Below are 72,089 nucleotides of genomic sequence, written 5' to 3'. Positions count from 1 at the left end.
GAAAGAGACCACAACAGAGAAAACAAACGACAACAAACTGAATTTCTACTTCCCCCACTAGTACTCTAAATTTTCCTTATCATTTGCCTGATCATTCCAACAATCTTAAGAAAAAAGTCGGGCCTCCTTGTGATCACAACATCTGCAAGAACTACTCCCACTACCAACCCACTTCCACATCCAGCCAAAACAATTTTCCAATCAAATTCAAATATGCCTTCTAAGCTAGAATCACCTTCGTCAACGGTTGAAGGTGGAAGTTCAGGGGCCTTAGGATTTCCACATTTCTTTGGCAATGGATCTCCACACAACCCTGGGTTTCCCTCGTATGAAGTGGCATTCAAGGAAGTAAGTTGGGTTCCTTGTGGTATAGGACCTGTGAGACTGTTGTGAGACACATTGAAATTGGCGAGCAAAGTAAGTCGACTCAGTTGTTGGGGGATCTGTCCTGAGAGCTTGTTTTGTGAAAGGTCCAATGATTCAAGCTTCATCAAGTTTCCAAGGGATGATGGGATAGAACCAGTGAGAATGTTGTGGGATAGATTCAGCGAGCGAAGCTCCTTAAGATTCCCAATGAATTGTGGAATTTTCCCTTCAAATTTGTTGCTTGAGATATCAAAGGATGCAAATTCTTCTCGGATCTTTGGGTAGTATTGCTCCAAACCTTTTGTTGCTATTGTGAGTTGGTAATCAACACTATTCCAAACCGGGAATCCATTATCATAACCTATGCGTGTGTACATATATGCTGACTTGTTTACAGTAATATCTGGAAACATAGATGGAACCGCACCAGTAAAATCATTGTAAGCCAAATCAAGAATGCGTAACTTGGGGAAATTGACATTCTTTCTAGATTTCCCAATCACACCGTAAAATCCATTATGGCGCATTGCCAAAAGTTTTAACTCTAGAAGAGTCCCCAACCAAATGGGAAAAACATCATTGAAACGATTGTTTGACAAAACAAGATACTGAAGCATCACACAATTGGCCAATGACCTCGGCAACTGCCCCTGCAACTTGTTATGACTCACATCAATCATTCTCAAACTGCTTCCTTTGTTGTATGTCTGAGGAATAATTCCGTGAAAACAGTTGTTTCCGAGAAGTAGAAGAATCAGATGATCACTAAAGTTTCCGAGACACTGAGGAAGCATGCCACCCAAATTATTTTTCGACAAGTCAAGGGACAGAAGATTTTTCATATTGCAAAGCAACGGTGAGATTTCTCCAGTAAAGTTGTTGTCTGCAGCTGCATATTCTAGCATGGTTGGTGGAGGTATCGGTAGTGATCCATGAAACATGTTGGACGAAAACCTTAAACCTAACAGTTTCACCCAAGGAAGGACAAGTGGAGGTTGGTCTGAAATGAAGTTATTAGAAATGTCTAAAAATAGCAAAGTTTTCTAAGCTTGTATTCCACATCCATTTTGGTACTTGGCCTCGGATTTTGTTTCCAGCAAGTTCCAAACATGTCAACCCCTTCTGATATTGTAAGAAGGATGGAAACTCTCCTATGTTGCAATCATTCAATCCAAGAACGGTGAACTGTTTAACCGTTGAATTCAAAATTCTGGATTCAGTGACAAGTTCTAAACCGTTCCAGCTTAATTCTAGTTGGTAAAGAGATTGTAGATTTTGAAACATTTGAAACTCTACTGCACCAGTCAGAGTATTCGAATGTAGATACAGGATCTGAAGGTTTGTGAGATTTGAAAATGACACTGGAACTGAACCATTTAATCTATTAAAAGCAAAATCTAGGTACTCTAGTTTGCTAAAGTTGCCTAGCCAAGATGGGATTGGACCAGTTAAAAAACTTGTACTAATCCTAAAAGTAGCCAGTTGGGTAAGGTTTGCCAAGGAATCAGGAATTAGACCTCCAAATTTATTGGCTGAAATGTCTAGATAAGTGAGCTGCCTAAGATTCCCAAGAAAAGATGGAACCAACCCTTCCGAAAAATTGCATTGAGCCACATCGAAGCTTTGCAGTGAATGAAGGTTTTGAATTGAAGAGGGTATTGTTCCAAAAAAGCCAGTAAAGCCGACTTTCAGTAAGATGAGAGGACTGCTTTGATTAAATTCAGGAAAATATCCAGTCAATTCTTGGTTGTATCTCACACTAAGAGATTCTAGGTTTGGCAGTTGGAAAATTCTCACTGGAAATTCACCAAACAGGTGACAGTCCCTGAGGTTGAGGGTTGTCAAAGATGATAAATTAGCCATGGAATGAGGAATTGCCGAAGATACATTTACGAAACTGAGGGAAAGTACTTCGAGACTAGTTAAGTTTTGCACTAGGCTTCCAAGATCTGATGCTTCAAGTTTCAACAAGGGATAATTCTCCTCTTCTGACGACTGATGATCCTTATCTTCTGACAATCTATCGAGATTGAGAGCTAGATTAAGGTATGTCAACTTGGATAACAGTGAAAGTTTAGAAGGGACTTGACCAGAAAAGACAGAGGTAGAGAGGTCAAGATGAGTGAGGCTCGGAAAATTCCTAATGCTAGTAGGAATTTGAGAGTAATTGAAGTTATTGTCAGAGAGGTTTAACCTTTGAAGATGAACAAGGCGGAAGAGGCTGCTATTGCTGTTGATAGAGCCGTGGAGACAGCTGCTACTAAGATCTAGGCCAATCACATGACCCGTCTTCTCATCACACTTGACACCTTCCCATGAGCAGCAGGTGCTATTTCTTCCTTCAGCTGGTTTCCATGATGAAACCTTTGGATAAGCATCGATAGATCTAGAAGCAGACTTGTCAATAGTAAAGCTGTCTTTGAATTGCAGCAGGGCGGACTTCTCCTCATTAGGGCAAGATGGATACTGCTTCTGCGAAGAGTAGGAAGAGTTAGCAATTACCACATGATGAAACAGCAACAAAACTAGTACTAGTTTTGAAACCATGCGAATGATGGAGATATCAAGTAACCCCATAACAACAATCTTTTGAATTTTTTTTTGCACTCTTAGCTGTGTATGATGGAAGTGCAGAGTGATGTACAAAAGATTTATAGACTGGCATTGTTCAGTAGAAAATTCTTCCACAATATAATTTCTGAAAAGTGATAGAGACGGGTGTAAGTTGATATGATGCCTTGACTAATTGATGAGAAAAATCAGCAGCACGATTCAAGAAACAAGTCGACTTGATGAGAAAAAGAAAGGGGTGTGATGTTCACACATCCCATTTTACTTCTCACATACCTTTTTAATTTTCTGCCATTATATTAGATAAATTAAAGAAGATTAATGGACATAAATTAATAAGGGGTATGTAAGAAGTAATTTGGGATGTGTGGATATCACACTCTAAAAGAAATACAAACCAATCACAAACTTTGCCAAGATGGCTACGAAAGGCAAAAAGAGTGCATCGTACCAAACTTAACTCCAGCCAAGTTACATGGTGTATTTATAAAGATGCAATTCTTGACAAACATGAAACAGAATACTAGGGAACTAATCTTATGATCATGTGAAACAGTAGTATTTAAAAGAATAATATATGCAGAACATAGTACTACGGTCTAATGATATTCCTCTTCACTTATAAGTGAGAGATTTTAGGTTTGATTTTTGTTAAAGGCAAATTTAAACTACATTATTACTAGCTCATTGTGAGGATTAGTTTACCTCCATCTCTTAGTGTAGATAATATTGATTGTTAATATATATATACACACACACACACACATATTTATGCAGAATGACTGAGTGGTACTCAAAAGACAGCACGTGTCATTTCCTTGAACCCACTCACAATTTATTGTTGAAAAATGTTGTTTGTTAGATTTATTCTTCCTTGTTCTTTTTTCGAATAACATTTAATTATGGGGTGTGATGTTCACATATTTTTTTTTAATTCTTGCACATATTTTTAGTTTTCAACCGTCAAATCGGATGAATTGAAGAAGGTCAACAGACATAAATTAATAAAAGATGTGTAAAAAGTAAAAAAAAATATGTGGATATCACACCCCTTAATTACTGTCGGCATTGCTATAGACTGGCATGCGAATGATGGAGATATCAAGTAACCCCATAGAGACGGACGTAACGGGGACAAGTGCATCGTATCTTCTACATGCGTAAAAGATGCTCTTGACTAATTGATTCGTGAGTCAATTTTTAAAGTCAAGTCTTCGACTTTTGAGATGGCATAAAATTAGAAGCTAGACAAATGAGCAGCACTATAAAAGAAAATTATTAATTAATTAATTTTTCCATACACACATATAGTTTATCTCATGAGTTCCTTCTGTAAGGGTTTATGCTCTTGTAAGGTTTTATCATATTTGTATGCCCAATTGCAAGACTTATCAACTTTGTATTTGGGTACTTCTAAATGTGTTGGACCTTCATGCTTGAAATCTTCATTAAAATATGTGTAATTTGTATTAGAGTACAAAATTAAAAAATAAAAATAAAAATTGTTAACAAGTAAAATAGGTGACCCATTAGCTTAACTGGTTGAGTTTGAGTGGCCCGTTAGCTCAACGGGACGGGTGTGAGTGACTCGCTAGCTTAACGAATCAGGTGAAACCTGACCCAAACCCAATAAATCAAACCTTTTACAAGCCTAGACTCAAATCACCAGATAGTGAAGGGAATGAAAGTTTCGGACTCTCAGCAGCAAATTAAGGCATTAGAGTCATCAGTTTCAATTCCTGTATTGGCTTGCAGTGGGGTGGATTTGAAGCCAAAAATTTTAATTCGATACCCAATTTCTTCAACTTTAGAACTTTCAAACTCCTAACATATATTCAGTCAAGGGTGCGGGTGTAACGAAATTTCTCATTAACCCAAGAGTGCAACTATTCTCATGTTGGAATTTGAGGGGTGTTGCAGTTTGAAAATTTTCAACTTGTACTTTGGTTTTGGTCTATGTTGCATTTTTCAAACTGCAAGTCCTTTTCTTATCAGAAAAGAAATATCTCATTAACTCAAGAGAAAGCAAGGAAGAGAGAATTAATACTTCGACTTGGAGTTGCCACTTAATACTACATTCTAGTGGTATTCCTCTTTATTTTTAAATGATAGGTCTTAGGTTAGATTCTCCCCAAAGGAGATGTATCAACTTTGTATTTGGGTACTTCTAAATGTGTTGGACCTTCATGCTTGAAATATTGATTAAAATATGTGTAATTTGTATTAGAATACAAAATTAAACAAAAAAAAAAAATTTGTTAACGGGTGAAATAGGTGACCCCATTAGCTTAATGAATTGAGTTTGAGTGATCCGTTATCTCAACGTGGCGGGTGTGAGTGACCTGTTAGTTAAACGAATTAGGTGAAACCTAATCCAAACCCAATCAACCCAACCCGTTTACAGTACTAGACTTAAACCACCAGATAGTGAAGGGAATGAAAGTTTCGGACTTTTAACCGCAGATTAAGGCATTAGAGTCATCAGTTTCAATTCCTGTATTGGCTTGAAATGGGGTGGATTTGAAGCCAAAAAGTTTTATTCGATACCCAATTTCTTCAACATTAGGACTTTCAAACTCCTAACATATATTAAGTCAAGAGTGCAGGTGTAACGAAATTTCTCATTAACTCAAGAGTGCAACTATTCTCATGCTGGAGTTTGGTGGGATGTTGCAGTTTGAAAAATTCAACTTGTTCTTTGGTTTTGGTCTATGTTGCATTTTTCAAACTACAAGTCCTTTTCTCATCAGAAAAGAAATATCTCATTAACTCAAGAGAAAGCAAGGAAGAGAGAATTAATTCTTTGATTTGGAGTTGCCACTTAATAATACGATCTAGTGGTATTCCTCTTTATTTTTAAGTGAGATGTCTTAGGTTCGATTCACCTTTTTTTTTACTTCTCATACACACTTTGTTAATTTATGTCCATTGATCTTCTTTAATTCATCCGATCCGATGGCAGAAAATTAGAAAAGTGTGTGAGAAGTATGGATATCACATCCCTAGATAATATCGTTTATTAAAAAAATAAACAATAAATAAAAAAAAAACAACTTTTACTTGGAGTTGAGGCCCCCAACCATGGGGAAACCGCCTCCAACTACATATGTCTCTAGATAGTGTAGCTAATTCTTGTTGATACAATTTGTGGAACAAAAAATAATCCCAAAAATTCAGAACGGGACATGTGGACTGAAACTCGAGAAAAACAAGATTGCCCTTATTCAATGGGCAGAGCTCTCAAGTATTCCAGCGTGCAGCTAAACATCCCTGGAAGTTCAATCAGCGAACTACGACTCAAAGCTCCCCTATTTGTGGCATGGAAAAAAAAAAAATCAAAGGCATTAAAGGTAGAATTAATTATCAAATCCTATCTTTAATACAATCCTAATTGAAGATCAACCATATCAAGTAAGGAATTCTTATCACAATCAATTATGGATATTCCTATCATCATTCCAAGATATTAACAAGATATTATCTCCTAATTAATATCTTGGAAGCATCATTTCCTTGCGCATCCTACGGATGACATAACTTGGCCAATAGGAAGCCGTCATGTGTAGGGCAAATCCCTACACCATGACTTGCCACCATCTCTTATAAATACCCTCATCACCTCTAAATTTCGGTAAACTTTTGGAATGCATACAAACCCTAAAAACTCATTCTTTTCAAAGACACTAACTTAAGCATCGGAGATCTATTTGCTGAACCCCCCCCCCCCCCAATTCCCCACCTCGTGGGCACATAAGCCTTAGGTCTTTGATCAAAAGTGTTGATTATTTTGTAGGTACAAGTTGGTCAAAACAGAAGGCAATGAATTTCTGTTACCACACAATTCTTCCACACTTAAATGAGTTTCTATACATGTGTTTAATTGAATGTGGGATTAGTAATATAATTTCATATATGGATACACGATTTAATGCATGACCATGGATTAAGTCATGCCATAGAATGAACAAATTTTTTCAAATACAGAATGGTCTTTAACATTTGCATAGCAATTAAATAATAATCGACCTCGCGCTTGGCCTTAACGTACTATTGTTGATCTTGTGCAGTTGTAAATATTTAATTGTCTTTGGTTTTCTATATTGTAGGTACTCTGAGCTCACATAAGTAAACATTCGTCCAAAAACAATTTTACTAACGGCTTGTAACATAAGTAAATATGTAATTTTCTTTTTCTTATATTTGAATTCTACCACATGACATAATTCTCATTCTAGTAATTGCATCCCCAGTCACCAAATTATGGCACTAGCTCCCACCCACCATTTCTCTACATATTTCACCAAGAGTGTGTAATTATGATTTTCATCCCCACTATGCCCTGGGCCCTTATTTTCATCTCCATGCATCTTAAAAAATAAGCTTTTATTTCATTCCCTCTAGAAGTTCCAGGGATATGCCACCTTTCAAATTACCATCAATTTCCATAATCAAAATCATCCGTAGGCATATAGTTGAATACTGTTCAAAGACTAATCTAGCACCAAAGATCTAGTTAGAAATTTCTATCAATATGAAATTTCTAACCGTACACAAATTTTGGCATATAGTTGATCACTATTCAAAGACTAATCTAGCACCAAAGATCTAGTTTGAAACTCCATACCAAGTCAAATTTTCGTCCTGTTCAACTTTCTAATCCCCAACTAACTGACAATATTTTCTGCAGAAATTCCTAATAGGATTTTTACCATCTGCAAAAATAGGGATAAAAACATTTAAAAATACTTGCAAGAGTACAAGGTTGTTGTAGTATAGCGGCTCAAGCAAGGTTGTTTTCCACAGAGATTGAATGAATAATTTGTGTTTAAAACCAACTCTTAATTAATTATTGAAAACAAAATTTTGGAAAATGTTGATTTTAGAATTTAATATAATATAAATGAATTTTAAAATAAAACAATTAAAGAAATTAACTAGAGAACAGTTTAAAGAAAATCAATTTGTAAAAGCCTAGGGTTCCGCCATCCCCTTAACAATCCTACGCAATTTTACCAACTACTTATGAATTTCCACATACATGCTTTGAAGGTTAGGTTTTCCTAATGCATATCTTGCTCGTGATGTTCAAGCGAAAACGTATATCTAACATGCAACCCGTCTGTGATGTTCAGATCAAATATAAACATGCAAGACTCATTAAGCTTTGTGAAAACCCTTTGAAATATCATGCAACTCTTAAGAGAATGATGTTCGCCTTAAGTGAACTTACAATTACTAATCACAAGAAGCCCTCTTCAATTTCAGGGTGATGTTCCAACAGAAATTGCATCAAATTACTTGTCTAAAAACCCTAATGGTGGCAAATCATTAAGACAATTAGATAATTTAATCACGATGATTAATAATTCAAAGCAAACATGCTTCCATTCATAAGCAAATTAATAAAATCACATATTCATGCTAAGGCTCAAGGCTTCGCCCTAGTAAAAGAAATATTTACGAACAATCATAATAAAATATTATTAAGAACATGGAAAGAAAACACTTAGAAAATAAACTTGAATTGTGCTTGTGCGTTTCCTCCTCTCTTCCCTTCTAACCCTAAGAGCTAAAAAGTTTTATTTATACACTACAAAATAAAACCTAAAAAGTCTTAGAATAAAACTAGGAAACATAATAAAATAATAAAACAAAAAATAAAAGGTTTCCTATTTACACTAAAATTCGGACTTCTCAGGAAATCAGACTTTTGACCAACCAAATCAACTCCGATTTGGTCCCAAAAGATCTCTTTTGAAAGTTGGAGACGTCCCCTACAAATCCTCAGAATGTGCCATCTTGACCTCCAAAATACCCAAAATGTCCAAAAACGTCAATCTGGTAAAGCTACGCGCTGGGCCTTTATTTCATCGCCATGGTCAAACGGCTTGGTAGAAAATTTTGAAACTTTAATACAATCATCTTGAAAGAATCATGAACATCTTCCAATTCTAATCACTCCAAAATTCATCCGTTTGATCACTTTTTGCTCCAGAGAAAGTCTCATGTCCTACATTGAAAATATATAATAAAGTATTAAAATTCTACCAAAATAACCAATAAACTATAACTAAGAATAGGGTAAAATATATGGTATAATATGGACTCAACAAATACCCCAAACTTAGCTTTTTTGCTTGTCCTCAAGCAAAACAAAACTCAAAAACAAATATAAGAACCAACAAACTTAAAAACTTTATTAAAACTCAACTATGACAAAATTTTCCTCTTCAAGTTGTAATCCATAGAAAACGTTAAAAATCAAAACATCTTTCCAAAAGTTCTAACTAATCCTACCACAGAGTCTAAGCCATTTAGAATCAATTAGAAAAGAATTCATGAACTTCCTTTGGTGTAAAGTGAACCAACATGGTTAAAGAGACTCGACTAAAACCCTACCTTTCGTCCTCTTTATTCCACACGTACTATATTTTTTTTTTCTCTTTTCGAATTTTCTCTTCTTTTTTTTTTTCCTTTTTGGATTTATTTTCTAGTAATAGTAGTGGTCGTGCAATGCTAATTAGGCAGAACTGACCCGGTTACTAAGCAAAGTCTTGGGTGGAACAATTATTACTTTATGACACATACTAAACTTTACTTTACTTAGAACAAAAATTAAAAAATTACTTAGACAAAAAGTAAGCTTTCCAATCTCACTCCCCACAAACCATGTTGGTGTGAACGTGCAAATTTTCAAAGTATAACTCATGGATTAATGTCTAAACAACGATAAATAGAAAAGACTCTACTATGGGATTAACCTTCACCATGTCCATTTGTTCTAACGTTTAAAATAATCTATGGATATTAACTCAAAAACAAAATTTTTTAACCTTACTCAAAAATTAAAAACCTTAAAGTTTACTTTCCCACCCCCAAACTTAAATCACACATTGTCCTCAAGGTGTGGAAAAAGGAATGAAATCAAAAATAAACTAAACAACAAAATAAAAACAAACAACCACCTTAATTGACTAGAAATAGAAAAATGAAAAATAAAACTAGAAAATGAAACAAAAGACAAAGCAGAACAAACTATAAAATGATACAAAACGAAAAATAAAATAAAGGGAATGGAAGTGGACACTCTTGGGTTCGAACCTGGGACACGAGAGCATCAACGAAAGCGCTGAAAAATAAAAACCCAAAATTTGCTGCGTGCTGGACTTGAACCCATGACTTGCTGGAACAACATGAGGCGCTGAGCCTCTTCACACGGACCACACGTGCTAATGGGAAATCTAGCTGCTCTTATTTAAGCTAAGGGGAAACTTAATATGAGTCCAATTTTATAAGCCATTATTAGTTATATTCCAATTTTGTTTAATTTTTAGGTTAGGTCCAGTGATTCATTGTCCACATACGCTTATTTGTATTCTCTTGCGAAATTTACCCTTAAATTGACCAATTAAGTAATTACTGTTTTTTTTAAGTGTGTGATTAATGTTAATCTTATCCTTAATTATAGTATTAGGGATTTAAATCTCCTTTTTTTCTTCTCCTCCCCCAAATTGTTCATTTCTCTTTTCTTGTTTCAATTCTCTTTTCTTGTTTCTCCCTCACAATATCTTTTTTTTGGCTTCTTTCTCCTTTTTATATATATTTTTTTTAACTTTGAAGTTCTATCGAATTAGCATTTTCTCTAGTGTTTCCTCCCTCAATATCATTTTTCTTCATGATTTTTTTTGGTTTTTATCTACCTATATCACTCGTCCATTTTTTTTTTTATCTTTTTATATTATATTATGCCTGCATCATGAATAATTGTATTTATCTACCTATATATATATATATAACTTATTTTGTTGATAATCTAAGATTAATTGTGTTTATCTACCTATATATCACAAATTAACTATGTTATCTACCTATACAATATGTTTTTGTTCATAGTCTATCTGTATCATAGATTATTTTGTATTATCTATCTATAAAATGGGTTTTTGTTCATAGTCTATCTCTATCATAGATTCTACCTACATCACAAATTTTTTATCTTATTTTTTATCTACCTCTGGCAATGTTTCTTTTAATTTTTGATAAACTTATAAGATTTGTAATAATGTCTTTTTAATTAGAAAACGGGTAGATAAAGGTATTTGAAGATTCAAATTTATAGAATTAAAAAAAAATATATTTTCTAAGGGCAAAACAGGTGTAATAGAAATCAAATAAAATTGGACCCAATTAAAAAACAACTGAATTTTTTGGACCCGAATCAAAGTGCCCTTAAGCTAAATTAAGCCCCAGTATCCTCGTTGCCCCAAACCTAGCCGTTTGAGAAGCTCCCCTTCTCTTTCACCTGGAGCCCAAAGCCGCAGACTCCTCCATTCATGTCTCATTTCCCTCAAAAACCATAGCAGCCGCATCCCCTCCAATGAATTTCATGGTCCAAAACATACTTCACCATGATCTCAGCATTCTTCGGCCATAGATCAACCTCAAAAACAAATACCCAGCCGTGCCTCCCTAGCTGTATCTCATGTCCCTCTCAGTTCTTGACACTGATAAAGGTAACTCTCTTCCGCATCTCCTTTGATTTCGTCTCCAAAGCTGCAAATCTCAGATGCGGCGATGCAGTATTGCTTTCCCATGTGCTTGCATGAATCTGAAAGATACTAAAGTAGGGTATGAGGATCTGAATTGCATAAGCTCAACTCAGTTAATTATGAGTGAGTCATTGGCTTCATATTTATAGAGATTACATGAATATGTTTGTTACAGATTACAAGTATTTCAAATTTACAAAACAACTAAACAGATTAAAAAGAGATGTAGATAAGCTAGGACTAGGATTGTTCAGATATCCTTTGACTGATATTTGAACTGTGGCAATCTGTTTGAATAGCGGGAGCTGGGATTTCAAACATAGATGACCCGGATTGCTGACTTGGCATACTTTTCGACTTGTACGGCTGACATGGTTTATCATGATGAAATTGAGGTTCCACCATAAAACGAATTGACAATATGGGGAGTAGCCGAAGATCATATAAGCACATAGCAAACCTTGTCCCTCACTAATGTGAGACAACTCTCAAAACGCCCCCACACGTGTGGCGGATTTTCAAGCCTACACGTGGACAACAACTGGGTGACGTGGAGCACGTGTGGCTGTTGGGCTTCACACATGAACAACCTTACTCTAATACCATGATGAAATTGAGGTTACACCATAAAACCAATTGGCAATATGAGGAGTAGCCCAAGATCATATAAGCACATAACAAACTTTGTCCCTCACCAATGTGAGACAACTCTCAACAGAATCGTGATGAATGATGAGTCAAAATGGTGTGCACAAAACTGGATCTATATCTTGACTTGATGAGCTGTGCTTTCTGTGCAACATGGATCCCTCCGCCAAACTTGAATGTAATTATATTTTGAATGAAGTGTGAGAGAAAGGGGTCCATTAGCATAGAGGTCTTCTTAGCATCCTCACTGTGAGTTAGGCTTGACAAATGGGTCGTGTCTGTCGTGTTCGTATTGTTTTGTGTAACACCTGTTATCTTAACGGGTCGTGTCGTGCCACACCTGTTATCTTATTGGGTTCTTAACAGGTCGGGTCACTTTACCCAACAGGTAAAGTGACTCGACCCATTATGACCCGTTAAGAAAAATATATTTTTTTCTTAAATTTGCAATATCACACATTGCCACATAAATATTACTTCAAAACATTAAAATACATTTGTCGTTTAAGTACTACATCTACATTTGAAAATAAGAGCCTAAAAAAAAAAAAAATACACATGCTCTTAGTGCAGGTTAAATCTAGCTACCTAATCCCCCATGCTGAATTGTAATCAATTAACTACTTTGATTCATGCATATGTGCTGCAATAAGAGAAATTCATGTAATATTTGTTCATTTCCTAATATTTGTTCAATTCAATATAAATTCACCACAATAAATCTGAGGCGTCATTGTATTAATCTTTATAATAATGACTACAAGAGTTATGCACATGTATAATATTAAAACGACAATCCTACACCCCCATAATAAACAGTGTTAGTGTTTTTTTCTTTTTTTTTCTTTTTTTTTTTTTTTTGGAAGCTCATCAGAAAAACCGAGCTTGGAAGCGAGTCAGCCATGGCGATGGAGGTGAGTTCATAGTACGACGATGATTCCCATGTCGTTTTTTGGTACGAAGAAGAAATGGGTTGGTGTTAAATTGTTAATTTTAATTAAGTTAAATGGATTAATGAAAGCTGCTGCAGCATATCGCCTAAGATACAATAAATCTGAGGACATTCATGCTTGAAAGAGGGTGAGGAGGAAGTTGCGAAGTTCACAGAGTGAGACCGAGAGACTACAGCCGCTACACACAATCACAATCAGGCACTACAAAACACAAAATACAGATCGAACCTTGAACGGAGATGCAGAGCTGAAGTTCACAGAGAGGGCCGCTACACGGAAGAGGATGAGGAGGAAGGTTATGACTTGCGAAGGCGAGGGAGATGCAGAGCTGAGCGGGAGAGATTCGAGAAGCCTGTCTGAGAAGAGAAGAGGATCCAAAGTCCAACCTAATGCCCAATGGACAACTGAGATTAAATCTCAACCAATCCAATAGTCACCAATTTTTTAAATTTAATTTAATATATAAATTCACTAACACTTTTCATATAATATAAGATTTTATGGTATCTATTAGTGTAAATATTTTAAATTGAAGATCGAGTTCATTCATTGTATTCATATACGGTCAAGAAGTGTAGCTGTAAAAAATCATCAAAATCGGAGTTAAAATAAATGTTAAATCATGATTTTCATTTATAACCGTCAAAAAGTTTTTTCCCGTTACTTGATTTCTGAATATTTGTTTTTTGCAATTTTTGGCGTATACGATCTCGAAGCATATACAAACAAATTTGACAGTTTGGATCATTGAAATTAGTTTCGTAGGATGTGTGTCCCATCAAAACGATAGATTCACTAACACTTAAAATTTATTTATACTTTCATTAAGTATAACATAAGATTTTGTGGTATCCACTAGTGTAAATATTTTAAATTGAAGATCGAGTTCATTCATTGTATTCATATAGGGTCAAGGAGTGTAGTTGTAAAAAATCATCAAAATTGGAGTTAAAATAACCGTTAAATCGTGATTTTTCGTTTATAACTGTCGAAAAGTTTTGTCCCGTTACTTGATCTCTGAATGTTTGTTTTTTGTAATTTTTGGCGTATGCAATCTCGAAGCATATACAAACAAGTTTGACGGTTTGGATCATTGAAATTAGTTTTGTAGGATGCATATCCCATCAAAACGATAGATTCACTAACACTTAAGAGTTTATTTATACTTTCATTAAGTATAACATAAGATTTTGTGGCATTCACTAGTGTAAATATTTTAAATTGAAGATTGAATTCATTCAATGTATTCATATAGCGTCAAGGAGTGTAACTGTAAAAAAATCACCAAAATCAGAGTTAAAATAACAGTTAAATCGTAATTTTCATTTATAACTGTCGAAAAGTTTTGTCCCGTTACTTGATCTCTGAATGTTTGTTTTTTGCAATTTTTTGTTGGTGCGATCTTGAAGCATATACAAACAAGTTTGATGGTTGGATCGTTAAAATTAGTTTCGTATAATTCGTATCCCATCTAGTTCAATGGTATATAACTATATATATATATATATATTTATTAAGTGGATTTAAATCTATTTATTTTGTACGTATAATTGACCAGTACATGGAGTAGTACATCACGTGTCATTATAAAAATAGTGGGATATAGGTGATAAAAAGTTAATAACTTAAAAAATAAAATTTCTTACCACTTCTATTAAAACACATGGTGTACTATTTGTGTTCCTGTTACAATGAAAAATTTCTCAAGAAAAAAAGAGAGAGAGAGAGAGAGGTAAATGACGTACACGTGTCAGGAACACAGCTGTCGAATATTATCCTAACAAGTGCACACTTGAGAGACCATGGTGGAAAAACCCGCCCTACTAGTAGCAAGCAAAATATGACTACACCCATCTTTCCCTCTCTTTTTTGTTTCCTTTTCTTAAAATTTTCTTTTTTCTCTCCCTGTTTTTTAAAGAAAAAAACTTTTTCCATCCCTTTTTCTCCAAAGGGCGGATGCATATTAATTTTTATAGTTTTTAGGAGTATAAAATTTAATTTAAAATTTAATATATATATATATATATATAATTATTATAGTTAATATTTTGGGGGTATAATTATTATAGTATATATAATTATTATAATTATTATAGTTAATTTAATATATATATATATAATTATTATAGTTTTTAGGGGTACAAAATTGTTAAATTAATATATATATATATATAATTATTATAGTATTTTTTTAGGGTTATAAAATTATTAAATTAATATTCTGCTTATTGTGTATCATGTTACCCACGTGTATACCCGAACCAACCTGTTATCTTAACAGGTGCTTATCGGGTTTTCGATAACGATCCGATTCGTTATCGTGTCGACCCAAACACCTGTTAATTTCGAGTCGTGTCGTGTCGTGTCGGGTTATTTGGTCGTGCCAAGAAGTACCAGGCCTATTGTGAGTATCCCTGGACCTCATCATGTGCTCGCTCTGTATCTTGTGCTTGCATTTGTGTTGAATTTGACTCCTATGAATATTCTTCTGAATGTGATGATGAATTTGTTGTGATGAAGATATGAATGCTACTGAATGAATGATTCAATCAATTGAGCACGCTTAGTGGATATTTAGAGCTAATTTACTTCCAGATGCAACCTGGAAAGATCAGACAATAAAAATCATATTAGAATAAATCCCAAAATAAAATACTAATTAACTAAAAAAATTTCTATTTTTGTGTTATTCAATTTTCGGACCTTTTTTTTTATTTTTGTTTTTGTGATTTTGTGATAATGAATGAAAGCAAGAAAATAAAATGAAAATAAAAGCAAAAAGTTAGAAAAATTGGGTTGCCTCCCAATTAGCGCTTTAGTTAACGTCTATAGCTAGACGCAGAGGAATGAGGCTAATGATCACGTCATTTGTTCCTTCAAAATTAACCACTCCTTGGCAGCATCATAGAGTGTCAGTAGGTAAGAATTGACTTGAATTGTGCATTTGAATTCATTGGTTGAATCTTTCTTGTCCACCCTTCTAAGGGAATGAGTCTTTGTTGTATAAGGTCCCTAGACTCCCTTCTAGTAAGGTTTTGGTATCTGTTGAATTGGTTTCCACCTTGTATTTAACACCGATAATTTTTGCAGTGGCTGGATTTCTCTATGAGGAACTTGGCTGTCAATAAGCTTCTTCTTTCCCGTATAGATCTTTGCCTGTTCGCAGGACTCATCTGGCATTTCTTCGAGTTTGATGGACTGTGCAGGTCTACTGTCTGGTACAGCCGATAAAATTTTCTTATCAGTAGGTAGCTATCCTATATCCGGATTTGTCAGTGTGTCCAAAAGCTAACTTGTGATGTACCAAATGCCGATTTTGTATGAATAGCTTCTAACACATCAATTTTTGTGCATTCGTGCAACCTTTGTGGGAAGGGTTTTAGTGGCACATAAGCATGGGTGGCCCTCGGTTCTAGGAAAACATCTATATATGTTGCTTCCTCCCTTGGGCGTGAATGGCTGGTAGAGTGCTCCTCTGTTCCTGAGACAGTCTCCTCCTGATCATTAAAGCTGTTCCCACAGTTTGATGCTTGAATTTGAAATCCTTGATGGGTTCTTTCAATGCACAACTCAGTTGATTCCAACAATAGAGAAAGTTTGTCCTCCACTGAGAGCTCTTGTGGCACATTATGTTGCTCAAAATATTGCTTAAGAAGCTTTTTCGAACTTGTAGTGTAGAACTCTGAATAGGGATTGTTCCAATTCTTTTTGGAGTCGATTCTCATATTGATATGTTTTTGGACAAATATAGGAAAATATTCACCTTCGGAGCACTCCAAAAGATCATGGGTCTTCAAGCAGCAAGGGGCACAAACTGTAGGTTTAAATCCATAAAAACCTTTTTCTGCTAAAGAAACCCATAACGGCAATCCTCCTGGTGGTGGCTCCATCATTGAATTGCTATCAAACTTAACAAGCCTACAAAAATAAAAACAAAATCAACAAGTAAATAAAAAGATATATATACAAATAATTACCTAAGAGTATGATAAACACAAATTATTTAAAACAATCCTCGACAACGGTGCCAATTTCTTGATAGGATTTTTACCACCTGCAAAAGTAGGGATAAAACTTAAAAATACTTGCAAGAGTATAAGGTTGTCGTAGTATAGTAGCTCAAGTAAGGTCATTTTCTACAGAGATTGAATGAATAATTTGTGTTTAAAACCAACTCTTAATTAATTATTGAAAACAAAGTTTGGAAAATGTTGATTTTAGAATTTAATATAATAAAAATGAGTTTTAAAATAAAACAATTAAAGAAATTAACTAGAGAAAAATTTAAAGAAAATCAATTTGTAAAAGCCTAGGGTTCTGTTATCCCCTTAACAATCATACGCAATTTTACCAACTACTTATGAATTTCCACATACATGCTTTGAAGGTTAGGTTTTCCTAATGCATATCTTCCTTGTGATATTCAAGTGAAAACGTATATCTAACATGCAACCCGTCTATGATGTTCAGATCAAATATAAACATGCAAGACTCATTAAGTTTTGTGAAAACCCTTTGAAAAACCATGCAACCCTTAAGAGCATGATGTTCGCCTTAAGTGAACTTACAATTACTAATCACAAGAAGCCCTCTTCAATTTTAGGGTGATGTTCCAACAGAAATTGCATCAAATTACTTGTCTAAAAACCCTAATGGTCGCAAATCATTAAGACAATTAGATACTTTAATCACGGTGATTAATAATTCACAGCAAACATGCTTCCATTCATAAGCAAATTAATAAAATCACATATTCATGCTAAGGCTCAAGGCTTTGCCTTAGCAAAAGAACTAGTTACGAACAATCATAATAAAATATTATTAAGAATATGGAAAGAAAACACCTAGAAAATAAACTTGAATTGTCAAAGGCTTGTGCGTTTCCTTCTCTCTTCCCTTCTAACCCTAACGGCTAAAAAGTCTTATTTATACAGTACAAAATAAAACCCTAAAAAGTCTTAGAATAAAACTAGGAAACATAATAAAATAATGGTTTTTTAGCCAAAATGGTCCCTGAGATTTACATAACTCCTCACTTTGGTCCCTGAGATTTCAAATCGATAAAAGTGGTCCTTGAGATTGTCCATCATCCATCAATTTGGTCCTTCCGTTAAAAAATTCTGTTAAGTTCAGGGTATTTTTGTCAAATCAAGTTCTCCACTTGCTTTTTCACCCTATTTCCCTCATTTCTCTTAGTAAATACCCCTATGCTGCTAATTTTGGTAGTGATATCAACTCTTCAACTATTATTAAAAGCGATTTGGCATCAAACTCAAGTAAATCATCGTAAATGGTACTTGACTTTTTCCCTTTCGTTAATTTTTGGAAAAAACTGTACAGTTTGCACACTTGAATATAATGAAATGAATGGTTCAAATATTGTAAATCCATAGACAAGGGCTAAATCAAAAGAATTAACAAAAAGAGATATCATGCTCCATTACATGAAATTTTCAACATGATCAGCATTATAACTTGCAAAATATCTCAAAGCAAAATATGTTCAAATGTTCAACATCAAAAAACAACATCCCACATGTTTAATAGCATTGTTCAACTGCAAAATCAATATCCAACTGTTCTAATTCAAAAAGAAGAAGAAAAGAAATGGTTGCAAGTTTTTTTCTTCCATTTGTGCAATGATATCCAAACTACAAACTTCCTCCATGCTCAAGGCTTCCAAGGCTTGCCTCTCTTTGCTGGTGATTTGTATCGTTTGTTCGTAGATTATGATTGTGGTGGCACTACTTGGGAAGTGACACCAATGCAACCTTGTACCTATTGAAAACCAAAAGATAAAAGCTTACACTTCGTTACCCTATAAAATCCAAATCGTACTCCTTTTATCACAATTTACACAAGTAATTGTTGAAAAAAAGGGAAAAGAATAAACAACACAAAAACTAAAGGGCTACTGAATGTACTTGATAGGATTAAAAGCACACCACAAAGTAGCACACAAATGTCCTATTAATTTCTTTATTAACAATAATATTTGTCAATTGTAGCATATTAAAATAAGGGTCTTTCCCGCAGAAGATTGTTTTATCTAACTGCGTAAAATGTCACAAAAACTGGGCTGTTGTCCCTACTGACCAGCCACCAAAAAATAATTATTAGACCGACTTACACTTATCTAAAGTCTACGAAATTTTATGTGCCGATACTAGACACACAGAGCTACACTCAAACAATTTTTTGGGATTTTTGGAGTTGATTTGCTATTTAAATTAAATCGAACAAAAACAGGACAAAAACAGATTTTTAAGTAGTTCACAAATTAAGAAAAATGAGTTAGGGGAATTGTTATCCACCACCAAATAATCATACAAACATGTTATGTTTCATTCAAATTCCTTTTATTTTCGAATGAAGATGCTCAAGTTGGCTCAATGTTAGAACTCAACCTATTACTCTTTCTTATGTAGTATGTTAAGAGAATGGCGTTTTCAACTTAACTTAGTCCCTAAGATGCAATCTAGAATGGTGTGTTCATAGATTTAACAAGTAGAAATCATTAAGAACGAAGAGAGTTTGAGTCATCACAAGGCATCGTAAGTACTAGCGTTGTCTTACTTATCCTAAAAATTGATTCACATGTTAATCACAATTAACAAGTACTACTCTAGAACATATGTAGGTCCTCAATTGGCAAGGGCAGGCACACACATATTCATAGCATTAGAATCCTAGATATGCTTACTAAGTATGCATCCGTAGAAAACACATAAAGAATTCATCAATGAGACAAGTAGTGAACCAATTTTTATCCAATCATAAAAGTAATTCAAACGAAATGTCATAACAAACTTGCAATCATATTCGGGGCTTCAAACAGCCCCTAACTACTAAAAATTTAGTTACACAATCCTTAAGTTAAAACAAAAGATGGACATAAGTTTGAGAAAATAGAACCGAAAAAAAATCGACTAAGGCTCTCTCTCCCCCCTCCCAAAAAAAAAATGCTACTTTTAAACCAATTCTTGCTGCATCATTTTCTTCTCCTTAACTCATCCACTAATAGCCATTTAGTGATGACAATAGGTGAGAGGAAATGTAAAACAATTGTAACTCCTTCGGTAGCCTTTATGCCAATTACTCCCTCTTAATCCTTATCTTTAATTCCATTTTCTCTGATTTGAATAGGTGTCAGCTGGTTTGTTTTTTATTGCATCAGTTTTGGCTGCTAGATTTATTGGATTTATTGTTTTCAATGCTTTCTTGTCAGTTACAAACTGCTCAGCCTCTTGGGAACCTTTCAGTGTTAAAACAGTCATAACTTCTTCTAGAAAAATGATATTAACAATCCGTGAAATGCTCCAGAAAATAGACATCCGTAGCTTTCCAAGCATATAAGGCGCATTCTCTAATTCATTCTGAGCTATCCGAAACTTTCTTCCAAAGTCAGCTGACCTGCACAGGCAGTTTTGACGAATTTGTTACTTAAAATTCCACTTGTGCTATTTTTCTTTTCTTTGCTTGACAAATCCTACAAAACACAAAAACAAAGTAAATAACTCAAAAATATAAAGAACTAACTAAGAAAAGAAAAGTGAATTTGATGTAAAATTTATATAAATATGAGCTTATCAGTACCATTTGAACTTGTGGAGTGGGTTGTGAGCTAGATACTATGCCTTTCCCTCTTCCCATTCCTCTTCCTCTTCCTCTTCCCATGCCCATGCCCACCTATAATATCAACCAATTTAATGGACCTCACTTTCATTATCAAAACCTACAATTAAAAAAAAAAAAAAAATTACAACACAAAACAGATTATACCTCTAGTGTAGATGTGTTAACAATTGAATGATTTGGCTCTTGAGTGGCTTGAGTTGTCAATGGTTTGTTTGCAGTTGTGTGACTTGGCTCATAAGTGCCATGAGTTGGTGTTGACTGACTTGTAGAGCCCCCATTTCCACAAGTTCTTTTTGTGTGGCCCTCATGTCCACATTGTTGACATGTATACGGTCTATGTGAAACCCATTTCCCTAGCTTCTTTCCACCATGAGTTGTCACTGGTGGCTTTTCACCAAGCTCATTTGTCGTATTCTTGTTAGGTCTGCCTGTTTACTTCTTGTGTAAAGGAGGTTTAATAGTGATAGTATTTGCCACTTTTAACCATTGATCTGGACCAGGGAGGGGTGAAATAATAGGGGCATAAGCGCTGAGGTAAGATGCTTGCTTATAGCACTCATCAACATATAAAGCAACATCTTGTATTTTTCTTAGAATGCAAGCAACAGCTTGATGGACGGTGGACAATCTCAGGGACCACTTTTACCGATTTGAAATCTCAGAGACCAAAGTGAGGAGTTATGCAAATCTCAGGGACCATTTTGGCTAAAAAGTCTAAAATAATAAAACTGAAAATAAAAGGTTTCCTATTTAAATTGAAATTCGGACTTCCCAGGAAATCAGACTTTTGACCAACCACATCAACTTCGATTTGGTCCCAAAAGGTCTATTTTGAAAGCTGGAGATGTCCCCTACAAATCTTCAGAAGGAATCTTCCTCAAAATACCATCTTGACCTCCAAAATACCCAAAACGTTTAGAAACATCAATCTGGGAAAGCTACGCTTTGAGCCTTTATTTCATCGCCACGATTAAACGACTTGGTAGAAAAATTTGAAACTTTGATACAATCATCTTGAAAGAATCATGAACACCTCCAATTGGAATCACTCCAAAATTCATCCGTTTGATCACTTTTTGCTCCAGAGGATTTCGTGTCACAACCCGTCCCGGAATTTTTAATTCCGAGGACGTGAAGTTACGAAAATGCCCTTAAACGGGACTAAGGGGCGTAAAGTTGGCATTGGTTTTTACCTGAAGTTTCTAAACTAATGTTAATTGGAATATTCATTAGTTTTAGGGACTTAAATTTAAAACTTAGAACTAGGTTTATATGTTAACTTGATGATTTGGGGATTGGGTAGGACCCCACATCCCTCAAATCTCTCCCCCATTCCCGTACCTTGTCCCTCTCTCTCTCCTCCCTCACAAATCTCTCATTCTCTCTCAGTTCTCTCTCTCTCTCCTTCGAACTCACACGGACCACCCACAAAACCACCCTAAAACTATACCAACGAAGGATCTAAGACCACCATCGTACTCCTGAAGACCACACGAACACGATGGTACCAATTTTAGGTGAGTTTCACTTCGGAAAACATGGATTTCAATTTCACCGTGTGTGTGTACTGTTCATGCACACGTAAAACTTGATGTTTTTGGGATTTTGAAGCTTGTAGGAAGCTTGGTGAGGTCCTAAGGAAGCTCGGAGTGCTTCGTTTGAAGGAATTGGACGTCGGGATCACGAATTGTAAGTTTGGCCGGAGCTTTCGGGCCTTTTTCTGGTGAATCCACGCCGAGTTAGGGGTCAAGGCAGGTATGGATGTGTTCGTCTCGTCAATACCTTCATTTTGATATAAAGAACGTCGAAAATGGTTAAGAAATGAAGAAGTTATGACACTTTGAAGTTTACCCAGAAATTCCGGCAAAACACCCACCTCCGGCGAAACCAGTCCGGCGACGCGAGGAAGAAGACGCGCGCGTGGGCAGCGCGTAGACAGGGCGCGTGAGGGCGCGTGAGAGCTCCAAATTGAGTTCTAAAAATTGTCACGTGTTCGTGACGTCGTGTAGATCACCGTGGTATATTCACATACCCAAATTGAGCAACGTATGAGAAAGTTATTGACGAATGTTTGTGTATGTGCGTTTAAATGATGATTTTATAATTATTCTTTTATAGGTGAAACTTGTACGAACGACGAATGTAACCAAACTAGGCGTGAGGGTTACGAACCGGCTACTTATCAGTGAGTGGGCAGTTATTTTTCAGTATATATATACGTATGCTTGACGTATTTCCCAGAAAACGTATTTTAAAAGAAATACGAATTAAATATCCTGTCATATATGCATCATATTTTAATATGTGCATTACCATAATTATGCATACTGTTGCATGGTGCTGAGGAGGCCCAGGTAAGCTACATTTGATATACGTATGAAATACCTTTGAAATACATTTGATATACGTATGAAATACCTTTGAAATACATTTGATATACGTATGAAATACATTTGGTATACGTATGAATTGGTGCGGTGGACGCACAGGTGGGTATCAGGTGAGTATTTATTGTTGTTATGATGATGTTGATATATGCTTAGAGAGCTCATAACCTGCACCCCCGGTGTTAGTGCTCCCGCCCTGAGCAGGGCACAGTCCTTCACGTGATGTTCACCTCCCGCACCTCATGCTCAGCTTGGATCCAAGCTAGGTGCACAGTCCTGTCGTACAGACCACATTAGGTGGTTCCGACTCGTAGGTGACCCACGATTATTCGCACAGCCTTCACGTGATCGTAGCACTAGAGCGTATATATATATGTCACACCCAGGCCTGTCGTACAGACCACTTTAGGTGGTTCCGACTCGTGGGCAGGTTCAGTTGCTTAGTTATTGAGATTGAGATTTGAGCTCTAGATTCAGCCGTACAGGTCACTTTAGGTGACTCCGGCTGCCAGATTATATGTTATTGGTACGGTTTATATCTGAGCACTTGCATATCATTATGAGGCTTTGATTGGCATACCTGTGAGTATGATTGGCATACCCTTGAGCTTGATTGACATATCTATACATACTTATATATGTTTATTTTCTGGGAAAGTATACAAGTTTTACGGAGAGGGGTTACAAAGTTTTGATTGAAGTGTTTGGATTTGGAAAAGATTTGTTTTACTGACCCACTCAATTTTGGTTTTGCGCCCCTCCAGGTTCAAGAATTGCAAGGGTGTGGTGACTACGAGGAAATTCAACGGTGTTCTGACAGAATGGACCAAATGAGGACTCACCTTCGGGTGGTTCATCTTAGAAGTTGTATATTTTAGAGCTTCCGAACTGTGTAAATGGTTACGTCACTTTCACGTGACGGCCAGCATGCCCTCCTTCGGGACGGGGTGTGTCATTTCGCATGTCCTATATTGAAAATATATAACAATGTATCAAAATTCTACCAAAATAACCAATAAACTATAACTAAGAATAGGGTAAAATATATGGCATAATATGGACTCATCAATTCCCTTCGCAGAAATTATTTAAACTTCCCCTCATTTCTGTACTTTTAAGAGCCTTCTATTTTTTATTACATCAACCTAACTTACAAACTACATCAAACCTATCCCCTCCTCTCACGCTCAAGCAAAACACAACTCCATTTTTCTCTCTGTTTCCTTTAATTGATGACCGCTGCCATTCCGCTCAAGTCCACATTTCAGCTCTCTTTGGTCTCCACATAATTCCATTCTGAACCCATTTCACTAAAACACGTCAGTCAAACTATACATCTTTCTCAATAGAGCTCTAATATGCCATTGCAACAACACATGCAAAAACTAGCTTTATATTCAAGCCTATTCCATACACTTTGCATATTACCAGAGGTATCAACGTCCAAAAATCCACTGTTTACAAACCTTTCAAATTTCAAGCACACACACATATATACTTAGGGATAAGATCAAGAGACAAACATTTTAACAAATATTTTTACACATTTTTTTAACCTTTAGATTACAAAACATCCAAAGGTCCATATTCATTCATTAAATGACATAGATGCTTATGTGGATTTCAACTAATATTAAAGATAAAATAAAACTGAAAAAAAAAAACATAAAATCTGGAAAATTAAAAATATAATTAAAAAAGGAAGATAATTGAACTGAAATTGGTTCTCTCATTCCCATATCGATTAAGACTTGGATTCAGACTTTGAACCCTAATAAGAAAAAAAATCATGAAACTTCTTCTTTGCCGATGAGGAAGCTTTATTATTTTGGATCTGGCCAGAGGCCCTGGCTACTCATCGGAAACCGGCGCATTACCAGAGCAGAAGGACAACTGGGATTTTAATGGGGAGATAGTGAGTGGGTTGGGTGGAGTCAAATTAGATTGAAGGGTATTGAGTTGTTTCCCATAAACATGTGGTACAGAAGAGGAAGAGGACTATTCTTTTTTTTGTTTTTGCAAAACCTAATTTAATGACCCTAGCTACCCTCGATCCTTTTTTATTTCTTTTTTTTTTTATTTCTTTTTTTCTTTTTTTAACGATTACAACTAAGATTTTCAAAGTAACTATTTGTTTTCAAAGTAATCATGGGAGTTGGAATCAAAGGGTCATCATCGACTACCATCCATGAATTTGAGCAACAAAAGAAAATGGTAGCAGCGACCATGCCATGGAAGGAATAAAACGCCCATGATCCTAGGGTTCTTCCCCTTTTAATTTTAGTTTTAATTTTCTTCCAAACTTTATGTTTTTTTAATTTTATTTTAATTTTTAATATTAGTTAAAATCCACATAAGTATCTAAGTCATTTAATGAATCAATAGGAACATTTGGATGTTATAAAATCTAAAGGCTACAAAGAAGTGTAAGAATGTTTGTAAAAATATTTGTCCTTTGATCCTATCTCATACTTATATATATCTTGCAAATCCCTTCCAACACTTCTTTCCCAAGGTATCTAATTCACCATTTTGCCATTCTCCGGACTCAGGTTGGTAGAAAACTCAAACCCGAATCCGAAAAATGAGCTAAAAAATAAATAAATAAAAATAATCTAAAACCTGATGAAAATAAATTCCCCTTGGACAAAGAAACTCAAGAATTCTTTACAAAGCTATAAAAATAAATAAATAAATAAACTTCTAGTGATCTCACATCTAATTCAATCTCATTCCGCCTACTCTCTTGACTGTTTGGTTCGAAAACTTCCATAACAATAAAGGCGTGAACTTCAACAACTCACTAAGGAGATAACCTTAACATAGTAAATTAACCAAACTAGATTAGGTGCCATGGCATCATAGACAATCAGGTATCAAATCATTATTGATAACAATGCATGAATGCAATGTAAAGCACTTTAACTATACCTGTTAATTTGTATAACAAAACACACAAACCTCGTACGTCCCATTCCGTACTTATACCACTTGGTCCCGAGCGCTAAATTATACAAACTTTCTACCGACCTCGAGCCCAGGTTGCGACACCTAAGCAGGTCAACCGACCCGGTGATTGTGCCTAATCAAAACCCATGGAGCCAACAACGCCTGCTAGTGTGAGACCCTTTGTAGTAGCCCCAATAGAAGAGCCCAACGACTCCATATGACATGGCTCGATAACAACCGTTGAATTTTAAAATATCTGATGATATGGACCATTGGATTTTCAACAGTTAAAAAAATAAAAAGATCCTTACCGTTGGTGCATGTGGCGCTTTCTAGTTCTTGGCTTCAATACTACAAAAATCAATTTGTCAGGATTAATTTGAAGTTAAAAATGGAAAAAAGGGAAATTTTTTTTTTATTCTATAAAAACCCAACCATATTCTTGATTTCTCACACCTCACCACAACTCAATATTATTTTTATTACAATCTCCTATATTTGTTTTCCACTTTCCTACAAACTCCTAGGTTGAATAAGGATATGTGGCATGACGTGAATGGTCAAGAATCTTATAAAAAATATGAGCGGATATTATTAATAGATAATGACACGTGGCAAGATGAGAATGATTTAAAATCTCTTAAAAAAATTAGTGAGTTTTAACGAAAATCTGCAATACTGTTCACTTTAACGAAAAACCATATGTTTACACTAAAAAGTCAATCTTGATACTATTCACTTTACCCTGTATTTTTCTTTCCAAATATAGTAAGTTTGGAGTCTAGAATGAGATTTTTGGAGTGCCAATAACAATTCCCTTATTTATTTATATTATGTAATTGCCCCTAGCAATGACAATAGATGGAGTATTTTTTTTTAGTACAACAATATATTTTACACTAAGAAGAGGGGAAGTTCAGCTAAGCCACACAATTGACAGCCTAATTTGGTATCAAATTCGCCATCCACAAGATTCGAACATAAGACCTCTTACTTTTAAGAGAAGATGAATACCATCAGACCGTAGTACTGAATGACACAACAAATGGAGTTGTACAAATGCATTTACTTTTCAGAATAAATAGTAACTGACTTTGGACTTTTCCTCGCCCTTGCCCTTCCTCAGCGGGTGAAATCGATCTTAGGCGATTATCCAGACGTGTCTCTAGAGAAGGGGATTGGTTAATTTGGTGGTTGCATGACACATGTAATATCTCCTTCAGTCATAGAAGCTTTCTCAAATTTTAGTCAGTCAAGTGTAATGCCGACAATTGTTTAAAGATTAGATTAATTTTTCTTCAAAACCTACAACTAGCATACGGAACAAAACGATCAAATGGAAGTCACCAAGTGGCAATAATCACGGACCAATTTGGCGTTGAGTACTTTACATTGAGTGCTTTACATGTGGGCTAATTTGGCGTTGGGTTTTACATGTGAACCAATTTATTCTGACATCCTAAAGAAATACGATCATAAAATGAAGCAATATGAAAAGTGATTTAACTTCTTATAAGCCCATATAAGGTTCTGTTATTAGTCGACATGAGACATTGGCCTTCACACCTTCCCATAATTTTCCAATAACTTGTTTTTTATCATTAATTTTCTTGCTAAAATATGTCAATAATTTTGAAAATGGTACGTAAACTTACTCTTATAACATCCTTCAAATCTAGAAAACCAAATAAAATAATAAAACTAGAAAACAAATCCCTATTCTAATTTTTTTTTTTTTTTTTGGGTTTCCACAGACTTCCTAGTCAAATCTGCACCAAATCAGGCTTAAGAAGTGGTGTTGGAAAAATGAAAACATCCCCTTCAACTTTGTAGAATGAACTTTCCTAAAAAAAATTATTTTTAATGACTTGTAACCAAGACAAGCCCAAAACGTCAATCTGGCAACACAATCCTCTTCACTCTTTCATTAATTAGTTCCAATTGGAATCATTCTAAAATTCCATCGTTTCGTCACTTTTTAAGCAAACTAGATTCCACTTGTCCTCCAATTAAAACATAGAAGAAAATATCAAAATTTTCTCAAAATAACAAATAAATTATGCCTAAGATTAGGTTAAAAATATAAAACAATATCTACTCGTCGGTCCTCATACAATAAAAGAGAATTAAGTCACGATAAGCATGGAAACTATTGAGGAGAATTTGTAAGATAGATATTTATACAAATGATAGCACCATTATTCATCAACTATAACACAAGTTTTAGGGTGAACGACATTGATGTTTTCTGGTTTTGCACTTCAAGTTTTTGCATTTGTTGCCAATTGCACTGCACAACTGATGTTTTCTGTGTTTGCACTTCAAGTTTTTGCATTTGTTGCCAGTTCCCTTGTAGTCTACGGAATGTTGTACAAATTTCGTAGCTCTGGTTTTAGAATTTAGACAACTCTAGCTATACACGTTACTCTTAAATATGTAACTGTTTCACAAGTATTCTTAGTTACTGAGGCACAGGAAAGTTTTGATTTCATTTGATTGAAAAGAGTGTTAATCGAATCAATAAGAATCCTTTTAAATATACATAGCTGCTTTCATTCTAATTTTAGAAAATCCAAATCCATGAAACATGCAGCACTCTACTATCTTTTATTGACATAAATTTCACCTCCATTTTTTTTTTTTTTGTTAAAGAATATGAACTAACGTTGATATAACTTAAAATAGTACGATATATAAGGCAGAGTCTTGAACTTGAACAACACAATCAACTAAAAGCTAAAAAATACAAATACATTCTTTCTTTCTTTTTAAAGAAACCTCGACGGTACAAGGAAAAATTTTATTGAAAAAAAAAAAAAAAAAAAAAAAAAAAGAGGTTACACCTAGTCGGACCGAGGAGGGACATAAACCTTACCCCTCAAAATAAATAAAGAATCAAGATAAGAAAGCGAAAATACAAGAAAGTAGGGGGACATTCACTTACATAACGTGAAACAAACTTATAACTAAACATATAGAGAAGGAAAGAAATCACAATAGAGAAAACAAATGACAACAACAGATGCACAATATTGTAACAAAGAGTGGAGCAGGCTGCTCGGCCTGAGGTAGAGGAAGGAGAATAGGGTTGGGAAATTTTAGTTCAAGAGGCGGTTGCCTAAAAGGAGATTACTCATGGAGGAAGATTTGCTTGATGTGCCGATAGCTCAGGGGAAGATGTGCGGTGCCATCGTGCTGGAAGTACAAATCAGGAGACTGATGTTTTGCAGGCTATGAGAACGGGATGGAACTTCAGGGTGTTGGTAGCTGGCCTACAATAGCTGCAAAATCGCCATGATCTTTCAACTGTGGAACTGCCGCGATCTTGGGTCGGATGCGGTAGTTCGAGCTGTTCATGGGCTCATTAGACGGTATAGACCCTCTGTGATTTTTCTCTTGGAGATGAAAATGAAAGATCATAGAATTGACGAAGTTCGACATAGAATGGGTTATAGTCACTGATTCACGGTCCCTCCTATGGGTGCAGCAGGCGGTCTTAGTCTCTGGTGGAACTATCCTGTTCAAGTGACTATCTTCTTCTTGTCGAAGAATTTAATTCATTCTAAAGTTTGGGATAGTACTAGTGCGGATTGGTGTCACGCCTCATGGGTGTATGGTAATTCGTATAGAGCTAAAAAAGGGTGTTTTGGAGCTGGCTCTCAGAGGTTTTGTAGCCTTGCTTTACCCCGTGGTTTTGTGAAGTAGATTGGAACGAGTACCTTTGGGATAGTGAGAAATCAGGTGGGAGTGAAGAGTCTCATTCTCATCCTCGTTTCCTTCAGGACTTCATGTCTAATATGGAGCTTTTGGATATGCACTTTAGTGGGCCCGTCTTCATGTGGAGAGGTACCCGTAATGGTAGTTTGGTCTACAAAAGGTTGGATCGTGGGATGGTGAACGGAAGCCGGCAAGATAGATGGCCCAACAGTTCAGTAATTCATGGTACAGTCAGAGGTTCGGATCACTGCCCTTTGATTGTTAATATTAATCCCCGAAATTGGCAAATATCGAAGAAACTCTTCAGATTTGAATCATTTTGGATTGCAGAGGAGGGTTGCAAAGAGGTCGTTGAATCGAGCTAGAGATGTCCAAATGGATTGGGGTGGATGGACAAATGGCACCAGAAAATTAAATCTTGTCATGGGGATTAGTTACGTAGAACAGGAATAAATTCAATAGTGGGAGGGAGGAAATTCAAGCCTTATGCAATCGGCTCGATGACTTGCAACATAAGTGGGAGGAGAATGGAGATCAAATCAAATGTTTGTCTGAGAAAATTGATAGGTTGGAGGAACGCAAGGAAAAATTCTAGCAGCAGTGGTCCCGAGTTAAATGGTTTCAAGCGGGTGACTCTAATTTGAGGTTCTTCCATCAAACCACTTTACAGAGGAGGCAGTCAAACCGGATGGAAAAACTCCAGAACGGAAGTGGTACTTGGTTGAGGACGAAACTGGAATTCGACGGACGGTGGACACTTACTTCTTCAATCTATTTAAGTCAGTTGGTCATCAAGATTGGCGTTCTATTCTAGACTGCATTAATCTGGTTGTTACAGAGAAGATGAATGCAACTCTTTTTAGGCCGTTCATGATGAGGAGATCAAGGATGCTGTTTTCAATATGGGTGGGCTTAAGGCCCCAGGTCTTGACGGGTTCCAACGAATTTTCTTCCATTCTTTCTGGGACATTATTGTAGAAGAAGTGAACGGCTTGGTGAGTGATTTGGTTAATGGCAGGACAAGTCCTAAGTCCATTAATTCTACATATATCGTGCTCATCCCGAAGGTGCCCAACCCGGAAAATGTTAGTCAGTTTCAGCCGATTAGTCTTTGCAACTACTCATACAAGATTGTATCTAAAGTCTTGGCTAACTGCCTAAAGCCCTTGCTGCCAACCATTATTCCTCCCAGTCAAAGTGCATTTATGGCAGGGAGGCAAAACCAGGACAACATAATCGCACATGAGGTTTTCCACTTTTTGAAATTGAGGAAGGCAAAAGGTATGTTCAAGTTGGCATTGAAGATTGATATGAATAAGGCTTACCACCGGGTGGAATGGGATTTTCTATAGGCTATCATGATAAAAATGGGGTTCGACTTAAATTGGATCGATTTGGTTATGGGATGTGTGACCACTGTTGATTTCTTGGTTCTAGTTAATGGCCAACCAGGCAAGAAGTTTTTTCCATCTCGAGGGTTAAGAAAGGGGGACCCCATCTCGCCATACCTCTTTCTCATAGTCAGTAAGGTTCTTTCACGGCTCATCCGTTATGCATGCGAGTCAGGCTTTCTGGAAAGAATTAAGCTTAGCTTGCATGCACTTGTGCTCTCTCACCTCCTCTTTGCCGACAATACTCTCATCTTTCTTAAAGCCTCCTGCACAAATTGTCATAATATCGTCCACATTCTAGATTCCTACTGTCATAGATCGGGGCATGAGTTAAGCTTGCAAAAATATATGGTGTTCTTCAGTAATAACATGCCGGATTGCATGCGGGACGAGTTGGTTCTTTCTTTTAGAATGCCTTCGGTGGAGAATCCTAGAAATTATCTCAGTGTTCCGATCATTTGGGGGAGATCTAAAAGGGTTGCCTTGGCTTATGTTAAAGATCGTGTGCTAGCCAAGGTTCAAGGGTGGAAACAACATTTTTTATCCCAAGCAAGCATAGAGGTCCTTATTAAATCTGTTGCCCATGCTATCCCTGCCTATCCTATGAATGTTTTTCTCTTTCCTGACTCTTTGTGCAATGATATTGATGATGCCATTGCAAGGTTTGTGTGGGGTCAGAAGGCGGGTGTGTGTCGAATACATTGGGTCAGTTAGGAAACAATGGGTAAGGCTAAGGTGGATAGGGGTTTAGGCTTTTGAAACTTGAAAGATTTTAATCGGGCCCTTCTTGCTAAGCAGTGTTGGAGACTAATTCATGAACCCAATTCTCTCTGGGCTCGGTACTCTCCTTCTGTGTCTTTTGTGGATGCTAAGCGAGGGGTAGAGCCTCGTGGGCCTGGTCGAGTCTCTTTGCTGGCTGGGACTTGCTGTTTCAAGGTTCTCACTAGCAAGTTATGGGTGAGGATCAAGCTCAGGTGTGGGTGGATAGGTGGGTTCCATCCTTACCCACAGGGCATCCTATCTTACTGGTGGGCGACATGGTTAATGGTTCACTCTTTGTTTCCTCATTTATTGATCACGAGCACTTTTCCTGGCGATTGGATCCTATAAGTTAGAAGTTATCATCAGCGGATCGCGTAGCCATCTTAGGTACTCCTATTGGTGACCCTGCGATGAGTGATCGACTTGTGTGGGCAACGGATTGAAAAGGAAGGTACTCAGTCAAGTCCGGCTACAGGTGGTTGCATGATCGTAATGGTAAATCCCGATCCCATCGTCCTTCTGTTTTTGATACTATCGGTAAAGATTTGTGTGTGGTGGGCATTTTTGGATTCTTTGCCTACAAGGTTGAATCTTTGTAAGCGAAGGGTGCCAATCGAGGATGCATGTGTCGTGTGTGGTTGCCAGGTGGAATCCGTGGACCATGTTTTGCATGATTGCCATGTTGCTACGGCGGTATGGTTTCGCGACTTGGGTTTACGGGTGGATAATGGGCATGGTGTGAATTTTTTGGAGTTGTTAAAGAAGATATCTCGGATTAGTATAGTAAATCTTGTAAATCTGTTATTAGCCTTTACTTACCTAATAAGGTTTGACTTCCTTGCTTTTAGGCATTAGTTTACGATTAGGGTTATGTCTTTCCTATATATATTGTAACCCTAGCTTTCGGTATGAATATGAAAAACATTCTGCAATATCACGTTTCTTTAGATGGTATCAGAGCGATCGATCTAGGAAAACCTCGACAGATATTTAAACCCTAGCAACCATAGCCATGGGTGATAAACCAGAACAGTCAACCTCCTCAGGCATGACTTTGTATCAGAAGTGGGAACACCCTAACCATCCACTTTATCTTTATCACTCGGATCAGCCTGGCACCATTCTTGTACCGCAGCCACTCGTGGAAGACAACTTATGGCACATGGGCGCAATCCATGACCATGGCCTTGATGGTTAAAAACAAGTTAGGGCTGGTTGATGGAACAATCACGAAGCCAACTGATGCGCAGGTTGAAGAATTACAACAATGGAACCAGTGCAATAATTTGGTGAAAACATGGTTACTCGGCTCCATGTCAAAAGAAATCTCAGGAAGTGTCATACACTGCAAGGTACGCGCAGGCAGATGTGGCTTGACCTGCAAGAAAGGTTTTCTCATGTGAACATCGTCCAACTGTTTCACATAGAAAACGAAATCCATAATTGTGTGCAAAGCAACATGACGGTGAGTTCTTACTTCACGAAACTCAAAAGTCTTTGGGATGAACGTGATACCTTATGTTCAATCCCGACATGCCATTGTGAAGCAAGGAATAAGATAACATCATATGTTGAGACTCAGAAAACAATGAAATTCCTTATGGGCTTACGTGACTCATATGCTACGGTTCGTAGCAACACTCTCTTGCTGGATCCATTGCCAACTGTTAACAAAGCTTATGCACTTGTTCTTCACCATGAGAAGCAAGTTGAAGTATCAAATGGAAAGGGAAGCACCGTGCAGCCTGAAGCTGCTGTGTTTGCAGTAAGGGGCACTGGTCGAGAACCCGAGACAGAAGATGGTAGTCAGCGATGCGCCAAATGCAACAAGACCAATCATAGCACCAAGCATTGTCATGCTCATCTCAAATGCACATTTTGCGGTTGGAAAGGACACACTTTTGACTCTTGCCGCAAAAGAAAAGCAGCGGTTGAGACTGAACAAAATCGGCCTTTCAAGGGCAACCAAGTCACGGCTCGTGACAAGAAGGACGCAATGCCCAACTTTCCTTTTTCTCCGGAGGACTGCAAGCAGATTCTTCAGCTTTTGAACAAAAGCAAATCCTCCTTTGCTAATCAAGTGGGTAACTCCTCGAATCATGAAGAACTCTCAGGTAAAGCATTTTCTTTCATGCGTAATGGAAAGCAAGTTATTTGGATTTTGGACAGTGGCGCCACCGACCACATCGTATGCAGTCCTGAGTTTCTCACGTCCTCAAAACGTGTTGAAAATCATATTGTTGAATTACCAAATGGTTCCCTTGCTACCGTAACCCGTGTCGGCCAAGTGGTTTTCTCTCCCAACTTTATCCTTGACAATGTTTTATGTGTACCATTGTTTAGGCTAAATCTCATATCTATTAGCAAGTTAGCCTACGATTCCTTTTACATCACCATTTTTCTCAAACAATCTTGTGTCATACAGGACCTACGTTCGGGGAAGATGATTGGGACAGGAATTGAACGGGAGGGACTCTACCATCTCGAACCACCAAGGAAGGGATCCTGCAACACCACCACCACCATGAGCTCTCCTTTTTAGCACCAACGCCTTGGACACCCATCACCTAAAGTGTCCTCGTTACTTCCCTTTGTGCACAATAAGTTGTGTGATTCCAATAAATGTTTAATTTGCCCATTGGCTAAACAAACCAGATTGTCTTTTCCCTTGAGTTCTATATCTACTCGTTCATGTTTTGAATTAATACATATTGACATTTGGGGGGGTTATCAAGTTCCTTCCCTCTTAAGGTGCCAAATATTTTCTTACCATTGTTGATAATTACACACGGTGCACCTAGGTTTATTTGATGAAACAAAAATCTGACACACAAGATCTTCTTGTTCAATTTATACACATGGTTGAGAATCAATTCAACACAACAGTTAAGGTGATTCGCAGTGATAACGGTCCCGAGTTCAAACTTGTCACCTTTTACCAACTCAAAGGGATCCTGCACCAAACCAGTTGTGTCAACACACCACAACAAAATGGTGTTGCTGAACGCAAACACCGACACCTGTTAAATGTTGCTTGAGTTCTCCTTTTTCAAGCCAACCTTCCTAAACATTTTTGGGGGGATGCCATTCTCACTTCGGCCTATCTTATAAATCGTACACCCACACCACTTCTCCAAGGGAAAACACCATACCACAAGTTGTTTCACCAGGCACCACATTACATGCATTTACGTGTCTTTGGATGCTTATGTTTTGCGTCAACCCATGCACAAAAACCCTCTAAATTTGATCCTCGTGCACGATGGTGTCTTTTTGTTGGGTACCCTTATGGTCAGAAGGGTTACCGCTTGTTTGATCTTACACTTAGCAAGGTTTTTGTGTCACGGGATGTCATCTTTTTCGAAGACCATTTTCCCTACAAATTACCCCATCCTTCCGCTGCTCCCACTCCCACTCCTCCTCCACTTCCCATAGAACCCTACTCGCCATCCTTTGATCCATTCCCTATAATACCCATAGACCCTCCCATCGCATCCTCCCCTGACATCGCTCTTCCTGTTGAGCCTACTTCCCCTTCCTTACCTTCTCCCTCACCATCCCCTCCGCCTTCCCCCCTTGCTGCACCACCGCCACCCCGGCGTGTCACACGTCCTACCAAACCCTCCTCTTTCTTGCAGGATTTCCATGTTGAGACCTCTTTCCCGTCCCGACTTGCTCCTTCCTCGAATATGGTTCAGGTATCAGGTACTGCTCACCCTTTGTCTCATTACCTATCTTACAATCGCCTCTCCCCTATGCATAAGCATTTTGTTACTAACGTCACCACCATCCGAGAACCTACCACTTTCCTGCAGGCTGTCCAACATCCCCAATGGCGTGATGCCATGCACCACGAACTTGCTGCACTTCAGGCCAACCATACTTGGTCTCTTGTTCCACTTCCTCCTCACAAAAAGCCGATTGGCTGCAAATGGGTGTACAAGGTTAAGCTTAAACCTGATGGGACCATCGAGCGTTACAAAGCTCGGTTGGTTGCCAAGTGCTATAGCCAAATCGAAGGGGTTGACTATCGTGAAACCTTTGCTCCAGTTGCCAAGTTAACCACTGTCCGTGTGCTCCTTAGTGTTGCCGCTGTGCGTCAATGGCATTTACATCAACTCGATGTCAACAACTCCTTCTTGCATAGCGATCTGGATGAGGAAGTGTACATGCATTTACCTCCTGGCTTTGGACGAAAGGGGGAGACTCGTGTCTGCAAGCTACACAAATCCCTATATGGTTTAAAACAAGCCTCAAGACAATGGTTCATTAAACTTTCCATTGCTCTCAAGGCTGCAGGATTTCATCAATCATGTTTTGATTATTCATTGTTCGTCCGAAGTCAGCATGGTAACTTCATTGCTTTATTGGTATACGTTGATGATGTAATTTTAGCAGGAAATAATCTGCAAGAAATTGAAGCCACGAAGTAGTCCCTCTCACAACAATTCAAATTAAAGGATTTGGGACAACTTAAGTATTTCTTGGGGTTAGAGGTTGCACGATCTACAAATGGCATCACCTTATGTCAACGCAAATATGCCTTGGATATCTTAGATGATGCGGGATTTTTGGGTGCTAAACCTTCACGGTTTCCTGTAGAATCAAATGTTTCTCTTACACAGATGGAAGGAGAACTTCTTATTGATGCTTCATCATATAGAAGACTTGTGGGTAGGCTGATCTACCTAACCATAACCAGGCCGGACTTAGCTTATGTTGTGCACATGTTAAGCCAGTTTATGGACAAGCCTAGACAACCACACCTTGAGGCAGCACACAAAGTTCTCAGATACATCAAGAGTTCACCGGGACAAGGTATATTGCTGCCATCCAAGGGATCCTTGCAGTTAAGTGCATTCTGTGACGCTGATTGGGCCAGGTGCAAAGACACAAGAAGATCAATAACATGTTATTATATTCAACTTGGTCAAGCACCAATATCCTGGAAAACAAAGAAGCAAACCACTGTCTCTCGTTCCAGTGCTGAAGCCGAGTACCGTTCCATGGCAGCCACATGTTGTGAGATCACATGGTTAAAGAACATTTTAAGAGATTTAAAGGTGAGTCATTCACAACCAGCCATGTTATTCTGTGATAACCAAGCAGCCATATACATTGCTTCAAACCCGGTATTTCATGAAAGGACAAAGCACATAGAGATTGATTGTCATTTGGTGAGAGAGAAGATTCAAGGAGGAATGATTCGTACAGCATACATACGAACAAGTGATCAACCAGCAGACATCTTCACCAAACCGTTGAATTCTACACAGTTTGAAACATTGCTCAGCAAGTTGGGTGTTATTAACATACACTCCAACTTGAGGGGGAGTGTTAAAGAAGATATCTCGGATTAGTATAGTAAATCTTGTAAATCTGTTATTAGCCTTTACTTACCTGATAAGGTTTGACTTCCTTGCTTTTAGGCATTAGTTTAGGATTAGGGTTATGTCTTTCCTATATATATTGTAACCCTAGCTTTCGGTATGAATATGAAAAACATTCTGCAATATCACGTTTCTTTAGAGGAGTGGTTGGCCAATCTGCATCTACATTGATCTGCAGCGGGATTTGAGCTTGGGCTAATGCTGATTTGGTCATTATGGCAACACCAGAATGAAATTTTATGGAATGGTAAGCACTTAAACCCTGATGAGCTCGTCCTTTGGACGGAAGGGTGGTTGCAGGAGTTCCAAAGGTGCCATAAGACGGACATAAAGAAGGGGACATGTGAATTGCAGAAGCGGAAAAGACCTGTGGAGAATTGGGTCAAGTGCAATTTCGATGGAGTATGGAATCACCGTCAGCACCGGGGTGGATTTGGAATAGTTTTACGCAATCACATGGGGGAATTTCTAGGTGCTATAGCAGGTCCCATTGACTACTCCACATCTGCCTTGCATGCGAAGTTCTTAGCAGCTAGGCACGCTGCACAGTTGGTCAAAGGGTTATACTCGGCCGATGTCCAATTTCAATTTGAAGGAGATGCGGTCATGGTTTTGGCTGCAATGCAGGGGCAAGGCGAGGACAGGTCTACTTTTGGCCCCATTATTAACGACTTGCAGTGCTTCTGTATGGACTGGTCGAAATTGATGGTGAGTCATGTGCAACGGGAAGGAAATTCGGCGGCACATCGGCTTGCTCGATTAGGGCTTACTTGTACTCAAGAGTTAGTGTGGTTCGAGGAACCTCCGGATTTAATTCATGATATTCTGTGCGAGGAAGGTTTGTAAGTTTGTTTGTTCATTTGAGGATAGGTCTACTGTTGTGTGGGTCACTCTTTCCTTCGACCGGATTGAAATCTTCAGAAAGGTTTTGATCGAGACCCATTTTGAACACTATCATCATTTTGTACGAATTCTGATTTGCTTAATGAATATTGTACTTTTGTTCGCACAAAAAAAAAAGTGTAATTTTTCTATTTTCTTTCTAATATTTCTGTTTGTGATGTAAACTAATTTTTAAACGTAATTGAATAAAATCTATCCTTGGACAGAAGAAAAAAAAAAAGTAAGTAAAAAAGGGAACTGACAAGGCAGTACCAAGTATTGTCTGTTGGCAAATCAGGGGGTGAGGAGAACATGCATCACGTGCGAGGACAACAGTCATTTACCCCCAACCGTTTAAGGAGACGTAGCGCCACCAACCCCCGCCACCTTTAACCCTCCAACGAAAAGTTGCGTTTGCTTAGGCCACCTTTGCACCTTTAGATGGCAAACAAACTAATAAAAATGACAAAAGGATAATTATAAAAGCCATTTACTTTTTTACCATTTCAGCCAATTTTTATCGGATTTTCTGTTTTTTTTTGTCATTTCTAATTGGTCCAGGTGAAATTTCTAATCGGACAGAGAAAAATATAAAATTATTTCCAAAACTAAATAACGGACATTTTTGTGCTCGATTTTTCCCTTTTTGGCTGTTTTGGGGTTATAAATTACATCTACCCTCACAGTCGCCTTCACGAATTCAGACAGTTTCCTCAAAACCCCCGCCGCTGTTTTCATATTTTTATTTTCTCGTGAAACAAACGGTAATCGTATTATTTTATTTTTCAATATTTTTTTTGTTCATCGAATGAGTGAATTATGAAAAGTACGTAAAGTTTGAGAAGAGTAAGAATTGAAGTGTTAGGTGATTCATATATATATATATATATATATATATATATATTTAAAGTTATGATCTTGTTGATTTTTTTTTATCTTTTGATTGACCAAGAAAATGTCTTGATCTTTTTTTTGTTGTTGTTGTTGTTGTATATATGTGCTTATCAATCTTGGAGTTGCATAATGCTTTGATTTAAAATTGTCTTGGCCGCAAAAAAATAAACATAAAAAATTTAAAAATAATGTTTAAAAGTTTCAGATTCACTCTATTCCCTCTACTTTTACTTATTGAAATGATATATATTTTCACTATATTTCTCTCTCTCTTTTATTTTATTTTATTAAAATGATGTATATATTTTTGAAACGGTTTATTGGAACTTTGGGCTGGCTTAATTAGAGGTCTTGATATTTGAATGCCTCAAAAAAAAACAACCCAAACTCTTTAGTTCTTCCGCAGTTTGTATTTAAAGAGTAATGATTACTTGTTGGTTGTGTCCCTTGTGGGACGCTCAAACCTCAAAGTTTTAGATGTTGGAAAAGATGAATATTTTTTTGAGTTCAAAGCATAAATCTTTTTTGTTCTGGGTTCTGATTTATAATTTTTATCTCTTTAGTTGAGTAAAATGGAGGGTCTGAATTTATTTTCTAGTCCGTTGATAAAATTGGTTTTTTTTTTATTCAATTCTTTCTTCATACTTCAGGGTTTCTGGTTTAACTGGTTTTGATCTGTACAGGTTAAAAGAAAGAATAAAATATTTGAGTTAATTATCATCTTGGCCTCCTTTATCTAGTCTCTGTTTGTTTTATTGTTTTTGTTTTTCTTTGTCATGCCTTGTTTGTTGCAGTTGCTGATAGATTTTGGAGTTTTAGTGTGATTTCAGGTTTTTACGCATGGCATCTGAAGGGCAAGGAACGATTGAAATTCCATCAGGGTTACCTACAGCGGCAATGGAACAAATGTTTGAAAGTCCAGTGGGGTATCAGGCTTTCCCGAACAGCATCCAGGCTGGAACATCGCCTGCAATGGCCCCACCACCGGCGAGTGGTGGAGCTAACGGTGCTAGCACTTCAGGGAAGAAGAAGAGGGGCAGGCCGAGGAAGTATGACCCCTATGGGACAGCCCCAGCTGCAAAAAAACCCTCCTCACCCGATGGGACAGTGCCACCGGCTTCTGGAAAGTGCTCTTCAGAGCAGAAGGGCAAGGCACCAATGGCCGAACCAATTGGTGCGTATATTATAACCATTTTAGTATTTACTCATTTGCATTTTATAGCATGCAGTTTGGGTCTGAGAATGATACGTGTTTGTAACCAAAAAAGGTATGATAAATGTGCCACAAGTTGATCGATTATGAAATTTTGATGGTTGAAGTTCGGTTTTGGTAGCATTAATAGTTTGTTTCTGTTTATTTTATATTGGAACTGCTTTCAGACTTGGAAGATTATGAATTAATGCACTGGGATTTTGAAGTTGATCTCAGTTATAGGATAGATCATCTTTGTTCAAATTTGGAAGTGTAATAGAGAGAGTTTTAGGTGAAAGTTGTTGTTCTTTCCTTTCCTTTCTTAAGCGTAACCTCAAGTGATGAGAGAGAGAGAGAGAGATGGGGATACCCAGTAGAATCTCTTATGCGTAGGATGTATACAAGATCCTTTAAGTTGATATAAATTGAATAAAACATTAGATCTTAGCAAGGGGCCATAATTTTTTAAGGATGATGCTGATCATGAGTTTCTTATCAAGCATTAGAGTACGAGTAGTTTTTGTTAGTGTGAGGATGTGAAGATAAAAGAAGTCTCACATAGGTGAAAGGAAAAACCTTGCAATGACTTATATGAGGTTGGGTTACTCCTCATATTGCCAATTAGTTTTGTGGTGGGACCTCAACTTTATTAACATAGAATACAAGTTTTTCTTGATTCTGTGTAACAAGTTTGGATTTCTAAGTTTGTTTTACACAAACTCCAGCTTTTGAGGTTTAGCAGCTAATCCTGCTTTGGTTAATACACCTACCGAGATATGAAGAATACCCTTTCATCAACATAAACCCAAAAACCTTATTATATTTTACTCGTTATACCCCCTTGTCTCATATCTACACCACCCGCCTTCACAGCTCGCTCACTAATCATTTAGCCCCCACTATAAAGTGAAATCATTATCTAGCTTTCCTTTTGTATTTAGTCCTTTTCTTTTGAATCCAACAAAATATTAAGGAAGGATCTTCTTGTCCCGGTCTTAGGTGCTCCATTTCTTCTTCTCTCTCAGTTTTCTCACAATGATCCTCATCAATCTAAACTATAACCTCATCAATATTTAGTTGTTATATGGATCCACTTCCCTCAAACATCAAATTAATCTAAATCCCTCCTCAATGGTCCAACACCCTTTCAGCCATCATTTAGCTCGGGGTAACCCCCTTCACTCATCATTAAGCTATGGTTAATCCTTTCACCTGTCATTAAGCTCAGGTTGGCAATTTGAGTTCACTCCCATACTAATTAGGCCTAACATGATATTTTGTTAACTAATCGTATCGAATGATGCAATACTAACCCGATCGTTCCTTGTATTTCTAAACCAGATATATATGGATTACTTTTTGGATAAAAATCCACTGGTCTTGATATGTTTTAACGAAATATAAGATGATTCCTACAATACGTACTCTGAAATGAGATAAACTTACTAATTTTAATTCATATATTACGAGCTAAATGAGTATCATGTCAAAGGTGTTTGACACTAACTCGAACCTGTTATTATTCGTGTTTGCAGCTCTTGTCAAATTCGTGTTCATTTTAAGGAATAATCCATCCTGAACCTGCTCACTTTCGTGTGAGTTAGATTTATATAAAAAAATTTCACCCTAGATTCATCCCTAAACCGGACAGCATCATCTTGCTTTCTTTTGTGTATAATGCTTTTCCTTTTGTATACGGATGCCTTCATTTTGTATTTTTCTTGCAAATCTTGAGAGCGATGTTCATGTCCCAGTTCCTATTGTTCCATTTTATCATCTCTTGGTTCTCTCTCACATACTGGGAAGATACAAAATGTTTCTTTTTTACTCAAATTTTTGTTTTAAGGAAGAATTAGACAAACAGAGATTATATTATGGTTTAATATCGACGAGTTGTAATTTTAAATCAGTCTGTCCATTTGTGTTTGGTTTGCATGTATGGTGTGAAGAGACAATTCGTAGCGGAATTAGTTTTTGACATTATGCAGTTTTGGCATACTCTTAGGCTTCATTTCTTATTTGACAATTTAGTAATGTAGTCTATGAATTAGGCTCACTTTTTATTCATGTGTACATGTTTATTGTGCAGAACCTCAGAATCGAAGGGGTTCCTTACGATGTTTAGAATTTCTCGTACTATTAGTTAGTGGCTACTAGTTTGCTGTTCAACTTCAATATTGTTGGACTCCAGAAAATCAAGCAAAAAAAATTAACTCATATTATTGGACTTAGAAATGGGTCTACATATATGTTTGCGGCTTGATTTGATCATTGCTGAAATATCACCTTGAGTGCTTCCATTTGGGATTAAGAGAGTGAATATCATGAGTGTTTATTTCTAAAGAATTTTGTGCTCACCTATCAAGAAAGGAATATTTCATTAGATTTTAGAGCAAACATTATGGTGCTGAATATTCAAACGGGACTTTTTTTTAAGGGGTACCCTAGACTAACCGTTTCTATATTGTTATTTTGCAGGGGAGGAGTGGGGTTCAATCGAGACTACTTTGAACAATTTTACGCCTATATGATCACTGTCAATTCTGGTGAGGTAAAATATAGTAACATTTCTACACTGTGAAGATTCTTCTGATATGTAATTCTCTTTCGGTTTGCTGTCTGCCTTTGACATGAATTTCACCCTGGTTAAATAAAAATGTACAATATGCTTGGGGTGAGGGATTTCTAAATTTGATGGCAGTTAGGAAAAATGATGAAAAAATGGATCATAAAAATTTAGATAGGAGGAATTAGAAAATTCACCACATGAGCAGTTACAAAAGCATGTTAGAGGGATTTGTAAATGACTCATTCCATTTCCAATTATAATTTGTAAATCACTCTCACATTCCTTTTGTATTAATGCTCATGTAGTGCATTTCTGTTCCCTCCTATCCTACTTTTTATGATCTATTTCTTTATCACTAGCTATGCCAAATAAATCTGTTAAAATTTAGAGGTTCCTCCCCCATACATACCCCTACTGAATGTAGAAAAGTATCAGAAGATTGACATAACAATTTATTAGAAACATAATGGCTTTACTTAAATAGATGATAGCCCTAACAGTGCTTCCATCTTCTAATAAAGTATTTAAAAAAAAAAGTACTTTACCTATTATAAAGTAGTAAACAATTTTGTTACGATATATGTTTTACAATATTACTTCTTCTGTGTGTTTAATCAGTATGCAACTCAAATTTTTTTTTCCTAGATATGTTTATTGTTTTCCTAGGCTGTCTTTTCCTCTATCTACAACTTGATTAATGGTGTATAAACCTTCCTTTTTGTTTATTGGGTTTAAGGATGTTGCATGGAAGATTGCACAAACTGCTCAACAAAACACTGGTCGAGGTATTATCATTATGTCTGCAACGGGAATGTTTAAAGAAGTTACACTGATTAACCCGGCTCACGGAATCAGTCCTATAAAACAAGAGGTCTGCCATATTCATTCGATTTCAAGATGTATTTTGTGTGTGCTTGTGTGTGTGTGTGTGTGTATTTGTGTTTTACACTTTGCTTTAAGAATGAAAAGCAATATGAGGATATCGATATCTTGATGCAGTACTGCAGTGTGCTTACTGGAGACTTCTGTTTTTCTAACATACATTGCTAACTTTCTTGTAGGGTCAGTTTAATATAATTCAAATCTCTGGCTCGTTTATGATGTATGACAAGAAGGGAACTTGCAGTGGTGGAATGTCTATTACGTTGGCAGATTCTGATGGTCGTAGTGTAGAGGGATCTGTTGGAGGATCTCTGATAGCTGCCACTCCTGTGCAGGTGAGGCTTTTCTCTTGTAGCGTTTGTCTCCTGTTGAGGAAAAACTTAGTACACAACTCTAACACAAGTGTTGGAGAGACAACACAGGTACACAAATTACTTGTATTAACTCACAAAATATTACAACACAAACTATTAAGGACACTCTTGAGAAGCTATGACACTCACTCACTTTCTAGAGACAAACTCTAGACCACTCACACTCTTACAAGACTACTTACAAGGCTTCTCACTCTCTTACTTAGCTCTCTCTCGATTCTTACTTCTTCTAGAATTTTCTAGTGCATTGATCATGCACACTTTTCCATCTCTTTTGCTAAACCGACTTATCTAGTCGGTGAGATTGGGTTCTTCCATTTTAACCACATGTTTTGTGATGGTTCTAGGCTTTTCTACAAACCATTTTTCTAGATTTTCTTAGCCTAATGTGGTGACTTAGGCTTTTCCATCCAAACACCAATTGTTGCACTTTGCTAGGGTTTTCTAGCATATTCTCATTCATGATTCAAATGAGCTAGACCTTAATTATTAGGCTGGCGTTATACTTTCAACACTCCCCCTCAACACCAACGCATTCTTTCCTCCATGTTGAGTTGATGACAAAACTTTTTGAACTTGCCAGTACTCAAACCTTTTGTGAACAAGTCTGCAATTTGATCATCTATATTGATCTGTCTCATCTCAATCTCTTCTTGCAAGACCTTCTCTCTAATGAAATGGTAGTGTACCTCCACATGCTTAGTTCTCGCATGAAAGATTGGATTTTACGCTAAGCGAATTGCCGATTAGTTATCACAGTACAACGGTACTACATAATCTACTGGTTGATGTAGATCACTCATCAACTGTACCAGCCGTGCATTCTCTTGAGCTGCCATTGCTGGTGCTCTATACTCTGCTTCCGTGGTTGACAAAGACATTGTTCGTTGTCTCTTGCTGCACCACAAAACTACTCTAGAACCAATTCTGAAGACATACCCAGTGGTCGATCTCCAGGTGTCATGATCTCCTGCAAAATCTGCGTCACAATAGCCAACCAACTTACCATCTTCACCTTTGTTGTACAAGAAACCATAGTTAATTGTACTTTTTACATATCTCAATATGCCGAACTGCTTCTAGATGAGGCTTCTTTGGATTTTGCATGTACCGACTCATCACACCAACTGCATAAGAAATTTTGGGTTGAATCAGAGTCAGATAGATTAGACTACCTACGAATTGTCGATACATTGTTGCATCTTCCAAGTCTCTGCCTTCATGTGCACACATCTTGGCATTAGGTTCCACCAGTGTTGAGATTGGGTTGCATTCAAGGATCCCAAACTTCTGCAATAAGTGTTTTGCATACTTTTGTTGACACAGAAATATCCCTTCTTGTGTGTGATCAACCTCTGATCCACAAAAGTGTTTGAGTTGTCCAAGTTCTTTCATCTTGAACCGAACTGACAAATTCTCCTTTGTTCGACGAATTTCAACCTCATCATCACCAATGATGATTAGGTCATCCATGTACACCAGCACAACAGCTAACTTTCCTCCATTAGCTTTAACAAATAAGCTGGAATCTGCATGCGCCACTGAGTAACCACTTTACTTTAGAAATTCTACAATCTTACTGTACCACGCCCTTGGTGCTTGTTTCAAACCGTAGAGTACTTTCCTCAACTTGCACACGTACTTGGGATGAGCTTTGCTTTCAAAGCCCATTGGCTGCATCATGTAGATCTCCTGATCTAAGTCTCCATGCAAGAAAGCATTCTTCACATCCATCTGGTATAGATTCCAATCTTTGTTAATTGCAAGTGCAAGTAGGACTCGTACGGTTGTAAGCTTTGCTACTGGACTCTTGTTGACCTTCTTAGTTGTGATTATGGAGTTGATACTTCCACTTCACTAGGTCTACTTCTTCTGGTTGTTGATATACGTCAGCTTGCCAAGGGTTTTGGGGCATTGTTTGCTCAACACCATCACCATCAAGTGAATCCTTAGACTCATCTGGTCTCGGTTGGATTCGAACAATTTGCTCCCTCATCTTTTGCTGCAACTTATCTTCTATCTCTCTCGAATCAGGCAATGCCTCATTTTCTAAGGACCACCAAGAAAATGCTTCATCAAACACCACATCTCGTGATGTGTAACACCTTCCATTTGTAGGATCACAACATTTTCACCCTTTTCTTTGGCTATCGTATCCCACAAAGATACATCAGACTGCCTTCTTGTCAAACTTGCTACGTAAATGACTTGGAATGAATACGTAGCACACACAACCAAAGACTCGAAAGTAACTAACTGTAGATTTCATATCCCACAATTTCTCAAAAGGTGAGACAAATTCTAACCTTGGTTGAGGAAGCATGTTGATCATATGAGCTGCAGTTCTCATTGCTTCGACCCAAAACCTTCCTGGTACATTCTTAACATGGAGCATACTTCTACATATCTCTACAAGATGTCGATTCTTTCTTTCCACTGCGCCATTTTGTTGTGGCGTGTTAGCACATGTGAACTGATGATGTATTCTACATTCTCGTGGATATTAGGAAAACTCATTCGAGGTATATTCTCCTCCATTATCCGTGCGTATGCAACGGATCTTCTTTCCCACTTCTCCTTCAACTGTCTCTTTAAACTCTTTAAACTTGGAAAATGTTTCAGATTTTTCTTCCATAAAGAAAACCCATACATACCTGGAGAAGTCATCAATGAACATCACCATGTATCGTATCCCACTTATCGATGGTTGCTTGACGGGCCCGAACACATCGGAATGAACCAACTCCAACGGCTCTTTCACTTTAAACTTCGACTCTTCATATGGTAGTTGATGTGCTTTACCATACTGGCATCCTACACAAACCATGTCTGTTCTCGCGTCAAGTTGAGGTAGGCCCTTAAGCATTGACTTCTTCATCATCACATTTAACTTGTGATAGCTAACGTGACCCAATCTCATGTGCCATAAATATGTTGTCTTGTTCTTCCTTGTCTTGTCTACGTATGTAGTTTCTGCTGACATTACATAGACTAACTGCAGTCGCCGTCCCTCCATTGTTGGAGTCCCTAAGATCTTGAGGTGTCGATACACCTTCACATCTCGTGGACCAAACAAGACATAATTTCCCAATGACGTTAGTTGAGGCACTAAAAGCAGATTTTTCTTCATACTTGGAACATGGTAAACATCTTGAAGCGACACATGGTTAGTGTTGTATCGGGGCTCAATTACTGTCTTACCGATGTGAGCAATCGGTAGCCTCGAGTCGTTAGCCGTCACCACTAAGCAGTCTCCTTTGTACTCAGTCAGACTTCGTACCTTTATCACCTGTCATATGGTTTGAGTAGCCTGAATCGACGATCCAATCATTCTGGTAGTCAATCGACTTCAGACTTACTGTTGTGATAGCTGACTCTTGCTTCTCCATAGCAACGGATGCTTCAGCGTCCTATTCTTCCTCTAGGGCTAGAGACGCAACGACATCCCAATCATCTTCACTTTTCTTCTCTAAGTTGGTGACATTACTTTCTGCAGGCTTTTTGAACCAGCAATCATTCGCCATATGGCCCTTCTTTCCATAATTGTAGCACTTGCCGTCAAACCTTTTATTATTCTGGGACTGACCACGGTTGCCATGATACTTCGGAGCTTCCCCTGGTCGAGAACTCCCTCCTCCTTGATGACTTTTTGCCTTGTCACCATTTCTTTTCGATCCACCACTAGCACACTACTTAAAGCTACCTTTAGTTTTGGTGTAGAGTGCTTCATCTTCACCTTTTAATGACATCTCTCCCATTTGCTTTGCCAAAGCTTCTTAATCGGCAAGCAAATTCTCAAACTCACCTTTTAACGACACATGGTTAGTGTTGTATCGGGGCTCAATTACTGTCTTACCGATGTGAGCAATCGATAGCCTCGAGTCGTTAGCCGTCACCACTAAGCAGTCTCCTTTGTACTCAGTCAAACTTCGTAACTTTTTCTCATCACCTGTCAAATGGTTTGAGTAGCATGAATCGACAATCCAATCATTCTGGTAGTCAATCGACTTCAGACTTGCTGTTGTGATAGCTGACTCTTACTTCTCCATAGCAACGGATGCTTCAGCGTCCCATTCTTCCTCTAGGGCTAGAGACGCAACGACGTCCCAATCATCTTCACTTTTCTTCTCTGAGTTGGCGACATTACTTTCTGCAGGCTTTTTGAACCAGAAATCCTTCGCCATATGACCTTTCTTTCCATAATTGTAGCACTTGCCGTCAAACCTTTTATTATTCTGAGACTGACCACGGTTGCCGTGATACTTCGAAGCTCCCCCTGGTCGAGAACTCCCTCCTCCTTGATGACTTTTTACCTTGTCACCATTTCTTTTCGATCCACCACTAGCACACTACTTGAAGCTGCCTTTAGTTTTGGTGTAGAATGCTTCCTCTTCACCTTTTAACGACATCCCTCCCATTTGCTTTGCCAAAGCTTCTTGATCAGCAAGCAAATTCTCGAACTCAACAAGTGATGGTTGGGTCGGCCATCCTTGTACAGCGGCAACGAAGCCTCGATATTCGAGTCTCAATCCATGGATAATTATTCTTTTTATCATGGATTCTACAATGGCAGCACTAGGATCTAACTTAGAAATTTCACAGCAAACAGACTTTACCTTATGGAAATATTCAGCAATCATCATGTCTTGTTGGGCCATCGATAACAACTAGTTCTCGAGAAGCTGCAGTCTTGTATCGTTCCTCTTTGAAAAGAGTGTGGCGAAGGTGTCCCATGCTTCGTTTGGTGTCTTGGCCTTCCTTATGTGCTCCAACATGTCATCTTCAACTGTGGGTTTTAAGGCGAACATTGCCTTACCTGCCTTGATCTTCCATTTTCGCAAAGTGCCACTGGTGTCTTTTTCCTGCTACGTAACTTCACTTACCGCGACGACATCCCAAAGATCTTGGCCTTGTAGGTAAGACTCCATACACATCGCCCATGTGTTGTAATTTTTGTTGTTCAACTTCTTGATTCCTCCAACAACTTGAAGGTCTCCCATCGTGTCGATAGAGCTTCAATAAGCCAAACAAGATTAACCAATAATCTTGCGAAGTACTAAACTTCTCACGATTCTCGAAAGCTTCACTAGAGACGGTCCCTGATCGTACCGCTCTAATACCAATTGTTGAGGAAAAACTTAGAGTACACAACTCTAACACAAGTAAACAAATTACTTGTATTAACTCACAAAATTTTACAACACAAACTATCAAAGACACTCTTGAGAAGTTATGACACTCACTCACTTTCTAGAGACAAACTCTAGACCACTCACACTCTTGCAAAACTACTTACAAGGCTTATCACTCTCTTACTTAGCACTCTCTTGATTCTTACTTCTTCTTGGTTGGTTGTTCACTTTGATTACAAGCTTACAATACCACACCCATATTTATAGGGCATGTTTGCCGACTTATACAATCACTAGAATTTTCTAGTGCATTGATCATGCACACTTTTCCATCTCCTTTGCTAAACCGACTTACCTAGTCTGCGAGATTGGGTTCTTCCATTTTAACCACATGTTTTGTGATGGTTCTAGGCTTTTCTACAAACCATTTTTCTAGATTTTCTTAGCCTAACGCAGGTGACTTAGGCTTTTCCATCCAAACACCAATTGCTGCACTTTGCTAGAGTTTCTAGCATATTCTCATTCATGATTCCAAATGGGCTAGACCTTAATTATTGGGCTGGTGTTGTACTTTCAACATCTCTCTCTTTCTATGACGTGTGATTTCTTTTTCTTTTTTTATTTCCTTACGTGTGTTTATACCGCTTTGGTCTATATTATAACGGGCTTCTGGTATCGTGAAAGAATTATACAAACTATTAATAAGTTGAAAAGATTAAAGAAAGTTATTTTCCACATTATTTTTTCTCTTTTTACACACCTTTTTTACTTATTTATGTCTTTGGATTGAATAACTAAAAGGAGAACTATGCATAGAGTTATGTCAAAGAAAGAAAATGGTGTGTGAAAATCACTTCCAAATATTTAAAGGTCTTTAGGACAACATGCGAGTTAACTAGCATGTATGTGTTCAAGTAGATTGTAAATGATGTGTGGAAATCACTTCTGAATATTTAAGGGTCTTGTCACACACGAGTTAACTAGCATGTACGTGTTCAAGTAGATTGTAAAATTAACCAAAAGGTTGACCTAACAAAGATGTACATTAGTTTTTTTTTTTTTTTTTTTTTTTTTTGGTCAAACAAGATGTACGTAGGTTTTGATTATCATTAAAAAAAAGTTGGGGTTCTACCATAAAATTAATTGGCAATATGCGAAACTTTGCAAGGTTTCTACTTTACCTTCGCATCTCACATTATTTACTTTTGAATGTTTATCATGGAACTTTGCTTTGATTATCCATATACCCTAAAACGAATATCTTACCTTTCTATCTTTGACCATGGCAGGTTTGCATAGGCAGCTTCACCATAGGACAACAAACAATAACTCCTCAGGCGGTGAAAGGCCCAACAGCACCAGAAATGACCTAAGTTCACGTTCTACTGTAGCATCTTAATGGTGACCACTGACGTCAACGGTCACTTTTATTCGTGAGAAACCCCAATTGTCACAGTGCAGTTATGAATTTAGTGATTGGTTTGCAATTTACATTATGGAGGCGTTACAATGATTTTAAGAAGACTCGACTTTTCTGTTCTTTTGGTTACAAGTTATGTTCTTCTGTTCTTAATTAGTCACGTGTTCATCTTTTCTTGCTCCTCATCTCCATTATTCTTGTTTCCAGATTCTGAGAATCAGTAGTCTGAGATAGATATGTAAGAGCAAGATTAACACTAACAAAGATTTAACCAATTGAATCACAACTCTCCAGTGATATCAACATGAATTAAAACCCTGTTATTAAAGCTGCAATACTAACCTGCAGAATTCGATCCAGATGATGAAGCTATTGTGGCTTCAAGAACTATAACCTTCTCTCCTCTTTAGCAATACGAAAAAGCTCTCAAAACATTTGGACTTGAAATCTCAATGAGCCATGGAATTGCAAGAGCAGTGGCCAAGTTCTTATATAGTATTCTTTAACCATTCCCTAACAGAATTGGTTTAGAATTTGAACTCAACACAACCAACATGTAAACATTAGTCCTAAATAAGTTCCAACACTGAGTTTCAATTCCACAAGAATTACTCATAACTTTTATCATACTTATTCCACAAGTAATTCGATTAAGTCACAGCATATCTAATATGTACCTTATATTTATGTGAACCAACACAATAGCAATGTCAAGAAAACACCACTCCCACTTACTCGCCAAGTCTCAACTCAACAATGTCAAGATCCCAATTAACATGCACACCAGAACATAATATTAATATTCTTTCAAAAGTATGCATCAGTAAAATCACAAGAATTGATTTTCTAGCAAACAAAAACTATTATTAATAACAACTTGTCTTCTGGAACAATTAACCACAAAATTGGAAAAATTGAACTTTAACAGAAAACCAAAATAAGACAACTGACTAAACCAAACAAACTTAAAATAAACTACCTAATTCAAAGGTTTGCAGCTTCAACCATTAATCAGAAGAATGAAGCATCAACCACAGCTTTTAAGTTCCAGAATGGCTTACTCCCACTTGTCTAAAGATTCTAGCACTCCCATCTGTGTCACGTGCGCTTTAAACACATGATTAGGCAATGCTTTTGTGAGAGGGTCTGCAATCATCGAACTCGTTGACAGATACTGAATTTCTATCTCCCCTTTCTTCATCATTTCTCTAACCTTGAGAAACTACACATCCATCAATCTAGTCTAGAAGCAGAAGTTCTCTTGTTATTTTTCGAGAAGAACACAGCAACATTGTTATCACAATACATTTTCACAGGACCTCTAACAGAATCAATAATCTTCATGTCAGCAAGCCAAATAGCTTGTTCCATCCCTTCAAAGCATGCCACAAACTTAGCTTCCATAGTCAAGGTTGATACAATAGTTTACTTGGCACTTTTTCATGAAACAGCTCTTCCACTTAACTTGAAAATATATCCACCAATTGATTTTCTCTTATCCACATCTCCGGCAAGATCTGAATCAGTGAACCCAACCAACTCCAATGTATCTTCTCTTCCATATACTAACATAAAACCGTTTAATTCGTTGCAGATATCTCAACACCTTCTTTGTTGCCAGCCAGTGAGCTTCTCCTGGATTTGATTGAAACCTACTCAAAAGTCCAACAATAAATGCTAAATCAGGTTTATTACAAATATTAGCATACATGATACTTCCAACTAATAAAGCATAGAGCTTCATCTTCATTAGTTTAGTCTCATGCTCATTCCTTGGATATTGGCTTCTCGAGAACTTATCACCCTTGTTCACTGGAACATCAGCTTTGCTGCAACTTTCCATATTGAATGTATTGAGTACCCTCTCAATGCAATCTTTTTGCGATTAACCAAGGACCCTTTTCTATCTATCCCTGACAATCTCAATTACCAACACATAATAGGCTTTTCTCAAATCCTTCGTTTCAAAATTTGTACTTAACATATGTTTGCTTTCATTCAATAGTTGTTTATCTAAGCTTGCAAGTAAGATGCCATCAACATAAAGAACAAGGAAGATAAACTTCGAACCTCTGGCCTTAAGATAAATACAATCATCCATCTTGTTCTCCATAAAACCATGTGAAGTCACAACTTGATCAAATTTCAAAAACCATTGTCTAAAAGCCTATTCAAGTCCATAGATTGACTTGCTTAATCTGCAGACCATATGCTCCTTCCCCTTTTCAATAAATCCAGGAGTTTGAGCCATGAAGATTTCCTCAACAAGTTCTTCATTCAAGAAAGTAGTTTTGACATCCATCTGGTGCAACTCAAGATCAAAGTGTGTTGTTAATGCCATGATGACTCTCATTGAGTCTTTGGAAGACACTGGTGAGAAAGTGTCATTATAATTAACTCCTTCCCTCTGTGTAAAACCCTTTGCAACTAGTCTTGTTTTATATCCTTCAATTCTTCCCTCAGCGTCCCTTTTGGTCTTAAACACCCACTTGCAGCCAATTGTCTTGATTTAAAGAGGTGATGGTGTTAAAGTCTAGATAATTTTTGGACATGGAATTAAGTTCTTCCTCAATTATCACATTTGTTGAAAACTCAGGTTTAGCCATAACTTCAACAATCTCAATGTTTGGTGTGGGAGCACAAGTATGTAACTGTAGTCTAAAGATGAAGAATTTTCATCCAACTGCACTTTTTCATCAAACTCAAAATTCTATTGGACTATATTTAAAACATCTTCATCTTCCAAAAAACAGCATTATGAGTTTCTTATATTCTAGTGTGTACTTGAGTGCAGTAAAACCTGAAGCCTTTTGATTTCTCAAAATAACCAATGAAGAAACATGTTGTTCTAGGGTCTAATTTCTTCTCACTTGGAATATAAAATATTGCTTCTGTCTTGCTACCCTAAACATGAAAATAATGGAAGCTTGGTTGTCTTCCATTCCATAATTCAAAATGTGTCTTGAGCACTTATTTAGATGGCACTCTATTCAAAATATAATTTAATGTCTTCAATGTCTCACCCCAGAGACCAGGAAGTTTAGACCTAGATATCATGCTTCTCACCATCCCCATTAAGGTCCTATTTCTCCTCTCTGCCATTCCATTCTGTTGGGGTGTGCCTGGAGTAGTGTATTGTGCTATAATACCTTGACTTTCAAGAAAGGAAGCAAACGGTCCCTTTTGTTGTCCAGCTTCTGTATACCTGCCAAAATAATCTGCTCCTCTATCTGATCTAATTATTTTAATCACAAGGTCCAATTGTTTTTCAACCTCTCTTTTAAAAACTTTAAAACATTCAAAGAATGAAGACTTCTCACTAATTAGAAAAATGTGACTTTATGTTGAGCAGTCATCTTTGAAATTCACAAAATAAGAAGGGAATTGTTATTGGCAATCTAAATTTCTCATTCTACACTCCAAACTTTCTATATTTAGAAAGAAAAATACACTTGTGAGAAGTGTAGAATGAGATTTTTGGAGTGCCAATAACACTTCCCTATAAGAATTCCAACATATAGTTTTGACAGGAAAAGGCCCACAAACATCTATGTGTATGATTTCCAACAAATCATGACTTCTTTTGGCATCTAATTTCCTAATATTTGTCAATTTTCCTGTCATACAATCAACACATTCAATTGCATTTTGAAGTCAATTTCAGGAATCAGATTCATTTTGGATAATTGAAACACCCTCTCTTTTGAAATATGTCCTAATCTTTTATGCCAAAACATGAATGTTTGATCTAAACGGTGCATTCTTTTGGTTGCAATGTTCAAAACATGCAAATGATCAGTTTCTATAATGCAATGTAATTTCCATAGTTGATCATGCATAAAAGCTTTTCCCTACGAAGAATCCTTTTTTATAAAACTTGATGCATTTTTCATCTCCCATGAAAACATAGCCATGTTTAACCAATTTTGATGCTAAAATTAGATTTCTCCATATTGTAGGAACATACAAGACATCATTTAATTGTATTACTAAACTTGTAGCTAGTTTAAGTTTGACAATGTCAATAGCTTCAATAGTCACTTTAGTTCCCTCACCAACAAAAACATTAAAACAGTTTGTTTTCTTTGGTTGCTCAAAACCATGCAATGAATTAGTGATATGCACAGATGAACCAGTATCAAACCACCAAGAATCAGCAAGAATATCATTAAGATTTGACTCCTCACACACATAGACATTAGTTTTTTCTTTGGCCCTCAACCAATCCTTGAATATTTCACAGTCATTTCTATAATGACCTTTGGTTTTGCAATGATAACATCTAATTTTTTCAATGTTTTTAGTTTTCACCTTAAAATTGTTAGACTTAGAGGAGTTGGTATTTTTAGCAGGTATAACAGACTTGTCAAAATGCTTAGGTTTAGAAGTGTTACCATAATGAAAATCCTTCTTTCTCTTTGCAGCTTGCACAAAATTGATGGATTCAGCCTCTTTGCTCTTTGACAATTTTCTTCTTGTACACACTGAGCAATTAGTTCATCAACTGTCCACGTCTTATCCTGAATATTGTAAGACACTTTCAGCTAACTAAACTTATGTGGCAATGCCTGTAGTATCATGAACACCAACAACTTTTCTCCAATGATAACATCCATGGAACTAAGTTTTTCAGCTGCATCAGTCATCTTTATGATGTGATCTCGAATTAAGCTTCCACCCTCAAACTTGTAGGAAGTCAAGAGTGACATATGCTGAGCAATTTCAACCTTATCTGATTCTTTGAACTTAATCTCCACAACCTTGAGATAATCCTTTGCTAGATTGCATTTCTTGATTCCACCACCCACTATATTTGTCATGCCAATTTCAAGAATGGATAGAGCCACTTTATTAGCTCTAGTCCATCTCTCAAAATCTGCCTTTGTGCTCTTGTCAGTCAATGCCTCAAGTCTTGGAGTGTCAAGAGCAATGTCATACTCATTCAGTGTCAAAAGCAATTCTATATCTCTACGCCATTTCTTATAATTGTTCCCACCATTGAGAATTGGCACTGCTATTAAATTGATTAACTTTAGTGAAACTATAGAAGACATCAATGAAATCAGAACTTTGAGTCTGTTAAAGATCCCTGATTTCTGTCTTTTTCACCATAAATTAAGGATTTTGAATCAACTTAACCATACATACAACCTTTATTACTAAAGACATATATAGAATAAACAACTCAAGATTGACTTTGTCAATCAAATACAAATCATTTGTTCTTTAAATTTGATGCTACAGAATTTTCATTAACACAAAAGCAGAAGAAAAAAAATTGCACTGATAACACATATGCATTCAAAAGGGATTACAACTTCATGTTAATTCATATAACAGTGGAAGTGTTATAACAACTGCAGAAATTATTTGGATTTGATTCAACAACATATAGCAGGATCAAAATATATAAATTAATTACATCATCCTAATATTGTTGTCAGTATCAAGTATATTTAACTTACAAGGAAAAGGAAACATTCCTGTTTTGGATCGATTTTGTTATAGTTGTAAGTTTTAGCATCAAAACTCGAATTAGAACAACGATTAAGAGAGAAGAGGAGAAAAAACCAGATCTTTCAAATAATAAAGAAAACCTAAAAACAAAACCCAGACTTCTAATGGTCATATTGTTTAAAAATAACCCCACGATAGTCTTAACGGCTCTTTAGTGAAACAGTGCCATTTAGAGCAGTTTTTTTTATTCGATTTGAAGAACACAAATATAAAACCCAGATTCCGATCTCCAAATGTAATTCATTTATCGATGAATTGAATTCAATTATTAGAACCCACGACTCTGATACCACATGTAAGAGCAAGATTAGCATTAACAAAGATTCAACCAATTGAATCACAACTCTCCAGCGATATCAACATGAATTAAAACCCTGTTATTAAAGCTGCAATACTAACTGGCAGAATTTGATCCAGATAATGAAGCCATTGTAGCTTTAAGAACTATAACCTTTTACTCTTTAGCAATACGAGAAAGCTCTCCAAAGAATAGAACTTGAAATCACAATGAGCCAGGGAATTGCAAGAACAGTGGCCAAGTTCTTATATAGTATTCTTTAACCACGCCCTATCAGAATTGGTTTAGAATTCGAACTCAACACAACATGTAAACATTGGTCCTAAATAAGTTCCAACACTGAGTTTCAATTCCACAAGAATTACTCATAACTTTTATCATACTTATTCCACAAGTAAGTCGAAGAAGTCACAGCTTAAGATTTTAGACTTCTTCGTATCAATCTCAAACACTACAGTCAGTCCTCTTCATAATTCATACTCATAATCTTACAAGGTAGACTCTTGGATGTTGATAACTTGATACAGTCTTTCTCCCTCAACCTCTTGCATGTTGATAAGTTAGATGTCGCTTACAATATTTACTGTCGTTGATGTGATAATTATACGCACACAAATTAAACCCTCTTTTTATCAATTGTAGTGAAGAATGTAAGTAGTGATCGTTCTGAACCGGGGATTAGGAGGGATTGTTAATCACTTGGATTTGACTCAAAAACGTAAAAACACAATATAAAACACCAAACTAGACCCAAAGAATGCAAAACTAAAGTTTAAAACACTAAAACAAACCAATAGACTCAAACAGCAAGAAAACACTCAAAACTGTCTTAAAACTACTTTCTGAGCAGTTTTGAGCACTAGAGAAGAATTTGGACGAGAATAGTTATAACTTGACTCAAGATACTTTAAAAACACAAACTAAATTGATTTCTAACTAATTTGACACTCCAAGTAAAGGGGGATTTTGATTTTGACGAATTTGAAAACAAAACTTAAAACTTTGTAAAACGAACAGATTTTAAAACGATTTTGGATTTAATGAATGGAATGAAAGCTAGCTAAAGGGGTTCATCTCCACACATGCCATACTTGCACACAAAACGATTTCTAATTGCTTTTCAATAACCCATGAATTCTCAATGCCCCAGATTAACCGTGAATTGCACTAATTAACCCTCAGATTTTCCTAACGTTATTGAATTGGATGATTGCATACGACAACCCAAAGCATTCCCCACAAGTTCCCTACATGAATTGCATAATAGAGATACAAGCAAGAATCATTAAGTTCTTTGAAAACCATAAGCATTGACGAAGCACTCGTTACTATGAATTGCATGAAACTTATGCCAAGAATTTACTTAACGCAATTGAGGTCATCAACTTTTACTACTTGTGAATATAAGTTTGTAACGATTAAGTGAAACTTCCTTATATCCTAGCATTAGATTTATGCATGATAATTAAGCGTGCACTCTCAACCAACACACATAAATCAGTTTAATTCAAATAGATAAGTGAATTGAATTCACAACTTATGAAACGCAATTAGAGGTAATCAAATCATATAGCAAGCATGATCATGGTTTCGAATCCCCCCCCCTAGCCAAGGGGGTTTAGTTCCTCATACGTACAAGACAAAGATAAGTAAATTTAACCATTGAAATCAAAGGAGAGGAAACACCTAAAAATTCCAGCAACTCGAACTTGAATTGCATGAACGTCCAAGCCCTCTTCTCCTCCTCTTTGTTGCGGCACAAGGTCTAAGGACAGGTCTTGGGTAGTATTTGTATGGAGGAATGGATGTGTGATGGTAAGGTAGTGTTTAGGAGGGATGGGGAGTGCGGCAAGGTGGAAAAATATGGAGAATGGTGAAGGATGGCTGCGGCAAAGGGTTGGGAATGTATTTCTGGTGAATTTCTGAATGTGGAGTAGTGAATGATGTGTGAAGGGGTGGTGGTGATTAAATGGCACGGCAAGGCTGTTTATATAGGCTAGTTTGGCACACTTAGTGAAGGAAAAGGATTGCCCAATCCCAATGCAAAAGGGTTAATTCAAGGCAGAAACCAAAGGGGATTGGGATAGGTAGTGCACGGCATGGATTTAGGCCCTTCTAGAAGGATAGGTGCGGCAAGGGTTATAGGGATAAGATAAGGCTTCTAGAAAGAAGGGTTTAGAACAGATTCCTAATCCTAAAGGGACATGAACATGTGATATAAGAGTAGGAGAAGGTTTTCAATTCCTAAACCTACTAGGAGTGGTGTACATGCGGCATATAAAAGGAATGAGGGTCTAGAATCTGTTCTAAGTGTTTAGATATACATCTAATCCCACCTAAATAGCTAAGTTTAAGTCCCCACCTGATTTGGATAGGATAGAATAGGATAATGTTAGAGATAGGATAGGATAAGGTTTCTAGGATAGGATAAGATAAGGTTGGATAAGGTTCCATGTTTCTTGCTTCTTCCTTATCTTCATTGTATTAGGACTTCTTCCACCAGATTTGTAGCCTTTCCTAGCTCTTCTAGTCTTCAATTTCGTCCATCCTCTTTGCTCCATGATTAAGCTATCCAATCCATGCCCAAAAATGCTCCAAATAGCCTCAAAATGCACTTTCTTGCTCCATTTGCCATTAGGACCTAAAAACAAACGAAAATAGCTTAAACTACTAAAACAACTATGAATTAACAACATAAATGCACGAAAACAAGCTAAGTAAGTCGCCTAAATATGCTCCTATCAAATTCCCCCACACTTAGCTTTTGCTAGTCCTCGAGCAAAACAAAATAACCAAAACGAATAAAACACATTCTAGACCTTCCAACATGTACCTCAGGAATTTCCAATGAACATGACACATTAAAGAACATCATTCCCACGGTTTTTAGCTGTCTTTACACTTCAACAAACACTTAATCATAGTTAATACTTATTAGTTCACATTTAATCAACTAAAACAATGTTTTGAATGTAGTAACATGCCTTAGAGAATTCCCTCAATTCCTCACTAGAATGCACTCTATTTTCACACAGATTTTCTAACTTCACACCCTACACTAGGTATATGTGAGAAGATTGATGTAAATATGAAGACTAACACTCACATATGTTATATCAAAGAAAGCATTTTCCGGATTTACGACAATGACATGAATATGACCTCATGAATGGAATGCTACTAATTAGAACGAGAACCAGTGATTCCATATGCTCATACCAAATTCAAACTCCACATATTGAACACATAACATCAAGATAGAAGTTGAGGGTTGTAACGAGGCTAAGGTATTGGCTAACAAAGAAAGGTAAGGATAAACAAAAGTTCTTAAAGCAATAGTAAGCAAAGTAATGAATTTGACACTTAAACTCTCTTCCAATGGCCGAAATCAACTTGTACACACAAGGGAAGATTCATGCAACATTTAGGGTCAAATTCACTCTTTTGGACCCTTCCTTCAACAACCAACACTTGTGAGTTCATTCTCACTTATTTTTCAACTCCTTTTCTTTCTTTTGAACACTTTTCTATTTTCTTTTGATTTTTCCACGAATTTTTTTTTCTTCTTTTCTTCTCTCTTTTTTTTTCTTTTCTTTTTTTTTTTTTTCTTCTTTTGTCGTGCCCTATCATCTTCCCCCACACTCATTTTCTGCCAAATATTGACCAAAGGAGTTCACTCTAGGTCGTGCTTCACTATCCTTTAAGAACAAAGGTATGGAAAGTCCTAATCTAGGCTAGGTGAGGATAATGTGGCTAACAAAGAAAATAGTCTTTGAAAAGGCTCAAGAGAGTTAATCCTACAATACATATGAAAAGGGATAGGCTTTTTGGCTCTGGCTTGACTAACAACTTCATCTTATTGTATGTTATGCAATCAATACCATGCTTTGAATGAAATGGGCATGAGTTCTAGTATTTGGAACTATAATGAGATGCACTCCAAGTAGTAACCAAGCAAAGAATGATGAGATCATGCAACGACTTTAGAAAACAAGAAATCATAGATTATACTCTCCAAAGAACGTTATAGGCTCAAGTCTCTCAGGGTTGTAGCGTTAGTTTGAGTTTCTTCCTTCAAGCATGTTACAAAAACTGAATTTTTTTCCTTTGTGATTACATGTCAATTCATAAGCTATAACCATAACCAAGCATAAACCAAAGCACAAATCAACTTCCAGCCATGTTTACAACATTCTTTAATAGTCATGCAATTAAAAACCAAATCCTCATCATTGTGTTGGAAGGTACCCTAAGACAGAAACACACACACAAAAACAACTTTAAAACAACTCTTTTTGGGTTTTTTTTGAAACAATTTTTCAAATTTTTATGGGATTTTCGAATTTTTAAGTCAAAACACACTAAAACAGTTTAAAAACACTTAAAAACAACAAGAAACAACATTAGAAGTTATGGTGGATAAAACCCTACGAATTTGCATCAAAACACTTTAGTTACCCCCCCCCCACACTTAAATCAAACATTGTCCTCAATGTTTCAAGCATAGACTCACACAATTAACAAACAAACAAACAAAACAACAACTAAACAACCTAACATGGCAGAAACGAAATAGCAACAAAGAGAAGAGTTTAGGAACGCAAATCTGGAAGCGGAGTGCTTTCTAGGTCTTCCTTTGTTGAATGCATGGGTTGCCTCCCAAGTAGCGCTTGCTTTAACGTCGTACAGCCGGACGAAGAACCCAATCACTCCAGATTGGAGCCCAAGGCACCCAAGGGGGTGTCATCCATGGTGTGCTCCACAAAGTTCTCATAATAGGCCTTCAAACGATGCCCGTTCACCTTAAATTCATGTCCCGTTTTCAAGCTTTGGATTTGGAGGATCATGTTGTCATGGAAAGCTTTGGTCTTTTGCTTGTAAATGCTTGCATTCTCGTACGCCTCGTGCCGTATTTCATCAAGCTCATTCAATTGGAATTTCCTATGGCTTCCCGCTTCATCTAAGTGCATGTTGAACTTCTTGACGGCCCAAAGAGCTTGATGCTCCAACTCCACGGGAAGATGGCACGCCTTGCCATAGACAAGTCGAATAGGGGACATCCCAATGGGGGTTTTGTATGCCGTACGATACACCCAAAGTGCATCATCTAATCGTAAACTCCAATCCTTTCTTGTTGGCCCAACGGTTTTTTCTAGGATTTGCTTGATCTCTCGGTTGGAAACCTCGGCTTGGCCATTTGTTTGAGGATGGTAAGGTGTAGAAACCCTATGGTTGACACTGTATTTCCTCAATAATGCCTCAATGGTCCGGTTGCAAAAATGGGACCCTCCATCACTAATGATCACTCGTGGCATGCCAAACCTTGCAAAAATGTTAGTTCTAATAAAATCTGCAACCACTTTAGAATCATTAGTCCGGGTGGCTTTTGCTTCCACCCACTTCGACACATAATCAACCGCAAGCAAAATATACATAAAACCATATGATGACGGAAAGGGACCCATAAAGTCAATACCCCAAAAATCAAAAATTTCAACATTGAGGATAGAAACCTGCGGCATTTGGTCCTTTGCACTAATACCACCCATTCTTTGGCATTGATCACATGTTAAGCAAAACGTTCTAGCATCCTTAAAAATACTAAGCCAATAAAATCCACATTGTAACACTTTGAGGGCCGTGCGTTGTGTGCCAAAGTGCCCTCCACATGCATATGTATGACAAAAACTCAAAATTGAATGACATTCAGAATCATGCACACAACGACGTATAATCTGATCGAGACAAAATTTCCATAAGTATGGATCATCCCATACATAAAACCGTGCATCATGCCTAAGTTTGTCACGTTGGTGCCTATTGAACTCACTTGGAATACGTTTTGACACCAAAAAATTAACTATATCGGCATACCAAGGTGTACTAACCTTTATGGACAGCAATTGTTCATCGGGGAATGTCTCTGCAATGGGTAAGGACTCCTCATTATGCACCATTCGGCTTAGGTGGTCAGCCACCACGTTTTCACTTCCCTTCTTGTCACAAATCTCGATGTCGAACTCTTGAAGTAACAACATCCACCGAATTAGCTGGGGCTTGGCCTCCTTTTTGGTGAGCAAGTACTTTAGAGCTGCATGATCAATGAAAACAATTACTTTAGTACCAATTAGATATGAACGAAATTTATCTAAAGCAAAGACAACGGCAAGAAGTTCTTTTTTCGTAGTGGAGTAGTTCAACTGGGCATCGTTCAACGTCCGTGAGGCATAGTAGATGACATGCGGCCTCTTGTCCTTTCTTTGTCCCAAAACAGCCCCTAAAGCATAATCGGACGCATCACACATAAGCTCAAACGGGAGGCTCCAATCCGGGGGAACAATAATGGGTGCCGTTGTCAACAACTCCTTGAGTTGGTTGAATGATGTCGTGCACTCCTTAGTGAATTCAAATGTCACGTCTTTTTGTAGGAGGTGGCAAAGAGGTTGTGCAACTTTTGAGAAATCTTTGATAAACCTACGATAGAAATCTGCATGGCCAAGAAACGAACGAACCTCTCTAACCGAAGTCGGAGAGGGTAAGTGACGTACAAGATCTATCTTTGACTTATCAACTTCAATGCCGTTTTCAGAGATGATATGACCTAAAACTATGCCTTGTTTAACCATGAAATGACATTTTTCCCAATTAAGAACAAGGTTAGTTTCAACACAACGTTTTAGAATCAAACTTAGATTATGCAAGCAACCATCAAAGGAATCTCCAAAGACACTGAAATCATCCATAAAAACTTCAATTATTTTCTCAACATAATCGAAAAATATGCTCATCATGCATCTTTGAAATGTGGCAGGTGCATTACATAAACCAAAAGGCATGCGACAATATGCAAATGTACCAAAAGGGCATGTGAAAGTGGTTTTTTCTTGGTCCTCGGGTGCAATGACAATTTGATTATAACCGGAATAACCATCAAGAAAACAATAGAAAGCATAACCGGCTAACCTCTCAAGCATTTGGTCAATGAACGGCAATGGGAAGTGATCATTCCTCGTGGTGGCGTTTAGCTTCCTATAGTCGATACACACCCTCCAACCAGTTTGAATGCGCGTAGGAACAAGTTCATTCTCGGCATTTGCAACCACAGTTACTCCGGATTTCTTTGGAACGCATTGCATGGGCGAAACCCACCTACTATCCGAGATTGGATAGATTACTCCACAATCCAAAAGCTTGATTATCTCCTTCTTCACAACTTCCATCATCGGAGGGTTGAGACGGCGTTGAGCCTCTCGAGATGTTTTGGACCCTTCCTCTAGAAGTATACGATGCATGCACGTAGTAGGGCTAATTCCCTTTATGTCGGCCAATGTCCATCCAATTGCCGTTTTGTACTCTTTAAGCACTCGCACCAATTTGTTTTCTTCTTGTGCCGTGAGTGAGGATGAGATAATGACGGGCAATGTCTCAGCCTCGCCCAAGAAAACATACTTCAAATGACTAGGCAACGGCTTAAGTTCAAGTGTAGGTGGCTGCACAACTGAGGGAAGCATTTTATTAGCCGAAACTGAACTTAAAATAGGGTCCAAAAACTTACCCGATTGTGATGGCAATGACTCGAGGGCAGCCACCATCTCAATAATATCCTCATTAGGGGGCACGGCCAAGGATTCCTCATGCATGCCGTGGGGTTCCTTGGTGGTTGTTTCCATGTTTTGCATGTCCCTTCCTTGTGCAATGACCAATTCAAGTGCATCGTCCTTCAAATTGTCCAAATAGTTCTGCGCCAAAGAGTCAATTATATCAATAGCAAAACATGAATGATTCTCACTAGGGTACTTCATAGAATCAGAAAGATTGAAATTAATAACTTCCCCATCAAATTCCATCGTCAAAGTGCCATTATAGACGTCAATCTTCGTACGAGCAGTTTTCATGAATGGCCTTCCAAGGAGAATGGGTAATGACGGGGCATGGTCCGATTCATCCATCTCAAGTACGTAGATATCCGCTGGAAAGATCAAATGATTAACCTGCACTAAAACATCTTCCAAAACTCCCTTTGGATAGGCATTAGATCTATCGGCCAATTGTATAATAACACCATCATTTTTCAATGCTCCTAGGTTCATAGATGCATAAATTGAATATGGCATGACATTTATGGATGCACCTAAGTCTAACATGGCAGATTCAAACCTAGAATTACCAATAACACACGGAATTGTGAAACTACCCGGATCTTTGCATTTAGGGGGCAGTTTGCGTTGCAAGATGGCTGAGACGTTTTCACCCACTTTTACAACCTCCTTGGTCGAAATCCTCCTCCTATTAGTGCAAAGTTCCTTCAAGAACTTGGCGTACCTCGGGACTTGCTTGATTGCATCCAAAAGAGGGATATTGACTTGAACTTTGCGAAACGTCTCGAGAATGTCCTTTTCCGCTTCCTCTTTTTTTGTTTGTTTAAACCTACTAGGAAAAGGAACATTCAAAGAAAAAGCATTAGTAGGAACTGAACTTGACACGTTTTTACCTTTATTGGGTGAATTGGACGGTTTAGGATCACATGAGGCTTGCGGCAAAGGTGTTTCCACCATGGCCATGAGTGAGCTTTGTTTCTCCTCTTCAATTCTCAATTCTTCCTCCTCGTTGGAATGTGATGTGGGTGGTCTAGGATCAGATCCAACTTGCTTTCCACTTCGCAAACTCATAGCTTTTGCAGATTCGAATCCACCTTTCGGATTAACCACGGTTGAACTTGGCAACCTACCTTGCTCTCGAAATTGTCCCATAAACTCGGCAATTTGCCCTAATTGCTTCTCCAAATTGTCCACCCTTTTGTCTTGGATTTGTCTCTCCTTAGTTTGAGTTTGTACTTCCTGCGTCAAAGTAGTAAGTAACTTAACAACTTGATCATTATCCAAAGACATACCTGAGCTTATTGGGGTAGGTTGCGATTGAGTTTGATTGGGGACGAATGGCTTAGTATAAAAGCCTGGTGGTTGCTGCCTAAATCCTCCTTGTTGTTGGGGTTGTTGAGGATCCCGCCATTTGAAATTTGGATGATCACGCCAACCGGGATTGTAGGTAGTGGAGAAGGGGTCACCACGATTTTGGTATTGATTCCCATATCCTACGGCATTGAGTGTCTCCCACCCTCCATTCTCAATCAATTGTGGGCACTTATCCGTGGGATGTCCTTGCATGGAGCACACACCACAAGAAGCTACGGTTTGGACTTTTGGACCGTTCATCACCTGAGAAAGCAAAGTAGTGAGGTTAGCCATTTGATTTTGAAGTTCGGTTATGTCACTTACCTCATTGACTTGGTGTTGCCGTGGGGTACTCCTCTGTCCAACGCCTTCGTATTGTTGAGCGTTCAATGCTCGATTAGCAATCAAGGTCTTTGCAGCCGTGGGGGTCTTGTCCACCAAGGCTCCTCCCGCTGAGGCATCTAGCATTTGACGTTCGATTGGAAGAAGTCCCTCGTAGAAGTATTGTAAGAGAAGTTCCTCCTTCATCTGATGCTATGGACATGAAGCAACAAGAGATTTAAAATGTTCATAATAAGTAGGAAAAGATTCACCTTCATCTTGTTGAATTCCACTTATCCTTTTTCGTAGGAGGATGACTCGAGCAGTTGGGAAAAACTTCTCCAAGAAAGCCCGTTTCATGCTCTCCTAAGATGTGACAGTTCCGGGAGCCAATTCATACAACCAATCTTTAGCTTTATCCATTAGAGAGAATGGAAAAGCTTTCATCTTCAAGATGCTTCCATCGACATTCACAGGGGTCATGCTCGAACAAACAACTTCGAACTCCTTTAAGTGTTTGTTTGGATCCTCCATGGACAGCCCATGGTACTTCGGAATGTGATGTAACAAACTTGACTTCAATTCGAACTCGGCAGTCTTATCTAGAGCCGCCCTAGGATATTGAATACATAGGGGTGCGGCATTGTCCAATCCCGAAGCGGAAAGCTCCTTGATCGTTCGGTTGTCCGCTGCCATGTCTACTTCACCCACTCTTACCGTGGGTTCCTCTTCTTCAAATCCAGAAACGGACTCGGAACTTTCACTTGATTCACTAGGTTCTGGGTTCTTTCTCTTTCGTCTCAACTCTCGCTCGAAATCGTCGTCAAAGTCCAAGATATGTTCACGAATCGGATGAGAACTCCGAGTCATAAACTAGTACCTAAAACAAGAAACAAAACAAGATTAAGAATCTGGAATAAAATAAAACAAACGAAAATAAAACAATCCAAGGGATTAGCAAAGTTGCTAATCCCCGGCAACGGCGCCAAAATTTGATGTGATAATTATACGCACACAAATTAAACCCTCTTTTTATCAATTGTAGTGAAGAATGTAAGTAGGGATCGTTCTGGACCGAGGATTAGGAGGGATTGTTAATCACTTGGATTTGACTCAAAAACGTAAAAACACAATATAAAACACCAAACTAGACCCAAAGAATGCAAAACTAAAGTTTAAAACACTAAAACAAACCAAAAGACTCAAACAGCAAGAAAACACTCAAAACTGCCTTAAAACTACTTTCTGAGCAGTTTTGAGCACTAGAGAAGAATTTGGACGAAAATAGTTATAACTTGACTCAAGATACTTTAAAAACACAAACTAAATTGATTTCTAACTAATTTGACACTCCAAGTAAAGGGGGATTTTGATTTTGACGAATTTGAAAACAAAACTTAAAACTTTGTAAAACGAACAGATTTTAAAACGAATTTGGATTTAATGAATGGAATGAAAGCTAGCTAAAGGGGTTCATCTCCACACATGCCATACTTGCACACAAAACGATTTCTAATTGCTTTTCAATAACCCATGAATTCTCAACGCCCCAGATTAACCGTGAATTGCACTAATTAACCCTCAGATTTTCCTAACGTTATTGAATTGGATGATTGCATACGACAACCCAAAGCATTCCCCACAAGTTCCCTACATGAATTGCATAATAGAGATACAAGCAAGAATCATTAAGTTCTTTGAAAACCATAAGCATTGACGAAGCACTCGTTATTATGAATTGCATGAAACTTATGCCAAGAATTTACTTAACGCAATTGAGGTCATCAACTTTTACTACTTGTGAATATAAGTTTGTAACGATTAGGTGAAACTTCCTTATATCCTAGCATTAGATTTATGCATGATAATTAAGCGTGCACTCTCAACCAACACACAAATCAGTTTAATTCAAATAGATAAGTGAATTGAATTCACAACTTATGAAACGCAATTAGAGGTAATCAAATCATATAGCAAGCATGATTATGGTTTCGAATCCCCCCCCCTAGCCAAGGGGGGTTTAGTTCCTCATACGTACAAGACAAAGATAAGTAAATTTAACCATTGAAATCAAAGGAGAGGAAACACCTAAAAATTCCAGCAACTCGAACTTGAATTGCATGAACGTCCAAGCGCTCTTCTCCTCCTCTTTGTTGCGGCACAAGGTCTAAGGACAGGTCTTGGGTAGTATTTGTATGGAGGAATGGATGTGTGATGGTAGGGTAGTGTTTAGGAGGGATGGGGAGTGCGGCAAGGTGGAAAAATATGGAGAATGGTGAAGGATGGATGTGGCAAAGGGTTGGGAATGTATTTCTGGCGAATTTCTGAATGTGGAGTAGTGAATGATGTGTGAAGGGGTGGTGGTGATTAAATGGCACGGCAAGGCTGTTTATATAGGCTAGTTTGGCACACTTAGTGAAGGAAAAGGATTGCCCAATCCCAATGCAAAAGGGTTAATTCAAGGCAGAAACCAAAGGGGATTGGGATAGGTAGTGCACGGCATGGATTTAGGCCCTTCTAGAAGGATAGGTGCGGCAAGGGTTGTAGGGATAAGATAAGGCTTCTAGAAAGAAGAGTTTAGAACAGATTTCTAATCCTAAAGGGACATGAACATGTGATATAAGAGTAGGAGAAGGTTTTCAATTCCTAAACCTACTAGGAGTGGTGTACATGCGGCATATAAAAGGAATGAGGGTCTAGAATCTGTTCTAAGTGTTTAGATATACATCTAATCCCACCTAAATAGCTAAGTTTAAGTCCCCACCTGATTTGGATAGGATAGAATAGGATAATGTTAGAGATAGGATAGGATAAGGTTTCTAGGATAGGATAAGATAAGGTTGGATAAGGTTCCTTGTTTCTTGCTTCTTCCTTATCTTCATTGTATTAGGACTTCTTCCACCAGATTTATAGCCTTTCCTAGCTCTTCTAGTCTTCAATTTCGTCCATCCTCTTTGCTCCATGGTTAAGCTATCCAATCCATGCCCAAAAATGCTCCAAATAGCCTCAAAATGCACTTTCTTGCTCCCTTTGCCATTAGGACCTAAAAACAAACGAAAATAGCTTAAACTACTAAAACAACTATGAATTAACAACATAAATGCACGAAAACAAGCTAAGTAAGTCGCCTAAATATGCTCCTATCAGTCATGGAGAAATAAATTGAGTGAGAGGATTCGAACTTGACATTGCTCCAATATTAAAAAGAGAAATATCACTAAACTAAGAGAATCCATCAGTCTTTGAGTTAGTGAAATTCCTAGTGGCTGGTGCTGATGGTTATGAGGGTCTATTTTCACAAACATACATGTTGGAGGTAAGTAATTTGTTTATTAATGCACTAAATTTTTCTCAAACCAAAGTTATCATTATTTACTTCACATGTATTCCCAAAATTTTGATTATTTTTTGTACAAGCAATATTTCACTTTAAACTAAATTCAGCTGCAAGGAGAGAGATTCAAACTCGGTTACATACGGAAAGTATATCTATTCTAGCCAATGTGGATACACCCACATCTGCCTGAAAAGCTTTTGATCTTAATAACTTGAAATCCTTGATAATTCATAGATAACATACAACTACAAAATAGAATTAGAAGTCAGTACTGGGCAAGGACTAGGGCTATATTAAAATCTAACAATCACCCCTTAAACCTTTGGATTGATTCAAGTGTTGGATCCACTTGCAACCTTGATAAAAACATCCTCCAAAGTAGTATCAGCCAGACCACATGCAAAAACTGTCAACCTACTCTTTGCATTCTCCACAGTTTGGAATATTTCTGCAAACTCTCACCTCACTCTTTGGCAACTCGAACTTCTGTGTCCCCGACAGCTGGTAAACCTTGTTCGAATTTGGGCAGAGGGTTCGGACCATGTCCTCCACTTCTTGTTCATGATCCCAAGTTTTTGTGATTGCTAAGGCGTATGATCCTTCATATCTGGCCTATAGCTGTCAAACCAACTTCAAAGTGTTATTCCAGTTTCATCGATTTAGAATTTACTATGCGTTCCACGCAATCAAAAAATTTCATCAGTTAATTGGATGTAAAATGTCAATATTAAGCCCGACTGGAATCATTTTTAAACTAGGAGATGTGAGTGCTAAAGATGTATACAATCTGAATGCAGGTAAAAATGATTCGATAACCTTGCAAGTTGCAACCAAACACAGCCTTAATATTTCATACTTACCTCCTTTGGATTTCCTATGCACTGCAGTGTGCCGTCTGTGAAAATTCCTAGTCGATCACATATGTACTCTGCCTCGTCCATGGAAATTGCTGAAGATACGCACACAAGCTTTAAGTGAATTACAGAGAAGGTGAAAATCCTTAAAAGTACCTTAAAGTATCATTGATAATATATTAACAAAGAAAAGAGAGAGAGAGAGAGAGAACTGGTTAGGACAATTGTGCAGTCTTGTTTTGCCCACTTGACAATATTTCATAGATGTTTTCTTAAAGCTGGATCAAGTCCACTACTGGGCTCATCCATGTACAGAACAAAATCTACTTTTCAACGAAGACTCTTGTAAAAATACAGCATAAGTAGCTTTTGTTTTTTTTAACAAACAATATCGTCTATACGAAAAAGGTGGGGGATGGGCTAAGCCTCACAGTGGACTAGCCATAATAATGTGGTTCAAATTTTCCTATGGCGAGAATCAAACTTAAAACCTCTCACTTACAAGAAAAATGAATACTACTAGACAATAGTACTAAATAGCAGTACAAGTAGCTTTAATAGTGATCAAGAGTAATCAAGACGTACTTTGGGATACCCATTCAGGGAAATTGTGACAGTAAGCCTTCTCTTCTTACCTCCACTATGCTTCCCGGCTTGTTTGTCGGCAACCCCAGTTTGAAGTTTATCTTCAACAAAAGCAAAAGCGGGGGTGGTGACAGTGCAGTATGACTAGTGCTTGTGGAAATAGTGACAATTCAACTGCGCTTATCGGCAAATTTGTAGGATTCTTAGTTGAAATTGATGGTGTACCATGCACCTAAAGAGATTCCATGTTATTTGAATGCCCTTTCAACTGCTCTCAATGTTAGTCTAATGCATGAATTTAAGGATAATAGACTCAGGTGTCACTGATCTCATGACAAATCAAACTACAAGTGGTCTTGTACCACAGTAGTGAAAAAGTGTTGAGCCCCTAAATGAGGACGTGGGTTCGAATCCCATCGGTGACTAATTTAACAAAATCTACCATTTTACAAAAAAAAAAAAAAAAAAAATATATATATATCATTATCCAAACCATCTCAAGTTTCTCTGTTGCAAATGTTAGTAGTGTTCCAGTTTTAGGAAATGATAAGCTAATATTGATCTCTGAAAATATGGAGTCTATAGCTCTATTTGTTCCTTCTTTTCCTTTTCCTTCTTGCACTTTTTTCTCTTCACAATGTTGTTTTTCATCATCTTGTCACCAAGAAGCAGATTGGTGAAGGATAGGATGGTAATCATCAATTAGACAGAATGAAAAAACAACTCAAAATTTTACAGCCATTTTTTCTCTTTAAATTTTGGATGTTAGAACCAAACAAGGATATCAAAGAGCTTTGTGAGTGCAAAGTACAATTACGCTTGTAAGCTGGGAGAATTCTTATTGAACTGAAATAACAATTATGGCTATTAAATAGCCTTACATCAAAACAGGAATGGAAATAACAACCCACAATTTACAGGACCTACAATCGTGGTAAGTGACTAAGTCAAAACAGAAAACAAACTTGTTCCTCAAGTATAGGAGGGTTATTTGCATGACCTGGAGTAAATCCCTAAAAACAAGGAACCCTAACAACTTCAACATTCTCCCTTAAATTGAATACCATTGACATTCAGTTTATTCCAGGGTATTCGCAAACACCCATTAAGTCTCGCAGCTTCAAAAATACTTCAAGCTTTAATGGTTTTGTCATGATGTCTGCAATCTGTTCTTGGGTAGAACAATGTAACAGCTCCACTACTTCATCTTTGACAAGATCTCGAAGAAAATGAAAATGTACATCTATGTGCTTGCTACGACCATGCATCACTGGATTTTTTGAAAGCTTAATGACTGGGACATTGTCGCAATACACCATTGTAGGACTTGTTTGCACCTGATTTAAACTTCTCGAAATTCTTCTTAACCACACCACTTGACACGCACTTGAAGCTGCAGCAATGAACTCCGCTTCAGTGGTGGAAAGAGTAACCACTAGTTAATTCTTCGAGGACCACGATATTGCACCTGAATTCATCATAAAAACATACCCTGAAGTACTCTTTCAGTCATCTTGATCACTAGCATAATCACTGTCCATGTAGCCAATAAGTTCTTCA

At 37.4% G+C, this 72,089-nt stretch overlaps 4 protein-coding genes and 1 long non-coding RNA gene across 5 annotated transcripts in view; 1 reads left to right on the top strand and 4 right to left on the bottom strand.

The window, feature by feature from the left end:
* Window positions 1–2,350, bottom strand: part of LOC125469447 (receptor like protein 26-like) — a 2,596-nt gene extending 246 nt beyond the window's left edge. Inside the window, exon 1 of the mRNA XM_048566787.1 lies at window positions 1–2,350. This exon is cut by the window's left edge and continues 246 nt beyond it. Coding sequence (XP_048422744.1) covers window positions 66–1,307 — 1,242 coding nt within the window. The 5' untranslated portion in view covers window positions 1,308–2,350 and the 3' untranslated portion in view covers window positions 1–65.
* Window positions 1,381–2,943, bottom strand: LOC103962264 (receptor-like protein 7). Its single transcript, XM_048566808.1, has one exon. It carries the CDS (start codon window positions 2,941–2,943, stop codon window positions 1,381–1,383), a length of 1,563 nt encoding a protein of 520 aa, XP_048422765.1.
* Window positions 2,944–11,000: 8,057 nt separating this feature from the next.
* Window positions 11,001–13,497, bottom strand: LOC125469487. The gene is made up of 2 exons (XR_007251774.1): window positions 13,316–13,497; window positions 11,001–11,545 (listed from the first exon to the last, which is right to left on the bottom strand). It is a non-coding gene; the product is annotated as an uncharacterized LOC125469487 (long non-coding RNA).
* A 29,275-nt stretch (window positions 13,498–42,772) lies between these two features.
* LOC103962273 (AT-hook motif nuclear-localized protein 1-like) lies at window positions 42,773–50,786 on the top strand. The gene is made up of 4 exons (XM_048566773.1): window positions 42,773–42,840; window positions 43,595–43,729; window positions 43,920–44,075; window positions 50,536–50,786. The coding sequence occupies exons 1-4, from the start codon at window positions 42,817–42,819 to the stop codon at window positions 50,617–50,619; spliced, it is 399 nt and encodes a 132-aa protein (XP_048422730.1). The 5' UTR covers window positions 42,773–42,816; the 3' UTR covers window positions 50,620–50,786.
* A 4,424-nt stretch (window positions 50,787–55,210) lies between these two features.
* On the bottom strand, window positions 55,211–56,613 carry LOC125469458. The gene is made up of 2 exons (XM_048566807.1): window positions 56,583–56,613; window positions 55,211–55,677 (listed from the first exon to the last, which is right to left on the bottom strand). Exons 1-2 carry the CDS (start codon window positions 56,611–56,613, stop codon window positions 55,211–55,213), a joined length of 498 nt encoding a protein of 165 aa, XP_048422764.1.
* Between the last annotated feature and the right edge of the window lie 15,476 nt (window positions 56,614–72,089).

This window comes from the organism of the source record quoted next, unplaced genomic scaffold (assembly GCF_019419815.1).
Source record: "Pyrus x bretschneideri cultivar Hongxiangsu unplaced genomic scaffold, Pyrus_bretschneideri_v1 Contig43, whole genome shotgun sequence".
Classification (NCBI taxonomy): Eukaryota; Viridiplantae; Streptophyta; class Magnoliopsida; order Rosales; family Rosaceae; genus Pyrus; species Pyrus x bretschneideri.
The sequence above is the reverse complement of the archived record's forward strand: the minus strand, read 5'-3'. Positions and strand labels throughout refer to the sequence as shown.

Coding starts and splice junctions, on each gene's coding strand:
- LOC103962264 (XM_048566808.1), bottom strand. CDS start 2,943: ATGGGGTTACTTGATATCTCCATCATTCGCATGGTTTCAAAACTAGTA.
- LOC103962273 (XM_048566773.1), top strand. CDS start 42,817: ATGATCACTGTCAATTCTGGTGAG. Junction 42,841..43,594: donor TCACTGTCAATTCTGGTGAG/GTAAAATATAGT, acceptor ATTGGGTTTAAG/GATGTTGCATGGAAGATTGC. Junction 43,730..43,919: donor TCAGTCCTATAAAACAAGAG/GTCTGCCATATT, acceptor ACTTTCTTGTAG/GGTCAGTTTAATATAATTCA.
- LOC125469458 (XM_048566807.1), bottom strand. CDS start 56,613: ATGGCTTCATTATCTGGATCAAATTCTGCCA. Junction 55,678..56,582: donor ATCTGGATCAAATTCTGCCA/GTTAGTATTGCA, acceptor ATTTAATAGCAG/TGCCAATTCTCAATGGTGGG.